Here is a 57,472-nt window from a genome sequence, read left to right on the forward strand (position 1 = left end):
ACAATAAACGATCCTGAGTTACTGAATGAAAACTTCCTGATAGCATGGCGGCTAGCTGATTACTGCTAGTTCTTGGAGGGACTAATCAGTTCATTCAATATTATTACATTTTAAGTAGCAATAATGCAGAGAGATATTTATTAATATTTTTAACAGTCTCTTTTTCTATTATGAGTTTTATTAGCATATTCTGGCATCACCGGCCCTTTAAGAACATTCTGGTCTAATGAAATATTATTTGCAAGTTTTTCCTAGAAAAAACCCCCAACAATACTTTAGTTTAATATTTAACTAGGTTATAGGTAAGGACACTTCCGCTGCCTTATGACATTTCCTGTTAATGACCAGCATCTGCTGCAGGGAGCCACAGCAGATACTGGTGTGTTTTGTCATAACAGACCAAAGAGTGAATCGTTTAATTCTTCAGTGATGGACCTCTTACCCGTTGGTCTGTCTCCTCAGCAGCTTCCTCCTCCAGCTCTGCCTCACGTCTCTCCATCACTCGGCTCGGGATGGCCTCAGGCTCCGACTCATCAGCCTCCTGACAGAAACGGATTGGTTATAATCAGCTAATGGGGTGCAGCACTTCCGAACGACACTAAATATGCTGTACATGCCGTCCACGGGATGATACTGACAGACTGCTGCTGGCTGTATTTAAAGCTACGGCAGTAATATAAGTTAGTAATATTGAGAAGGAAAAAAAAAGCAGTTTAAGCTTCTAAAGTGAAAATTACTCATTAAATTACGAAAAAACTTACCATAATGCTGTAGTGTACGGGTTATGTTGTATTAAGTTTTAGGCTGTAGCAGGGAAGAGGAAGGAGGGTTCCCCCCCTTTAAGGTACAGCTAAGGTTAGCTCCGTACAGTTTACTTAAGCCAACTGCTTTAAATAAACTAATACGAAAACGGCAAATAGTTCTGAGGTGAGAATTAAAGCAGTTGGCACGAGGGCTACAAACGTAACCCCTTTTAAAGAAAGAAAAGACAAAGTAGTTTGCTATAAACGTCGCTGCTGCTGCTGCCGTTGACGCTAACGAGCGAGCTACGTGGCCGTCCTCCTTTTTTGTAGTTCTCAGCAAGCAGGAGCGGCGGAGGAAGAGGAGGCGGAAAGACTGAGTAATAAAAGTACCCACCTCATAATGCCGATTCAGACGCGGGCGTGTCGACCTCCGCCTCGGCGTTGGCTCTAACTCGACCCGATTCGACCGTCTGGACCGTAGCACCATCGGCATCCTGCAGCGGTTTTAATAATGTAGCAAGCAGATTTGTGGAACGAAGTCGCGTTAACGGTTGGAGCGGAACGTCAACAGTAGCCAGTAATGAGAAGGAGCCAACGGCGGCAAAACAAATGCCAAAGCAGCGGTCTTCAGAGGTAACGTTATTAAGAGAACCTGCCGGGCTTTCTATAAATACAGCAGTCAGTAGTGGTCTGAAGATAACATGTGGGATTTGAATGGGTCGTCCTTCACGGAGATACATAAACAACAACTTGAAGTAACCGCGATTTCCTGTCAACGCTGATTGGCGGTTGGAACAGAAGAGTAGTTGACGCACGGACGTCAGTTGGGAACGCCCCGCCATATTGTGAGTGGTATTTTAAACCTGAAACCTTTATCATCTAAACAAAAAATATATGTATAATCTATATTTATATAAATAACCTATATTTAATTCTCAGTTCCAATCTTTGAAACACACTCCCAATTATATCTGTAATATTAAATCACTATCAACCTATAAATGCACCACTTCAGAATTGCTTTTTTTATTTATAAATCCCTTTATTTTCTAATTGTTAAATGTTATCCTATTTATTACATTGTTCAGAATCCTTGTTTGTTCTGTATATATTGCTTGTTTTTTGTACAATGTCCTTGATCGAATAGAAAAATGCCTTGAAATTAAATATTATTAATTTTGATTTGATATGTATTTTGTCATAACATTTTATTTTTTCTTTTATTCCTTTATGATATGTATTTTAATGTCTGTTTTTCTACAATATTCTGAAGTTTGAGGCATATTAAACTCTTTTTAAATAAAATTCTGAACGTTTCCATCTTTCCTTTGACTTTTCAAAGCACTTTGGATTCCCCATGCTGCCATATAAATAAGCCTGATTTCACTTACTTTTTTTGATCAAATAGAATAGCTCAGTTAAATGCAGTTGAATTATGGTTAATAAAATCTAGTGGAGCATATTTTAGTTAAGTTTTATTGGTGGTTACGTCTTACTTTGATTGACAGACATAGTGTTTGTTATAATCATCAGCATTGGTTCTAAAATGTAAAAAAAAAATTGTACTTAAAAGTTATCAAAAGCAGATAAACGTAATCATTAGCACTTATTTTTGGATAAAACAATGGAGTCACTTTGAATGGCAGGAACCTACTTTCCTTTTCCAAACAAACCCTCCTCGTTCCTCGACGCGAGTTCACCTCTCACAATATGGCGGACGCGCCGGTGCGCTGTTACAAAGGCTCCGCCTCTCAGACGTTACACACGGAAAGAAGGGATTACCGTCTTCAGTCGGCTGCTCATCCTTCAGCTCCATGTTCACCTGAGGCGAAAAGGTCTGTTATTGTCGTCAATTCATTATCTACAGGTGAAACTAGGATTGTTTTTACGAGACTTAGCCTGGCGTGACTGGCGGGCGGAAGCGCAGAGACGTAGGTGTTTGCGGTTAGCTTCAGTTGAGGTTCAGTACCTTGAACGGAGCAGTCGGGTTGTTTATGAAATAAAACACAAAGTAAAGGCAGTCGGATCGGGTCATATGGGTCGCAAAGGTTGCAGCAATTCACCGAGGGGTGTCTCACTTGTTAAATGTATAATAAATTAAACTTTAATATAGTCAAACACAGATTTATGAAGTGTTGTATAATCCAGTTTGTTGAAACTGAAACAACCCTTGTCTGCTGCATTGATGTTATTGTGCGATTAGTGAGAGAGAACAGTGAGTCACCTTACTGTATGTAGCCATACAGTAGATGTTTGTTTATTATAACTAAGATTATCATGAAAATGTCATTAAAAGACAAAACGCTTCAGAAATACACCTGCTGCCAAATGAGTGCATTTACAGCAGATATATATATATTTAATTTTCTACCCCGGTGGACCTCTTCTACTCTGATCTTTGCCATTGATGGAGGAAATAATCATGTGTTCTACATCGTTTATGTCGCATTTCATAGACCACAACTGTGAAACTCCAGTCCTGGAGGGCCCACTGCCCGGAAACATTTAGATGTGCCTCTGCTGCACCACACCTGAATAGAATAATTAGGTCATCAGCAAGGATGTGGAGAACTGATCTACACAAGAAGGAGGCAATCAAGCCATTTCATTCCAGTGTTTTGTACCTTTGGCACATCTAAAAACTGCAGGACAGCGGCATGTCAAGGGAATGTCAAACTCCATTCCCTTGAGGAATGGAGTTTGACACCCCTGTCATAGACAAACATTGGAATTTATATTGAGAGAAAAAAAAAACACAACAAAAAAAGTGTAAACAACATGATTTGAGATTGATTTTAAAGGTGCTGACTTGCTTCTACATGCTCTTCATTCCTTCTGTTTTAATGTTTTCACCTGGAGATTTTCCAGTAAACATACAGTAAACACTGTAGTGTTTTGTTGTTCTTGTTTTTTGTTTTGTACTCACCCAGGTCCATATTGAGGATTCTTCACAATCTGATTGTGCAAACAGCCATCACATTCAGCTGTTTACTACTTATCCTCAGTCGGGACGGGACAGTGTTTACATTGTGTTGTTTTTCCTTGACAAAAATGCCCAGTTCCTCCTCTGGGCCTGATACACTATCTGATCTCCCTGGCTGCATGTCATGGAGGTTTGCACAGGGCAATCTCACATTTCAGCAACGTCATTTGTTCCCTTATCATTTTCTTCAGCTCTTAGATTTTGTTTGTGTGTGAGTGCGAGAGAGGGAGAGAAAAAAAGAGACCCTGCTCTGGAAAGAATACTGCACAATTGCAGAAAACATGACTGTTCACCTGTAGTGATTAATCAGAGAAGCAGTCCATTGCTCCATGGCAACTCCGACATCCACAACTCAGGTGGGAGTGGTAATCAACACAGAAAAAAAAACTAAACAAAACCTATTAAAAAAAAAAGTATATATATAGTTCCACTCCACTAATCTGACCTTTACAGAAAGTTTGGCGAGACGTGATTGTTGAATGTGGGGCTTACATGATTAATTGTGATGCATCGATGACTGAAATAATCGTCAACTAATTTAGTAATCGATTGTTAACATTTACTGAAAGAATGACATGTTAAGCCAAAAACTGTACAAAAAAACAAAACAAAAAACACATTTTTACATGTAAAATAAAAAAAAAACAATAAAACTTTTTCTATAAATATGTTCAACCCAGAGCTCCTCAAGTATCAAAGTTTTAGCTTCACCTGGCTCAAATTTTGCAAAAAGAGAAACTCCTATTATGCACCTTTTGCCATCCAGGTATTAATCTGTTAATCTGAAAAATAATCACCAGATTTGTCCAACATTGTGTTGATGTTAAGTCAAGCAGAAAGGGCTATCTATTTTATTTATTTATTTATTTTGCTTCAGATGCAACCTTTGCTACAAATAATCAGACGTTCACTAAAGAAATGCTGTCATTGACTTCTAGGCAACAACATTTTTATTTCCTCATTCAAAAAGGAACTGAGTTTTTCTTTATGAGCATATTGAATGTATTTCCAATATTGTTTAAAAATGGCTTAAGTGGCTGAATGAAAAATCTGCAAAACATGCCAAATATTTTATGCAATTAGTCTATTAATGGTCAGAGTAGTTGGCAGAATAAGCGATTACCGATCTCTTATTGGATAGATGCCTCCCTGGTGGAATGAAAGAGAAGAAATGTGGTTTGCAGTTTGTTGCGAGTAAGGCGCATGAAATGTGTAGGAAGGTTTTCCGTCCAGGTGGGAGCAGCGATTAACTGCTTCACACCCGAACACACAACAGTCTCTGAATCTGGAGTGGATCCGGGTCCCGTTTGGTGACATTGGAGGAAAAAAATAAAATTGTGGCCACGACTTAATAACTTGTGAGAACGACTTAATTACAACTTTTTTCTTTCTTCTCCATGTCACCATACGGGCTCTGTAGCATCCCGACTCTTTTCTGGTCATCTGCTGACCCCTCCCCCACCCCCGTGGATGTGTCCCCCACTCCACCAGATCCTCAGTGTGAAGGCTCCAGAAGTCCCGCGTTGACGATGTCCGCTCAGTGATCCCTCCGCCGCTCCGATGGAGGCTCCGGTCACCACCGCTTCCCCTCCTCCAAATTCCACCTTCTCCTCGTCACCCCCAACGCCGCTGCGTCCGGCCGTGGCCCCGTCCGTCCAGCTGGGCTTCACCGCCCTGTACATCGCCCTGTACGGGTCCCTGTTCCTGGTGGTGTACGTGCAGCTGTGGCTGCTGTTCGTCTATAAGCACAAGCGCTGGAGCTACCAGAGCCTGTTCCTGTTCCTGTGCCTGCTCTGGGCCGGCCTGCGCACCACGCTCTTCTCCTTCTACTTCCACAACACGGCCCAGGCCAACCACCTGCCCACCGCCGCCTTCTGGCTGCTCTACTGCTCCCCTGTGTGTCTGCAGTTCTTCACCTTCAGCCTCATCAACCTCTACTTCACCCAGGTCAGTTTTGGGGGAGGATTGTGGGCAATGACATGACTTCGGTTTTGTTGAAAGGTTTTTGTTGTGTTGCTGCTCCGCAGGTTTTCCTGAAGATCAGCGCAGCCTCAGACACGAAGCTGTAAGAACAACCTTCCACTGGAATGGGTAGTGTTGTACTGTGTCGCTACAGCCTGGTCAGCAACCTGTGTGTGTGTAATTGTCAGATGGGTGGCCCGGTGCGCCTACGCAGCCATGAGTGTGATCTTCCTTTGCATCAACGTGACGTGCGCCGCTCTGGGGGAGCGAGGCAGCAGCGGAGAGAAAGGCAAGCGGACCTGGAAGCTGGTGTTGGTCAGAGTGATCGTTAACGACCTGCTGTTCATCATGGAGGCTGTGCTGCTGGCCGCCACGCTGCTGCTGCTCACCAGGCAGCCGCGCTCCTTCAGCCCATACCTCATGAGCAAGGTACAGACACCTGTCTGTCTGTCTGTCCATCCATTCATCAATCCATGTGTCCATTTAGCCTTTCATGCAGTCATCCAACCATCGGTCTTTCCTTCCTTTTTCCATCTTTCCTCTTATTCATCCATTTTTGCTTCATTACTTCCTTTCTTCCCTCCTATCCATCTTTTGACACATCCTTCCTTCTTTAATTCACCTAATCATTTCTTCTTTCCTTACTTTTATCTATCCTTCCTTTTTTTCCATCCCTCCCACCATCCGGTCTCTGTTTTTTTTCCAGTTATCCATATTTAAATCCAGACCTCAGTAGAAATGTCTATCTGCTCTAATTTCTCGTACTAACTTTGTATTTCTGCGTTGTAAACCGTCTCTAAACCTGCCTGAGGTCTGTGAAGTGATGAACAGAACTTTGATATGATCGTCTGAAGGAACCCTGGATGCCTTCAGTGTCTCTGATTAGCTCAGAGTTTGGTTAGAACCGGTGCGTGTCGGAGTATGGATTGGTGCTTACCTTCCAGCGATGGTACAAGTTGTGTTCCTGGGAGGTGGTAGTGTTTTTCTGTTTTTTTTTTGTTTTTTTTCTGCGTTAACGGGAGCGGTGAGTGATGCGTTTCCTGTCACCAGGGAACCACGGTGTGCCGCACGGCAGCTCTGGGAGCCGTGGTCATCTTCCTGTTCTTCAGCCGGGCCTGCTACAACCTGACCGTCCTCTTCCTCTCCCAGAACTACAAGGTGGAGTCCTTCGACTACGACTGGTACAATGTCTCTGACCAGGTGGGTTCCTGCTTCCCAATGGAGCATTATCCCCTCCGAGTCATCAAGCTGTTGGATAAGTTGTTTAAAAAACAAGCAAAAAAAAAACCACCCTGTATTTTCAGGCTGACCTGCAGAGTGAACTCGGCGACAGAGGCTACCTGGCGTTCGGTGCCATCCTCTTCATCTGGGAGCTGCTCCCTACCAGCCTCCTCATCCTCTTCTTCAGAGTCCGCTGGCCCGCTCAGGAGGTTGATCTCTGCTCTCCAGACCCACAGTCTTTTCCGTTTGTCTTGTTCCCAGTCCTCACACGTCCGTTTTCCACAGACCAGCAGCTTGGACATCAACAACAGGGTTCTGCCTCGTCCGTACTTCTTCGATGACCCTGAAGGCAGCGATGATGAAATACCGGCTCCGTGGGATCGCAGCCCCACTCAGAACCAGAGGTGATACCAATATAAACACACAGTAGAAGCTTTTTCTGTCTTTGTTTTTAATTAAATGTATTTGCTCACTTTAGAACCACGAACTCAGTTATCCGTAGCCGGATATCTGGGAAAACGAATAAATTTTTTTTTTTGGCGTTTTAGCCTTCCGTCCGCACAAAAACGCTGCTTGATATCAATAAAAATGATTATTTATAAAAACTCCCACCAAACTGGAGATTTAAGAAAACTCTGTGTGCATGTTTGCATGTTTACGTGGGAAAACAGATATGTGAGCTCTGGCGCCCCCGAGGGAGGGAGCCCTTCAAATCACAACGAAGGAGTGAACTGACAAAATCACTCACAAATTTAACACTAACAGCTTTATAATCTTTTTTTATTGTTATTAGAGCATAAATTCCTTTTTAGGACCATTTGATCAGTTTTTTTTATTTTAAACGATTAAAAGACAAATATTAGATGTTTGTGTAATAATTTCGGCCAAAAGGAAAACGGTCGAAGTTTGGATTCCTAACCTAAATGCTAGTTTACTTTGCTATAACTCATCACATTGTGTGAGCTTTAAGTAATCTTTTTTTGTGGGGTTTTTTCCGTACTTCCAGCTGGTACGGATCGGAGACTGCGCCACTCCTGTTTGCCAACAACCCTGCAGACCATAGTCACCAGCACCACTCGTTCTACTCCACCCCTCAGAACTGAAGCTAAACCCTCATTCGCTCTCGAATTTTTACCTCACCTAGACAACGACCTCAGGGGGACGAGAACCGCCCAGCAGTACCGCCCACTCTGTGGTTGAAATTGCACTGAAAAACCTCAGGAAAGCTACGAAGATGCACCTTGTATTATTATTATTATTATTATTTAGATATATTGACTCTTTCTCAGCTTAAAGGGAACATTTTTGGTGGAACCTCCCGGTAAACTCCATGAGGGTCAAACTAAGCATTGTTTATTTATTTGCTTACTCACTGTGAATATCTGAGCTAAACTGACACTTCATATTACATTCCTGGATGGACTCAAATCAGCTTAGTTGGTAACTACTAAACATGGAGAACTGCTTTGAAAAGTGGCATTTATTAAATACAATGTGATGCATCTGAAACTGATTAAAATACAAAGGATATTTACTACTGTGTGAAGAAGTTTTATTATTGCTGACAGTGGGATTTTATGTTTCTTATTTCCATCCTTAACATTGTAGCTTGTTTCTGGGGCAATAACTCATGTTTGTTTAGGTGTTTTTTGTTTTATGTTTTGTTTTTTACTCCTGTCTGAGTTCATGTTTGATTGGATGTTTTAATTTATTTATTATAAAAATTATTTTTTATTAATATCTCATCTGAAAAGAACTTTTGCAATAATGCTGTTTTGTCTGACATTGCAAATTTATAACCCAGTTTTTTCTGAGAGGCAAGTAGGCAGATTATCAACCATTTAGCATAATTAGCTTGCTTAGCTACAGACTACTGTTTTCCTCCTTTTCACTAGCATTTAATGAATTAAGGGAAAAAAACTCCAACATATTCATATTTAACTTGTACCTTTTACAACACTTAACAATAGATGAGTCATTCAGCAGCAGCTCTAATTCACGTCCATCCTGACTTGTTCTCTAAGTGAAATTAAAGCTGCAGTATGTAACTTTTATAATTCTTTTTTACATGCGTGTTAAAACTGTCATTATGTTGTGACAGTATGGTATCAAGAATCTCATATGGTGCTGCTCATCCTCCCTGCAGCTCTGTGCTATGCTCCCTGCGCAGCCTGATGTGAATCCTCAGTTCAGTTAGCATAGCTACCAATGACAGCAGATAAACAGATTTCTTGTAATAAGTTGTTGCACCGCCATTAGCACATTTAGCAGTGAGTGAATGAGGTTGACAGCACTAAGACCCTCCTACTAGTTCTGATTGGTTGTTTTTGGTCTGAACCTGCATTACTTTATCCAATTTTTTGTCAGGGGACCCAAGACTCCTGGCGGTGCCTCTGAATCCAGATATTATATATAATAAATAGGCTTAATACAGAGTTAAATTAGATTTAAAAAGTTTTAAATTACCCAGGAAAATATGTAGCTCTAGATGTTTTGGCTGAAGACCTGGGATTAATTATTTATTTCTATAGAATAATTAATCTATTTCTCCTAATGTGAAGTGGTTATCTGGTAGTTCTGGCTTGCAGCGGAAGTCGTGCCCATAATTCACGCAGAGCATCATGGGGCGTAGGAATAACGTGGACCGGTTGCTCGGCTGTCTGGCTCTGATCTGCTCTCTCGTTCCCATACACTCTCTTTCAGGCTGAATACAGATGTGATTCCATGGAAATAGCACAGGGACGCCTATCCGTCTCCCCCCAGTAGTTTTAGGCTGAAGAAGCTGATCTGGAGCGGAAACAGGAAAGCCGCATTTGCTCATGCGGATGTGACGTCAGTGCCGTAAGTGCAAAGAGGCAACTCACATCACAAATATTTGCTTGAAGGCCTTGTTACATTATGAGAGTATATTAACACTGCTGCCACCACCTGTTATGGAGGGGAACTGCTTGTTCCAAAGGCATGCTCTGCGGTAATTTGCTTACCCCCATGGTAACAACCGATCACAACTCAAAGTGGAACGCTTTTGCGCGCTCCCGAACAACCAATCAGGTAGAAGTATAGCCTTATAACCATTAAAACAAAACTTTTGAATTAATTTCAAAATTAAAAAATCAAGTGCAACAGACTTGAAGTGACTCAAGCTTAGATCGGATGGAGACCATCCCATGACAAATAAAAATGGCAAATATTTCCAATGCTTTTTGCCTTCATATTAATGTAAATCTGATCCCAAATATCAAGACACTTATTAATGGAGAGACTTGGCTTCATTCAATAAACAATAGCAACCCAGATGAAGACAGATTGACCCAAGTCCCTTTGTTGTTGCTAAGGTCAGACAAAAACAACTCAAAGTTAGGAAAAATGCAAATGTAGAAAAGTTTTACAAGAACCTTGAAAGATTCTTTAATTGGGACCTACAGATTTTCTACAACAATCTGTTTATTTAAATATTGCATATTTAGTTTGTTGTGAACAAGTAAAGAAAAATATTCTTGCAAATTTAACTAAGATTTGTTTCTGTTTGGTGTCGAAAGTTGACAGGAACTCTTTGATGTTTTCCCCAGAAACTACAAACCTAAATTTAAAATAAAGTTGTTTTAATCACAACAAAATAAAAATAATGCTCTTTCTGGGAAAAAAACCGGGGGGTTGTTTTTCGATCAGTCATAAGTTTTAATTTAAACAGCCAAACCAAATTAAAGACAACATCACATGGCAGCAGCAGAAAACCTGTAGAAAAAGGCCCTTAAAACCAGGAGCTTCGACACGTTCCTCTGTGGCATCAGCTGCTGCTTCAGTTGCTTTATTCCGCAGCATGTACAGACGATTCTATTAAAACTCTTTATACAGTATATACAGTTTCCAATAAATCAGTATGGTACAGTGTCAGCAGTGGGAACGGGGCTCAGAACCCTGGGAAACAAGGAGAGGGTCGGCGCGGTGGCCATGTATAAAAAGCAGAAGTTAGCGGTTTGGCTTTACTTGAAACTGAAAATGCTGAAATACGTTAATGATCCGCCTGTTGCGTAACGTGTTGCTATGGTGAGCAGGACCGCCTTCCTGCTGAAGATGCGGTAAAACTAGACCTAAACGCCGACTGACCGAGTTCATTTCCTGCAGCGTTGGCATGGCAGAAGTCCAGTCCGGAGTTGATCCAATCAAAAAAAAAAAAAAAAAGAGAAAAAACAAAAAAACAGAAGAGGAGCCGTCGCCATCAGACGCAGAAGTGGTTGCGTCTTAGCTCGAGTCCGACTCGTTGCTGTGGGAAACCTGAGCGTGTGGACGAGAGAGGCGACGAAGAGCCGAAGCAGCCATAAGTTATCTCAAAAGTTTCTGTTGGTTCAGAGCGGTAAGCCCCGCCCCCTCTTCTCGCCGGTCACGTATCAGTTATCGGGAGGTGGCGACGGCGATGTCGGCGACGAAGACGTCGTCTCGAGCTTACGGAGGCGGCGGCGCCTCAGCTCGGCTGCGCTGGGCTCTCCGTTCTCGTCGTCCGCCGCTCCTTCATCCCAGTTCTCCTTCCTCTCTGCGTCTGAGGCAGAGGAGGTGGAGTCAGCGGGCTGAGAGGAGACTGTGGCTCCACCTACTGGGTCAGCTGGAAACACAATACAGTCCTGGTTAGGAAGGAGCTCCCATTCCTCCACCAGGGGGCGCAGTTCCATGCTTCCTGTGCATGCAGACACATTATACACATCCCCAAACCCAGTCCTCGATGCATTTTCTGCTACAGGAATGAGAAATTATTATTCCCATATAATAATTTCCAGGTTGATAAAACAACCTGGACTCTATGGAGGAATGTTAGCACTGAATTGTTACATGTCGTCTCTTTGAACTCACAACTGGGTAAAGCCTGTTCTCTGCTAAGTCATATGGTAAAACAAGCATTATTTAATAGCTTACAGATCTTGCTAATACCCTTTAAAAATACATATTGTAAAGAATCATTTGGGATTCAGTGGCTGTTCCTACATGTCTGCCTAGCATTACACCAACCTGCTGCCTTCCCCCGCCTGTCCTGATTCTCTGTCTCCTCGTCCTCCTCTCGATCCTCACAGCTGAATGACATCAACTTTGTGCTAAGTATGTTTAAAAGTACAGCAGTCAAACCACATTAAAAAAAAATAAATAAATAAAAAATAAACTCTGAAATTTAATGTTAAATGATATACTTTAGCTGGACGCTGCATCTGCTCATCTGGTTACATAACAGCAGCGCTGTAGTGTTATATTGGGTGAAAACATTTCAACTCAAGTTCATCACTGCCAAATTTTAGAATCTATATGATTTTTGGTTGAACAATAAAAAACACAAAGTAGTTATTTTACGTTTCTTGCTATAATCTATTACATCACACATGCAGCACAGTTGCAGGACAGCAGTGATCTGTCATTTAGTAACTTAAGCTAACCTGAGTATTTACAATTTACATGGCTCCTCTATTAGCCTTTTAACAACATTTTTACCAGCATTTCACAGAGAAATGGATCATATAATGAGCATAGCAGATTCCAACAGGTGTGCTAATTGCTCCTGGCTAGTCTGAAGGAGCTAAGTGGGGCTGCTCTGTGAGGCAGAAGCCTGGAAGCTTAGAAACTAGAAAACTGCAGCTCAGAAGGTGGAGCTACGAGTGAAAGAATCAAGGCAACGTTCCAGGTATGTTTATGATGAGGGAATGACATTATAACATGATGTAGAGCTAATAGAAAAAAGTTGATTTTACATAATCCTGTCCCTTTAAGACACTTGTATGTTAATAAAACTCTGTGTCATATCAGTACGCCCCCTTGTGTTGCATACCCACGTTTCACCCCAGATTCAGAATTCATCACCATCCTTTCTAAATTATGAAACACTTACTGATTCTTCTTCTGTGAAAATACTTTTAGCTGGTTTTTCAAAACTGCATAAATAAAAAAAAGTGAAAACTTCTGTGATCAGAAACTTGTATTTGTTACATACAGGTGGACGAGTCCCTCTCCGTGGTGGGACTCTCTGCGCCAGCGGACGCTGCCTCCTGATTGGCTCCGCCAGCTTCTGCGGCGCCACCCTCAGGCCGCGGAGGGCTGAGGTGAGAACAGGAGAGAGGTGATGTTTCAGCGCATGGTGGCTCTTCAAAATTACAAAGGGAAATCAAGACTGCAGGCTTTTTCCTGACCGAACCCGTTTTAGATGGAGGGGCGTAACCTACGCGAGCGTGGCGACGGTGCTGAGGTAGTGGTGGATGTTGAGCATGGCGGCGTCCAGCAGGGTGTGGATGTTCTGGAGACACTGCAGCCTGGCCTCCAGGCCCCTCCTCCCTTCGGCCTCCAGCTCCCTCAGTTCCTCCTCCGTCAGCCGAGAGAGCGACGGAGGCGGAGGAGGCATGGACGACACTGGGAGAGGATAGAGAGAGGAATAAGCTCCACGTCAACACAACCAGACTATTTTTTTTTTCACTCAAACAAGTGTCTCTAGATGTGGAAGCTTACCGAAGGGAGGAGGCGGAGGCATCGGCAGCCACGGCGCAGCGGGGAAGGGAGGAGGCGGGAAGGAGAAAGGGAATCCTGGGATTGCTGATCCTGGAGCGGCGGCAGCGGCTGATGATGTAGCAGCATCTGCAGCAGCAGAAGGGGGCTGGCTGGTGCCTAAAGGGGACGGACGCATCACAAATTGATGTCATCAAGAAAAAGCTAAATCGCTTGAGTTAAAATGACCATAGTTAAAGGTAGAGTTCGGGGCATTTTACCAGCAGCCTGCGTCGTGTCCGTGCTGCCTGGTGGAGCATCAGCTGCAGCAGGAGCTGCAGGTGGAGCAGCAGCAGCAGGTGGAGGAACTGCAGGGAAAGGACCCCAGAAAGGGAAAACTCCTGGAGGGAAGCCTGGCAGCATGCCGGGAGCGACTGGAAGAGAGAGAGAGAGAAAGAAAGAGGAATTCAATAAACAAGGAATAACAAACGGTGAGTGTAGGAGAGGGACCGCTTTCTCCACTGTAATAAATAAAAAAGTAGAGTCATTTTGGACAATTTAAAAGATAAAATATTCTTTAAAGGGCAGTGCTATGCATTTTCCAGCCACATAGTGCCATTTTATAGCATAAGCAAGTAACTATGTTATAAAAATGCTAACTATATCAAATGTGACTTAAAAGAAACCTGATTTTGTAATTTAACGCCTTGAAATTGGGTCTCTGTCACTTTAAGAAGCTCCTGCTCTTTTTGAAGCTCCGCCTTCAGGAAGTCATCACAACATGGCTCCTCTGTTAACCCTTTAACAACATTGTACAGTGGAGTATCGGGGCCAAGCTAAGAGAATTTTTGTTTAATCACGAGAATATAGTCAGAATATTGGCAGAATGAAGTCACAACTTTACGAGAAGAACGTCTTAAAATTATTACAAAAAAGTTGTTTTAATGAGATAAAACCTTGGATAAGTAGTTATTTATTTTGTTTACAGTTCTCATACAATTAATAATTTATGCTCCTATTATTACAACTTTAATCTTTTATCATTATGACTTTATTGTCATGCGACTTTGTTCTCGTGTTAACATAGCCCCTAATATTTTGTCATTGAGTTGACCTGAATTCAGAACCCAAATAAATAGCATCTGTAATAAAAAAAAAACATTTTAAACAAGATGGCGGCCCTGACATCACTCTGAACTATGCAAACCAGATTTTCCCACAAATTAAATCTTCGAAAGCCATAAAAGGTACTTGTCGCCCAACCCTGGATGAGTTTCATGCTGAAAGTCACCGTTTGGGGCCGGGGCTGCCGGTGCGTTGGCGGGTGCCGCTGGGGCTGGGGCCGGAGCCGGGGGCGGGGCCTGGGCCTGGTTGTTGTTGGACGCCCTGAGGACGTCCATGCGGCAGGTGGGGCAGGTCTGCTGCCTCTGGAACCAGGAGCGCAGGCAGCTGTGGAGCATCAATGACCATAAAAACATCGATCTTATCAGGCAAACAAAAAGCGACTTTTCATAAGGATCTTTTGTTTTCAGCCATGTTTAAATTTCTAGCTCAAATCCTGCTCTGTTGAAGTGTAGCAGGAGTGTTAAGCTCAGACGTGTGTGCTTGTGTGTGTGTGGTCACATTGGACTCACCTGGAGTGGAAAATGTGATTACAGGGTAGCTTCTTGGCTCCAGTGACCATTTCCTCTCTACAGATGATGCAGACGTTGTCCGAGGCCTGCAGATCCTCCGGAGTCGCATCAGGATATCTGAACATCATATAATAACAGACACATTACTGGAATATCTCAAAAACTATATTACAATTAATAAGAATTAAATGAATAACTAAAAAGACAAAAAAAAAACTGATGGACTCACAGAGTGTTCATGTTGCGGATTGCTCTCCTTGACATTATAGCATCTGTTACGGCTTTTTTAAACTGCCTGAAAAGACAAACAAAATATTTGAAAGATGTGGGAAATAAACTTTGTTTTAGGTTGACATGAAGCAACAATCCAGAATCTTTATATTCTCAAAAACACAAAAAATTAAAACAACCTTCTAGATCAGGTGTCCAAGCCTCTTTTTACAACTTAAAATGAAAAATGATTTTGTTGGATTTTTTTTTTTAAATCTGCTCAGCAACAAATTGAATATATGATACTTTTTTAATGACGCAATGGCTAAAAATTTCCTAACTTTTCGGGTCTTTTTTTGCAGTCTAGAAAATATTTTTCCATCAACAAATACCTTCTCTAAACCAGTTTAAGGAGTGGATGTGATCTAGTTTTTGTTTTTTTCTGAGTAAAAAGTCACTGGATGTTTATAGCGCCACTTCATATGAACTTAAAAGCAAAAGAAAAATATTTTTAGATAACTTTATGCTCGAGAATTAAATTAGTAATGGAGATTATCACCCTAAAAGTAATAAAAAAATAAATAAACTTCTTCAAAGTGTCCACCAGAGGGCCTCATTTGTGCCAGTCTTGCATTCTTGACCTGCAGTCGGCCACATAAAATTGCTCCACGGGCCACGAAGGGCCCCTCAGCCGCAGTTTGGACACCCCTGTTCTAGACAGACATTTCATTTGAAGAGCTGCTCACCTCATGGCCAGGTACATGGGCCGGATGGCGAACAGGGGGAAGGTGTGGACCTTTATCATGATGGTCATGAAGGCGATGTAGAGGAGAACCTTGATGAAACCTGGCAACAACACGCCATGTGACACATACGTCAACATCATGGACACCATATTTAATCAGTCGTACACACAGACTAGTTGCAGCACCTGTGAAGAGCTCGGTGTAGAGCATGTAGACGGCCTTGTTGTCCCAGGGGTTCTCACTCTGAAGGTCGACGGTGTGCAGGACGTACTTGATGAAGGTCGTCAGGACCATGGTCAACAAGATGGCGTACTGAGGAGGACGAAGAAAATCAAATGGAAAATATGATCAAATCTATGTGTGTGTCAGAGAGGGAAGCAGCAGTCAGTTGTAAAGTATATGTGGTGACTTAGCATCAGAAAAAAAAACACAGGTGAGTTAGATATCAGACTGGAAAATGAGATTCATGAAACAAATCTCAACATCAATTTAAAGCAAAATAAATTCTCTAATGAGTGAAAACTCAAAGACAACAATATAAAATATGTAATGAAACATTGACTTTTACTCTTTTCTTCTTACTTTCATTTGCTATTCAATAATTATTGATTTCATTTAGCGAGGACGCTAACCTCACATCTTCTCACGAGTTCTGTGGTTGAAAATTTACCAGGTAACATACTGTGACTTCATTCACCTGATGTTGAATATACAAACACATAAATATGATAGTTTTTATATTAATCCTATCAGCCAATCAGAAAGATGAGACATTTTCCTGAATTTCCCCGTTGTGAGACAATATAGGTCATTTCTATCTTCTAAATATATCTTCAGTAAGTTATTTCAACTTATATTTTACAATAAAGTCTGAAAGAAGATTACATTTGTATATATTTTTTTTAAAAATGTATTATTTAAAAATCTATTAGATTCCATTCTTTTTAAAATTTTCTTCCTCATTTTCCCTCCAACTTTCTGAGGCCCTATATCGCCCCCTGGTGGACCCCACTTTTTAAAAGCATTGTTAAAGCGTCTTATTTAAAGTATTGGTAATGCGAGATATTTACCTCCTAGACATATAAATATTCATTAATAATTAAAGGATAGTAGAAAACATTTTGAGTTCTTATATGAAAGCAGCAGGAGCTGATTTTATTTTGTGTTTTTGTAATAAATGGTCTAATCGACACATTTAAACAGTTAGCTCTGTCACCACAGAGAGTGCTGCATTAAGATTTCGATTGTTTCCCTTTTTTCTTTACACACAGCTGGAGGATTTGCAAGATTACTTCAAAACTTGCATTAAATCTGAATTTAAAGCTTTTTTAAAGCTTTTAAATGATTTCCAGTCATTAAGAAGTTTGAATGCGATTTTTTTTAAGATGCTCACTTTGGTACAGTTTAGATCGCAGCTCCTAAGAAAAATAATCAATTGACAATGATTATTCTTTATTATAAGAGGAACCTGCATGAAAAAAAAGAATCAGCTTTTTTTTTTTAATTGTAAAACGAACCATGATGCATTTAACAAGCCTCGAGTTTTTAAGGTTATAAAAAGGAACTGGGACAAACCTCAAAACCAAAAACGAGCTGGACCGAAGCTCCTCTGGTAATGATGCTGTGGCAGGCATGGTTAACAAACAGGAAGTCCATGACAGCCAGAAGTCCTAGAAGAGCTGCAGAAAAAATTAAGTGTTCATTACAGAAGTGTGCATGCAGAGTGTAAACAAGAGGAAAAAAAAATAAATAAATGTGACTCTTTAAACCCCAGGCAGCTGCTGAGGTGAGGTGAGAACTTTAAGTTGTTTCTGTGACATGCAGACAGTTTTAGGCGGTAAAACTGAAGAGGAACTGGAACCATTTTGTGACAACAACTAAGACGCACCTGGCTTTGACAAATATTTGCATACAGTTTCCTGAAATGCTTCACGCCAAGTGAAATCAGTACAAAAAAAAACTGAAAGGTACTTGCATAAAACTCTCAAGTGAAAAACCCAGGATATGTTCGGACTCCTCTCCATCTGATGAGAAAAAGACAGGAAAAAAAAAAACTCAATAAGCTGATCTCCACGAACGTTTCGCTCATCTTTTCTCTTGGGTTACGGCTGTTTGTTTGGTAAAGATTTGTCCGCTTTCCTTTTCCCACTCAGAGTGAAACTCACAAAGTCCACCCGGTCCTCGGCCAGCCAGTGGAAACACTTGAGGAAGAGCAGGAGGGTGAAGAGGGCGACGAAGCGAGGGGAGAAATCGTCCCTGAACACGGTGAACGCCAGGCAGGTCTCTGTCACCGCGTACCAGGAGCGCTCAATGAGGTGCTGGCAGAGGGGGAGAGAGAGCAGAACGCGTTTAGTTTACATTTACAGCACGACATTTCACAGTGTTGTCTTTTTCTATTTCAGTCGGGGGTTTTTTTATTTTATTTTTTTTTTTACAAAAATTATGTTATGAAAACAAGGTCGTAAAATTAAGAGAATAAAGTCGAAATAATGAAAATAGTAATGACCTTATTCTTGCATTATTTCAACTTTATTCTCATAATGTTTATTTTTATTTTTTTTTACTTTCGTAGGGAGGGTCCAAAACTCTGTTTTTTAAACTTTCCATACACAAATAAAAAACTGCTAAAAAAAACAAAAAAAAAACTACAATGCTGAAAAAAAGAACTAAAAAAAAGTAAAAGACAGACATTATTCCAACTTGTAGAGGATATCCGTTTTTCGGAATTAAATAATATTTCAATTCGTGTCACTGGCAAAAAATAAATAAATAAAAAAAGTGCAAGTAAAAGCATAAACTTATTACACTTTTTTTATACATAGACGATCATCAAAACAGCAGAATTGTTCTTGTTTATTTTTCTAAAGCATTTTTCCAAAGACTTCCTTTTATGAGTCGTAGAAAACTCAAAAGAAAATTAACAAATCATCAAATCTTGTACTTGCTTAGCAAATGATTTTGATACTTTTTGTCTCAAAGAGTGAAAAACACAGTTCTAACTACCAAAAATTATTTCACACCCGAGTTTCTCTGGTTGAAGTACAAATGTTTTTAATATTTATCCTGACCTTTATTTTTTTAAACAAACTTCTCTCTCCTAACTCAAAGTTTGTTTCTTTAATTTTGAACCACTTGTGCAATCTTGGAAGGAGTTTATAATAGGTTTTGTACATGTCAACGCTGTTCTGAGCTCTACACAAATCATAAAATTTTAAAGTATCCAATATAAGAAATATTTCCATCAACTGGATAAAAATAATCCAATGCAGTTATAACTTGAATAGCTTTCTTTTGGAGCCTGTAGTCAGGTTTTGTGTTGATTTTATACGAGTTTCACCCCGATATCCGCACACTAACACATGTATGAAAGCGTGAAGAAAAGACAGATCTTTGATGATCCCCCACCTCCATTTCAGCAGCCCTCAGCTGGCCAAAGAACACCTTTCTCATGAATTTCCCCAGCAGGAACACCAGCACAAACGCCTGGATGTACAAAATCTGACGGGGAAGGAAACAGAAAGGAAAACTTTAAAAGTGGCTCACGTGAAGACAAGCAAAAGCTAAAAACAGTCCGACCAGACGGCTGACCTACCGCCATGCTGGGGCTGCTTTTGGTGAGGTACACGACGGTCGGGTAGAACTGATGTTTGAGCAGGTAGGCGTGGGCCACCACGGCACCGGTCAGCGCCATGCTGGTGGCGGTCACCAGGATTGCTCGCACCATTGTGGACTGCAGGTGCTGCTGAGGCGCAAACAGACACAACAACACAAGAATTTAAACCTTCAGGAATGTCAAGATTTTAACTTCTTTTCTTCCCTCCATTTTAAAATATTATTTATTGCATTTTCACTTTCATCAAGGCCATGTGTAAACAAATCACAATCAGGCGTTTCCTGACCAATACAAATTTTGCACATCATCCTCAAATTCTGACTTGACGCAACATCTCATATTTCTTATGAATCAAACTTAGAAATCCCACACATTAACCAAAATCATGTACCTTAATGCATAAAAAAAGTCACATAAATGTTTGATACATATGCTTTGACACTTAATTTTTTTACACAATTTTTACAATTATTTCACAACACATTTATTTCCTTTTTTATTGTCTATCATTAAGGAAATACAAAAACAGAGAATTAAGTCAAAGTCATCAGCCCTTAAATGATTTAGGGGGAGAAAAGTAAAATCAAAGTAATTCAAAAGTGTCTAAACCCGTGCTTTCACAAACTAAACTATGGAAACCACCTGAAGGAAACACAAAGTGACGCATTTCAAAAGAGAAAGCGTCCGTGGCATGTAGCCACTTTGTTTTATAAAACACCTAACGTATGAAGAGACAACTGTTTACAGCTCCATGGTAGCTAAACCAACACTGAAATCTTGCATATGATATATTTATGTTGATAATATATACTGAAGTTTCTTGGAGCAGCATAAACCTTCAGCATAAATAAAACCATACTGAATCCATTGATTTATTTATTTTTTTAAAGTATTTTCGCACTATACAACTGTTTTATGGCGCATAGAAACATTCCCTTTAGAGCTAATGGGTTAAGCTTAACTCCTAAGTCTTGTGACAGCTTCATAAGACATATGGAAACATTATTCATGAACCGAAACCTTCAAATAGACTTCTGTTTGGGTTATAACTGTAACTAATTCTGCAGGTATGTTGACAAACAGAAATAAAGGTTAGTTAGCCTATGCTAGCTTATGTTAGCTTCCAACCGCTCCAGCTGTCAGGGACTCACCGACTCGGTACCCGCAGGACGGCTCGCTCCTCGGCTGATTCAACGGCGCCTCCTTGTCTGATAAAACTTCTACGCTGTCTCCAGCTACTCCATTTCAAACATGTCACCGTACCCTCCCAATTATTAGCTATTAATTCCCCCCTCACCCGTATTTGCCTGTCTACGTGTTTATCTTTGGCTTGCTCCCTACAAGCCACCTCACATCCGGTTGTTATGGTAATTTAACGCAACAGCATTTTGTTTTTGCGCCACAGAAATGCGCGGTGTTTCGTGTTTAGCAGCCACGCTACAAATGAGGCAGGAAGAGAACAATGTTAAAACATCATGATATCAGTTACCAGTGGCCTTCTTATTCGTATTTCCTCCAGGTGTGCGAGATATTGTGTTCCGCATTTTCTGAGTTTTACGGTAAATATAAACGTGGACCAATAGGAAGTTATCGGGCTCTCACAGCCAAAAGAGGCGCATTCAAGCGCGCGGTGTCTCACAATCCAATCAATCATGTTAAAGAATTGGAGATTGGAATACAGAATAAGTAACTACAAATTATATAAGGAAACATCCACGGTCAATTTCAGACATCAAAAGAGAAATACATTAAAACGTTTGTTTTTATGATTGTTGATGAAAATATTCTGCGGTGTATGTTCAGTTTTCTAAACACACTATAATGTGATGCTAACTATTTTAATTACAATTCAAACAATTTTAGACTTTGAAAAGCCATTTTTGAAACCTTAGTTAGAATCTGACTTTTGGAAATATTTGCGCATTAGACAATGTGTTGTTGGAAAGTTTCAGTAAAGCAGAGTCGGCAACCCAAGTGTTAACTATTTGCAAAACCATGATAAGCAAAAAGCATCCAATTCTGCACTGATACCACTAGGCACCAAACAAACATTTTAAAAATTAATAGCCAATAAATAAGATTAATTTAAATAGCTATGCATATGATACACAGCTGTACATTATGTCACCAGGTGAACACAAATCTATTCAAGCGTTTAAAAGACGTCTAGAACAAATCAATGCATGAAAGTGCTGAACAGAAACAAAACTTATATTTTAGCCCCTAAAGTGGAACAATCAGTCTGCACAGTTTCAATTATTACAGCCAGAAACTACTGATCAGACCTGAACCTTCAGAGCCACATAAAGACAGTTACAAAGTCAGCCTTCCATCACCTGAAGAACATTTCTACAATGAAAGGACTGTTGCAGCAAAATCTGGAGAAACTCAAACATGAGAAGGATTACTGCAGCAGTCTCTTCAATCTAGCCCCTGTCTCTCAGAGAATAGAGTTTAAAATATGTTTATAAATCACTGAACGGCTTAGAACCAAAATAGATTAAAGATATGTTGCATCAACCTTCCAGACTTTTACAGTAAATTCTATTACAGTTTAATAGAATTTACTGATATTTTAAGTTCGAAAAAAAAGATGTATATAAATAATGACCGTAATGGGCAGAAGTTCAGGTGAAATATAACCAGTGCAGGATTTCCCTTTAATTGAAATATTACAATATTCTCCTACCGACATATTAGTCATTTGTTGCCAATGTTCAATGTTGAATCATGCTTCTACTATAAGGACTTTACCTTTGAATCATGTTTACTCTTAGCTTTATTTACTTAAGATTGAGAGTAATGTAACATTTTAAATGAGTTTTTTTTATTCTGGTTAGTTTAGGGTTCCACATTATTGGTAACTTTCAAAATGTAACACTTATTTCAATTTCCATACTTGCCCCCTTTCCTGAGTTTTAAACAAACGTCCTTAAATTTTCCCTTGCTGCTTCTAGTAACTTTATTAGCCATAAAAATGTTTGGTCATCCAAACAGCATATGCTCTAGAATACACTGCAAATACACTCCTTTATTGACCAATAGGGACACTATATTTGTAGGTTAGATCACAGCAAACAAAAGCCTTCAGCATTATGTACTCAGTGTTTTGACGTCACATGGGTTACCTTTTAATTTTTATGGCTCTGTCATGACAACGTCTGATGTAGGCTTTAGAAAAAAATATGGAGGTGGTATAAAAAAAACCCCACCCATATAGTGTTAATAATATACACTTTAGGAACTTAAACCTGACTCGAGTACAGAAACGGAACCATTAACAAATACCTTTTTTTATTTCATGGAGCTAATAAAGTGAATTAACATAATGCCTTGGTACCCAAGCCAAAATTTAATATGCCTCCACAAAAAAAAATAAAAATAATAATCTATGAGTGCACAATATTGTTAATACAGTGAGTCTGGAAAATACAGCCACTCTTACTTAAACTTGAGAGTACAAACAAGCCTCAATAATGGTGGTGCTCATGTTGTGGTTTCACAATACCTACCTCTATGGCAACAGATGTAACATTAAAAATGTTAGCTTATGGCATGTTAAACTTGTTCAGTGATCTCCCATATCAAAAGAAATAATAAAAAAAAAACTATCACATTGGCATACAGAACTTTGTTAAAAGCAGTAGCTCAGTGTTCATTTCTAGCAGTAGAGACTATAAAAAAAAAAAGCATTTGTTATATCAGACTAATGGTAAACATAACTGTCCATCTCTTAACTGAAAAAACTGAGACAACAATGTAAGAAAAGTGTTTCATAGATTTTCAAATTCTCCGGCAGACGAAGCAGAGCAGTGAAACCGTTCTCTGCTTAATTACAAACTACAAATAAAGTAAATAAAAAAAATAAAAAATAAAAAAAAGCAATGTAACAAACGTCTAATCATTGTTTGACAGATTCAGCCCTAGATTGTTCCATGCTGCGGCATTGTCGAGCAGTAGTGTGTCCGTGTTAGTGTAAATTCAATCTGCTCCTTCTCCTGGTGTTTTCTTGCAATATTAGGTTTTTATATATGTAAATGAAATGGATTCTGGCTGAAACCGTTGATGAATTTCCTGCGAGAGCTTTATATCCCTTCCCAAGGTAAGTGTAAACAGTTCAGCCATTAAGACAGCTTTAAATTACAAATCAATGTAAAAAGGGGGATAAAAAACAAAACAAAAAGAAAGGAGAAAAAATTATAAAAGAAACCAGAAAGGTAAAAAGGTCTTCTAAATCTCCCAGAAGTCTGTTATTAGGACACAGAGGAGATGGGGTTGAGAGGCGAACCCATCTGTGTCAGCACTTTATCCAGCCACTGCAGAGGCCCGTGCAGGTGCACCTCGATCCAGCAGGGGGTGCTGGTGACATCCTGTCGGTGGTACTCGGCTCCCCAGCCCTGAGAAATTTAAAAACACCAGCAGAAAGGTAAACTATGACTTCTGTTGCTGCTGCGAACCGTTTCAAAGTAAAAGCGTGCGACTTGTCACCTTGACAAAGCTCATCCTGATGGTGCACATCTTGGTGAGCTCGTAGACGGCCTCGAAGCCGTGGTTCACCGATTGGGCCAGCAGCTGAGCGAACTCCTGGTTGTTGAAAATCTTCAGGCTGCACCCGCTCGGGATCTTGCACACGGTGGTGGGATGGAAGCCGTGGTGGAAGTTACAGTTGCGACTCTGGACGAAAATGCTGGTGTCGCTGAGGCACTCTGCGTACACCTCCCCTCCCACGTAGTACAGGTGCACCCCTGCACAAATGCATGAACAAAGTGTCAGCGACCGCAAAACGGCAGGAACACTTGCTACATCCTTCCCTTCGCCGCCGTACCCTTGCCGATGTGCCTGCGGGTGTTCTCGATGGTGGAATTGCGGTTGACGTTGGACAGCAGTCCGAGGCAGAAGCGGTTCTTGTTGTTTGACGGGTCGGTGAAGCCGTCCACCAGCACGCTGGTTGACGAGGCGTGGTAGGCCTCACCGACGCGGTTGTTGAGCTCGTAGTAGACGATGGAGCACCAGTGGCTCGGCTCCTCGTACTCCACCGGCTGCACGTCTGGAAGCGGAGCGGGTCGAGATACGTTTTAGCTTTTAGTGAGATGAAACGCTAAAATCTCTGAAGATTCTCACAAAATCAAAGCAATTTTGACTTTGAAAAAGTCACAGAGATCAATCTGGCAGATCTAATAAATGATTCAGTTTTTTATTTTCTGAAACACTACCGTTTCTCAAATGTAGTAATAAGAACTAAATTTAAAAAAAAAAAAAAAAAAGGTGGATACAAGCTCATTCTCTCAAACACAGAGTAGGAAGTAATACAAGCCATTTAGCATGATGGGTAAAAACTGCCAGACCTGCATAAGTTTCAAATGCTTATTTCACTAAATTCAGTGTTTCTGTAAAGCATAAAGCTACACTAGATCAATGAAAACACTTATTAATTAAAGGAACGTTGAGAGGAAGGAAAACAAGTGGAGGAGGGAAAAAAATAGAGCAGAACAAACACGGACAAAAATTGATTGTGAAGCAGAGTCAATTCAAGAGCTGGGGTGAGATTCACAAGGTGTGGTCTGGTCTTAGGGACGTTGTCGATCCTTAAGTGTATTGGCAACATCACCAATCTTTAGCTGGATTGGGGGATGTTTGTTCACACGATAAAGTCATTAAAAGTAATGGATGCGACGGATGTAAACAGTTAAATCAGATATTCATAATTCAGCCGTGGTGCTAGTGCTCATCATCTACCAGCCATCAGAGGAGACGTTGGCGTCTCATTCAGGCGTTGGAGCGACAAGATCCCCTGCTTCTGGGGAAATCGTAGTCTGTGGTTCTACAGAAGAGCCTACGGATTCAACACCTTCAAACGAAATGCAACTTTTTATGAACTCTGTGATGCTGTGAGAGCTCTTGTGGATCCAGCTGCACATTGTCCAAAAATCATCCTCCTCTTGCTACTTTCCTGTCGTCTTCTTCAGCGGTTTTGCCAGTAGCAACATCTGGCAGTTGATTGCGAGATTCTTTTGACATGAAAAATGTTTTAGATTGAAAAACCACATCATTCTAACATAAAAACTTTCCGAAAAAACATGATTTTTTCCCCCCAAATTGTTTCTATAAAGCAATTTTATTTTTGTAATTTCAATTTGTGCAATTTTATGGCTAGTGGAAACGGAGTTACAGACATTTTAAGGACACAGGCTACCACCGTTTCATTTCTTCCAGCTAAGCTAGTCCTGAGCTAGAAGAAAACAAAAAACAACAACTGGATTGCAGCTCAATGGTCCCATTTTTAGTTGAAGGTGAAGGTTTTCACTTATTTGTAATTGACGGTTTAATGATCCTGCCATCACTACCCTTGAATATCCAGCAAACAGAATGACTACAAGAAAGTCATTCTGGTAATATGACTTTCTGGTCATAAATCAACCTGGATGCAATAAATGTATTTTCAAATTATTTACTAACAACATAACTTTTCTATAATATTTCAGGTTTACCGAGATGAGATGCATCTGCATCTTTTTATTTTATTTTTTAACTCTCGTGTGCAGTTCGTGTGCAGTTCCCACCTCTAGGTATGCTGCTGCTCGTTTCCATGGACTGGCTGTCCTGGCCCAGCTGCTCCTCCGGGGGCATGTAGGCCGGGGGCGGGGTGTCAGCTGAGACATGAAAAGCAGTTAGCAATGGATGAGACCAGTTGTTGCTGCTGCTGGCAAATGGTCTCTCTCTCACTCACACACACACACACACACACACACATCTCCCCAGACAATCATCACAGGATCTGTACCCCGGAAACGGTGTCAGATTACACGTACGCCTCACTTCTGAACCACATGCTAACCCATTCCCGACAAAGAGCCAAAGAGGCGTTTGAGTCCTTACAGGAGAAGAGAAGAAATGGAGAGAAATCTGAACTACAACATGCGTCTGCAACACCAAACAAGTTTCTATCCTGAAATTAAAATCTGTTCCTACTTGACTCCCTGCAGCATATCTGGACTTTTCACTGCAACATCCACCGATAAAGAAAAAAAAAAAAATGCAAACAATTCAGTGTTTTTTTTCCTCCAGCTAAATATGCAGCAACATTTCAGCAGATAAATGGAGGATAAAGGCTTCCTGATGGCCATACTTGGTGCCTTTGCTGCAGGCAGATGCCCTGGGTCTGGCAGACAGAGCTTTGCTGGCATTTCCTTTGTTCCCATTAAGACGTGGTTTGATTTGGATCTCACTGGTAAACTCATCTGGTTAGTTTTGCAAAAAGCTGCAAAATACCACGGTAAGAATTATACGGTTTAAAACTAATATCAGTTTGGGTTTTTTTTTCATATCAGATCTGATCTTAATCATTTTCTTTCCTTTATTTTCTTTATTACAAATGACAAAATATTTTCAAAAAGTGTCTTATTTCAGTCATCCCTTCTGTGTGTGGAACGACAAACTATTAGGGACAGGTTACTAGAATGTTTGCTTAATTACGAGAATAAAGTCATAATATTGGCAAAATAAAAACCAAATTTTACCAGAAGAGCATGTTAAATTACGAGAAAAAAAAAGTTGTTTTAATGAGAAACGATCTTTGATGGAGCAAACTGACGTAAGCAGATCAGTGGGTGTAGTTCTTTTTTTTTTTTAAATAGACTGTCATTTGTGCGATAATTTTCAAATCCAACTACTGACAATTTGTTGATGCGTTAAAATATTCAGGATTTCTTCATTTATAAAACGGATAAACACATAACTTCACAATATGCTCAACATTCCTCCTTTTACTTTTTTGCTATATTTTGTGGAGGCGTTTTAATATTCCAACTGGATTTTTGTTTTTTGGCACCATTACAATTTTCTTTGTAATATGACTTATCTTTTGTATTGCTGCAACTTTTTTATGGTAATACTACGACTGTTTCCTGTATGACAACTTTTCTGGGAATATGACTATATTGTATTATTTCAACTGACTCATTTTACAAATTTTTTTCTGGTAATACAATGAATGTTTTTCATGCTATTATGACTCATCTGGTAATATCACTATTTATTACCTTTTATTCTGGTGATATGACGTTTTTATATTTTACAAAATCTTTCTGGTAATGTGGCAACTGTTTTATGCATCATTACAAACTTTATCATTGCTGTGGTAATATGACGACTTTATTCTCGTTATAAAAATTATAAATCTTGGCCTGTGCCTAGTTCTTCATCGTAGAGTTGACCTGAATTCAAAGTCCAAATAAATAGAGGCTGTAAAAAACACTTAAACAAAAATGGCCGCCCTGGGCTTGCTGACATCATTCTGAACTGTGGAAGTCCCCTGCCCCCCCAAAAAACTTCATTTTTTTAAATATTAAATCTTCAAAAACCAAACATTTGATTAATTGCTGCAATAGATTTATAGCCCAGCCGTAACAATGGTTTTAGCTTGAAAATAACCTCAAAGCAAGGCGCTAAATTAACTGGAGCTCAGAATGACAAAGAAGTAGTAAGAAAATGTGTCACAATATTTTTACAATTGAAGCTGATTCCAAGTAAAACACCTGATACTCAAAACAATGGACAACAGCAACCAGCAGGGGGAGCCTGGTGCAGGTTCTGGTCGGCCATGACAGTTCAGTAGTGTCTGTAGCGCTGCAATGTGAACCTCTGAGCTAATTTGGGAAAATGAAAACGGCTTTGTTTGTGTCAATTCTGACCCAAATTAATATTTGTAAAGAATTTTCTTAACAACCCTAGATACCACTGGTACACACAAACTTTTATTACAGATTCTGTCTCCTTTAACTCCACTAAACAGATTTTTTTATATGTACATGAAATCATCTGAGCTCCTCTGAGACACACGTTTGTGAATCCTCGCTTTTTGCTGCTTGCGTAACACAACAGAAGCAGTTCAGGAAGAACAGCCTGGCATATTTCCCGGGGTCGGGCACGTGGGTGAGCTTGGCGTACCTGGGAGTTGGAATGGACTGGAGGGCCCTGAGCTGGCAGGAGAGTTGGGGTAGGTACCGCTGCTGGCTGGAGAGGAAGGGTAGGGGGAATTGGGAGAAATGGGGAAAGAGCCGCCGCCTCCTCCTCCTCCACCACCGCCGCCGCCTCCGTTGCTGTTGCCGCCGCCGCCACTGTGCGGCTGCGGGAAGGAGTCTGGGAAGGTGGCGTTCAGGGGCATGTGCGGCTCGTTGTGGGTGAGGTTGCGAAACTGTACGAGCAAGCTGTGCTGCGGGTTGAACTCGCTGTGCCTCGGTACCAGGACCGGCGGGAGAACTGGATGGCGGAGAGCAAAGACGTCCAGACGGGAAACATTAGTTTAACACAGGAAACGCACATCTGTAAAATATCACATGGCTAGGCTAAATATTTATGCATCTGACTAGAAAACATGAAAATATTTAAGATTCCTAAAGACTCGTCACTCTAAATGACTCAATTATTAAAACATTAGCCAATTACTAAGAAAATATCATAGAAAATATAAAGCTCATAAGCACTGAAGCTAAAATTACGCCAGGAGAAATAAAGGAAACGTATCCATCAAGACTGAAACTATTATTTTTAGTAATATATTGATTATTCTGATCAACTGGATAAAACAGATGGCACATTCCACAGATTTTTAATTTAACTTAACACTAGCAAACAAGGGTATATTAAAATCTATTAAATGGGTATATTAGCAGCTACTGTTGCTAACTAGCAGCTGGCATTCTTGTCTTGAGTTGCGGAAGACAGTGAACCATCTGTTCACAACTCAAAGTTTAGAATGAAAAGTAAAGTCCCACAAGAAAAAAAAGCCACACAGAATAAGATTAAATAGCCCAGTCTCGACAAAATGCAAGACCTGTGATTAACGCATTTCAGGCCAACCTTTTCTTTTTGCAATGAATTTCAGGCATTTTATGACCTTAATTTTACATACATTACTTCAAGACTTAAGGATGCGCAGACACCCCAGCTTTCTTAATGAAGCTTACATAGTGATAAATCAAAGAGCTGGAAGATCCTCTCTCCCTCCCTCATCGTTTGAAGCCTTTCTGAAAGCCTTCAGAAAGCCTTTGTTGATATGCTGCAAATGTGCAGCATCTCCTGACAGACATGTGATCCACATCCTCGAACCAGTCAATAAAGAGCTGGCGATCTCAAACAAGCCCAGTGTCAGAACGGCCGTCCTGTCGGGGTCATCCTTCACTGTGTTTATGGGGTGTGTGAATGACATTAGGAGGCGAGCGGGGAGGTTTGTGCAGGGAAAGTGCTGGGAGTTTAGCCTGAGTGGTTTGTGCGCTTAGAAAGCCGCTCTCTGATGCCACACCCAATCTGGAGTGCCTGAGGCATATAATCTAATAAGACTCCTAGAGCTAGTGATATTGATTTTCTGTGAAATGGAAGAGGCGGGTTGAACAGGCCTGCATGATGACAGCCTGCTGACCTTTGTGGATTTGTTTACCAGCTCCTCAGTGTTCCGAGCTCTAAGGGATCTGGCATGACTCGGAGAACCGTTCATCATCCATTTATTAAAAATGAATAAGAAAAAAAAAAAACCTAAATCATTATGTCTGTTGTAAAAATTAAATTATGACATTATGGTAGTGTAATAATTCAGAAGATTACTGTGTGCGCTTATCGATCGCCTTGATTACAAACACTGCTGTTAATGTGTGGATGCAAGTGCAGGAAATCTTTTTAATTGTATTTACGGTCAGTCATATTGATGTTAGCAATAGCTGCAAAAGCGACATATTTCATCCGCTTCCTGTTTAACTGGGTTAGGGTTGTAGTCAGATGGTGGACTGCGGCATCTAAACACGACGCTACAGTATGAGAATGCAAAGACTAGCAACTTCTAGGAAAACATTTAAAAAAAAAAAAAAATCAAAAATCTGTTCAGCCAAGACAGAAAAAGGTTTGTCCTGCAGCTCTAAAATAAAGGTTTTCTTTTTTCATTAACTTGCAGCAGCTCAGACTGTCGCAAAGCAATAATTATCCGTTTAATTTAAACGGGACAAAATATGACATAATGGCTACAGTCATTTCTGCTAACAGTTTCATTTCAGATTGTTTTACAGACTGTGGCAAACTGGTTTTGGAAAGAAGAATGTCAGAAAGTACACAAGTGGATGTGCATATTTAGACACACACAAGGTGTGAAGCAGCAAATAGACTGGAATAACTTGAGTAAAATACGATGTGCATGTGTGTAAAACTGTTGGTTGATATGGCTGGAAATAAAACAATAAACACTTAGATACTGACTAGAGGTATCTCAATATGGAAATAAATTCTAGATCAGGTGTCATGACAGTGACCAATCCGTAAGGGCAGATCTATTCAGTCTAATTCTATGCTTTGTGATCCGAGTGACATCATGCTTTATGCTTATTTTACATTTTATTTATAATTCCTGATTGAACTTTCTGAATCATTTGAAAGAAGGTTTGTTTTTTTACATGTTTGACCATAATAGTCAAACTTTTATTTTTTGAGACTTCATTAGTACATTTATTATTATTTCAGCTGCTTTGTTAATTTATTTTGGATATTTAAAATATCTTCCAGTTCCAGTGTTAAATGTTCTTTGGAAAATAAAGTTTCGAGACTGGGGTACTTGCATTATACCGTTATCATATTAGTTGAAAATGGTCTCAAAGACATTATTGCTTAATGCAATACATTCTGGGATAATTTATCATCCAGTAAAATTTGTTGTTGTGACAGACTGAGCTATAAAAATCATTTAAAGGGCTAGATTTGTTTTCACTTTTAAAGCCTAAATCTTTAAAAATATTCAGAATGATTTTAATGTTTTTTTTTTATTTCTAATATACAAAATTTGTATGCAATTTTGTCAAAATACAACAAAGGGGCTCAATTTAGACCCCCACATCAGCTCTAACTATATAAATTCAGGAAATAGAAATCAGGCCAGGCATAAGATTAAAATGGCAGTCCCAGGTGCCATGTTTTGTGCTGATCACAAGGAGTAAAAAACATGTTTAGTTCAGACGAGATTGAAAAGATTTTAAAGGGGCAGCGTTATGCGTTTTCCAGGCACATAGTGCCATTTTATAGCGCAATCGAGAAGCTATGGAACCATCTGTTCTAAAAAATGCTGTATATATAAAATATGACTTGACGCATTGAAATTGGGCCTCTGTCTTTTTAAAAACTCCTGTTCATTCTGAAACTCTGCCTTCAGGAAGTCATCACAACATGGCTCCTCTCTTAACCCTACAACATTTTTACCAGAAGTAGCTTGGATAATGAGCTCAGCAGATGTTCCACCAGGTGTTTGCCAATAGCTGCTGGCTAGTCTGAAGGAGCTGAGTGGGGGAGTCGATGGTTAGAGCTGCCTTGTGAGGTGGAAGCTTGGAAACTGCAGCTCTGAGGAAGAGTTTTGTCCTCAAAGGCGGAGCTAGGTCCACCCAAATGTAATGGTTGCCATGGAGATTAAAGGATTTCTCAAACCAACACTCATGGTATGTTTTTGATTAGGTAATTACATTAAAACATGATGTAGAGCTCAAAAGAGTCAATTTTACATCACACTGCCCCTTTTTAAAGTTAACCGTTTTCAGTAATAGAGCAGCTTTGTGAAATGAAATCAGAGGAAGTGCAGAAATCTAAGAAGTTATCTGAAAGGAAGTTTGTTTTTTTTACATGTTCAGGCATGTCTGGTTCATTCAGACTGAAACAGGGAAAAGCAGAGTGAACTCAGCTGATGAAAGTGTGGAAAAAAAAAAATACAGTTGGTGTCGTTTAACACATCAGGCCTTTCAGCGTCTGTCACTCAAAATATGCTGGATCAGCATAAGTTTGAAGACGAGCTGCACAAAGGATCCAGTTCCAATCCAAATAGTAATATCAATGTGTGCAATCAGGACATGTAGGATATATTAATGGCCATGCATATTTATAAAGCATTTGGCCAGCTGGAGAGCATGTTAAACAGACAGAAAAATCTGAATCAATCAGAAGGGATACCCTAATTTCATTACAGCAATTTTAAGAATCAGTATTGCAATCACATATTCTCCTGATGTTGTGGTTGGCAGCATGTTGGGAGTAGCTCTGTTACTTTCATTCTGATTTTTTTCTTAAAAAAAAAATAAAATAAAAAAAGTTTCTGGATGATTATTCCCTCTAGGTTTGGATGCTGTGCAGCTGGAACTAAATTTCCCTTTGGGATCAATAAAATTAAGTCATGACTGTGATGATTTTGCCATTGTTTTAGAATAATAGTAAAACCCTCTCCATTGTGTGCTTTCACACTAAATGTGACGTCGCTTTTGGTTCAAAATGTAAATAATTGAAGGTCAATTAATAGCAGGACGGCTATGAAAAAAAAAAAATAGATGAATTGTTGTTCTTATAGAATAGCTTTTAAACCCAAATCGGATGAAACTCAAAAGTGGGCCATAAAAATTCTGATCAGTGAATTTTTCTCTTCCTTTACTGAGAACGGGGTTTCCCATGGTGAAATTCAAGGATTTTTTTTTTTCTTTTTAGCATCTTCAAGGTAAATTTTCAAACTTTTCCAGCACCACTTAGGATATTTAAAAAATACAAATGAACCAAAGAAGACGGTTTCAATTCACTGTTTTATGACATCAAATTTTACTATTATTCATTAAATCTTCTAAAGGAGGAAGAGAAGGAGAATGCAAAATGTCTCCTAAACGCCCTAAAGACAATAAGTAATGTTCTCGTTAAGGTTTCTAGCATTTAGCAAATAGAAATAATTTTTGTGATTCTGGCAAAACAAGAAAAGCTTAGTCTGATTTAACTTCAGACAGCAATAAAAATAAGTCTTTTTATTATCTTTAAATATCTGGTTTCAACTATAAGTGACATCTTACAAATTTAGACTTTTAATCACATGTTAGATTGCACTTTATTACCAAACTGTGCAGTTTGAATATCAAACACTTTCAAGGACTTTATACAGAAATCAAGCACTTTCCAAAACACCCAAATGAAATCCGCTTGTTTTTAATCAGCTGTGTGAACCGTGTGAATTTTATAGAAGAAAACCAAAACCAGTCGGACCAGTAGCACCTACCGGGGCTCTCTACTCGCTTGTAGTGATACGGATTGATGCAGACCTCCTTCTGCTTGGAGCCGAACGGATACTCGCACACCTCCAGCGGCTTGAGCTCGTGGTGCGACTGCAGGTCCGGCCAGCGCCACACCCTGCAGTAGATGACGTGGGGGAGGCCCTTCCTGTGCGAAACCTGGAGACGACCGTCCAGCGATCTCGGGATGGTGACGCATTTGCTGGGCTGTCCGGGACAGCTCAGCGCCTTCTCCAGGTCCTCCATGGCACCCTTCTTCTTCTTCAGCTTCTTCACCAGCGCGTCCACCGCCTTCTCGGCCCACTTCTCCTCCTCGTCGCCCTGCTTCCAGCCGAGCAGCCGCTTGACCGCCGGGCTGGTGAAGGAAAACAGGCTGGACATGGAGGTCATGCTGCCGGCTGTGAGACTGTTGGGATTGTCGGTCAGTCCGGGTTTTAGGGGGGAGGAAAAAAAAAATAAAAAGTCCAAAATGAACTCTAAAAGAGCGCCTGAGTGTGTGAATGTAAGCACAGATGATGGGTGGGGTGAACGGAGAGGAGGTTTCAGCCTTGTCTGACCAAGGACAGGAAGCAAGGGAGGAACGGGAGTCAGCAAGCAGGACGCAGCTGCTCCTGGTCAGGAAGGGCCCTCCAAGCAAGCTGTTCGGAGAAGGGTCACCGCCGACGATGGGAAGACAGGGCTGTAGGAGGGGGAGGGGGGGCGTATGTGTGCTGGGATCGGGACGTGGCTGCAGGTCTCACCGGCGAACGTCTGACACGCGCTCTAAAAGAAAGCAGACATCGCTCGGATCGCTGCCGGCTCCTCTGGAGGCCACCGCCTTCCCGCACGGCGCAGCGCTGGGGTTTTGATCTGCTGCGCTCCTGCAAACACGAGAAAGAGGAAAAAAAAAAAAAAACATACAAAAACTATTTTAAAGAAAACAATGACCTGCATGAAATCACTGAGATAAATAAGAATGTCTTATTGATCTGTAAAAATCGAGAAGGAATTCTGTTCTTGAAAATTTGGTGAAATACACCAGAACAGCGTCACCTAACAGATCAAAAATAATCCGTCGATCCGATGTGCTTGCTTACTTGCAGTAGTGTATTCTACTTGTATCATTGTCTGTTATTGGAGCCGCTACAAGTCAAAACAAACAAAACGCATGTAGCCAAAAATCTCGGCAACTTTGGTCTTCCTAAGCTACGGTCAGATACATCGCCCTTCCCTCTGCATCATTCGGATCGACCGGACCGGGGTCAAACACGTCGCCTCCGGCTGCACAAGCAGCTGTTTGGTGGGGGGGGGTTTGGGTGGTTGTGAAACTAGGTCGGTGGAAAAAGGATGTGACCACAAGAGCCGTTTCCTCCTCCATCTCATCTCTGCCCGGTCTCTCCCTCCCGGACCACAGCTGTCCGACAGCGGTGCGCCCACTCCCACCGCTCATTGTTCTACGCGCACATGAAAGCGAAGGGGGGAGCCATAGGAAGGAGGACACAAAAGGGAAGCGCAGACGTTATCGGACCCAAAATGTTCTGGATTTTGTTTGGCGTTTCCTAGGCAGGCAGATGTTTCAACGGAGGCTGTCGAGATCAGACCCGGCGGCTTTAGACTTAAAAGTTGCTAATCGTCAGTTAGCAATGATGACAAAGTCATGCTGTACATGAAGTCAAAAAAAGGTGAAAAAAAAGTATAACAAGTAATCAATGAAGACTTTATGCATATCAGGGTTTCCACAAATATTTTTTTTAAACTGGTGGGGGTGACACCAGCTTAAAAAACATTTTTAATGAGTCTTCAAAATGTATCTAAAACATTATGCATTATGGCCAAACTATATTAGTTAGCTACCTTACTGTTGTTCAAAATCAATCAATAAGTTTATTCATTCAACAAAACACATTTTATCACCATTGTACAAGAACATTGTCTTGTAACAATTCATCTACATGAGCGAAAGGGAGCAGGAAGCCTTATAAAAACCTGCCTCTCTCAATAATTACAAATTAATCTTGTTTTCATGGCTGCATATATAAAAAAAAAATCAAGAACATAACTTAACACATCATTCTCCTCATTGTTAACTCAAAAAAGTATAAGACTTTATTTTTTTTTCTTTTAAAGTATTTTAATTTGGTTTAAAGCAGGACATTTTTTCAAATCTCATTTAAACTATTCCATAATTTGACTCCATGCACCAAAATATTTTGTTTTAAAGTAATGCAACATACGTCAACATTAGGGTCAACTTTACAAGTTTGAACTAAAAATGGATTCAACTTAACCTTCCTCAGGTAGCTTTCTTTCGCTTTTTCTCTCCCTCTACTTCAGACTGTCGGCTCTATTTAACTTCACTGCTGAAAGCGGAGCAGCGCACAGTTGCCAGCTTCACAACCAGACAGGAAGCTTTTCAATATAAAGTGAATTTTAACAATTCATATTTAAATTTCTTTCAAACTCTGATTATGGTTGGTTAGCATAAGTGTGCAAATATAGGCTATACATGCAGTTTTAACATTTGTATTTTTTTTTTTTTTAAATCATTACATTTTGCCCGGTCGGTGCGCTACAATCAATAACATGTAGAGGAAACCCTAAATATGTTTAGACATGAACACCAAAAATATAAATTTTCAACCATCAGGAAAAAGTTGCTGATTAGAAATACACCAATGGCTCAGAGGAAAAACAAAAAAAAAACAACAAAACATTTCCTTTATCGGCTGCGATTGCAAATTAGTAGATTGAAATATGAAAAACTGTTTTTGCTTTGTTTTATTTGTTAAGTTCCAACATTTCCAGTCTATGAACTCGTCAACCAATGGCAGGTACTTTGGCGTTTCAGTCACATGAAGGTTAGACGCACACTTTGATAAATTAGTAGGCGTTTGTATCGTTTTCAATTTAAAACTAAAGCTTTCTTAGAAAGTGATCATTTTGTTAACATTTACCAAATGTAAATTGGTAAATGTTGGTAAATTGGTAAATGGCTTTGCATTTCAAAACTTAATTTGCTCAATTTTTACTTTACCTTTTCAACACCATGAAGGCTAATTTAGCTTTCTAAACTGGTCAAAAATCAGAATCATAACAAAGACAAACAGAAATCCGATTGGTTCAACATCAGTAATTAGTTTTAGGGCATATATTAAAACAGCAGAATGGCGATCCACGGTACAAGAAAAAATTGGCCAGTTCTGTTTAGTCATGGGATCGGTGTACTGCTAGTGATTTTGATGCTACATGTTGGGAGTCACAGTATCTGGGGAATTTAACTCATTCATTCGTTGTTGGATTTTAAATCTATTATCCCCATCAGACTTATAAAAAAAAATCAGAAGAAAGAAATCAGTGTCGGCAAGGAGGAGAAGCCTGATCAGCACATCTCTATTGCTAATCTTTTTCAAGTTTACAGTTAGCCGTGATAGCTTATCACATTTCAACTATCAAAGGCGGAGATCAAATCAGACTTAAACACACATTTTCATGGACACTTTCTGAAACACATGGCTGGGAGGAGAATACAATGCCACTCATCTCCTGATTCATTGAAACCACCACACTAGATGATTCATGGCCTTGCAGAGATCATCAGGAATTTCTGAGCAAGAAGAAGGTACAAGCTAGATATATATATATATTTACAGTCACATGATTAGCAGTTCTAAAAGCAGGATGTACAGAAACCTCGACAACACAAAAGCTCAAGCCAAGAAGTCGGTGAAGTGGCCAAGCAGAGGCAGTAGAAAGCAAATTATCTCAGATTTATAAAAGATAAGGCCGCAGTACAAGCTTCTTACAGAACTGCTGCAAAAACTCTACAAGCTTCAACAAACACTGGAGGGGGAAAGAAACACTTACAGGCTCATTAATGCTCCGTTTTGCTTTTGAATGTCTGAAATGTTCAAATGTAAAGTAGAGGAGAATGACAACACGGAACAACGGGTCGGTTTAGGAGAGAGCACCCTCCGCTTTTCCACCCAGAGACAGACAGAAATCAGGCTCATCTAATGTTACACAAACCCTAAAATTGTAGTAAGATAAGCCTAATGTGCTGCTTGAACTTTACACAACTACAACACAGTATATATATATATATATATATATAAACTTCAAAGCTGTATTGAGAGTTACTATGAGAACTCCCCTTGGGGATAAGCTAACTAGCCTAGCTCTCGTTAACAGAACTTGTTTAGCATAAAGTTAATGTCAAACGCTACACAAACAGTAAGCTTATCTACTTAGAATAAAGTTTAAGTCATATTTTCTCTTTAAAACGACAATTAATTTAAAAAACTGTTGTTTTACTCCTGACGTGTAGCATAAGCTGCTTTTGTCTTTCACCGTCAGCTTCTTTCCAGAAACTTTTTAAACTTCTAATAAGTGACGCAAGGCTAATGTGTGCTAGCCGTTAGCCTAGCCCTCCTCAGTGGGACAGAGCAGCGAGCCTACGGACACCGCACTGATGACGCTCTCTACGTTTTACTTTTATTCGTTTGCAGCAATGCCAAAACTGGGGTTTAGCTACATACCTTCGTACGGAGTTAAGGTTCCATACATATGGTCGTTCTTGACAATATTTCAATCCAAAATCCCAACTTTTCTACGTGTAAATTACGCCTCGCTTCAGCCTACCCTTCTCTCCGACTCCTCACGCCGTGTCCTCCAGATCCAGGAGACAACTAGACTGGAAACAAACGCATATCCCTCCGCCGCCACCAAAAGAAAAAAAAAATAGTTCTCACTCGAGCGAGAACTAGAGTGAACTGGTCTGGAGACTTGCTAAATCTCCAGCCCCGTCATATTAACTGCATCAAACATATTTTATTGTGCTAAAAATAAGACGTCCAGAGACATGCTTAAAATAAGATTTACTCAATCCATCTTGCGCATGATCCAGGGCGCTCTAAGTTAAAACGTTTTCCCTCCAACTACATTTATGCGAAAATAAGGGCGAAAATAGTTCCAAACGCAATATCTGCGTAACGTGCAGGAAAGAAAGCGACAATAATATAAGCGTAGTGTTTGTTTTTGTGTGTTTCCGTGTTGTATGTGAAGTCTTACGGTGGTCGTGCTGAGGCTGGGGAACGTCTCTCTCTCGCTCACAAGTTGCTGGCTCCACTCAGTCTGGAGCGCTGTGGTTTGTTGTATTGTTACCCTTTGTTGTCAGTTGCTCGAGACTTCAACAATTCCCGCGTTGCTAATCCGTTTAATTTTAATTAATCCAACTAGCTCCTCCAGATTCGCTCCCGTTTTCGCAGACGAAACTCTTCTCACGGACTGTACTGTTAGGAATGCGGACTCTCCATTCAGTCTCCGAATATAGTGCGGTGTTTGTGGATCCGCCACTAGTGGGCAACCGTCGACCTGTTACTGAAGTGAACAATTTATGTGAATCTGATGGATTTTCTTTTCTGAGTTTCAATTATTGAACGCTTTGGGAATATTTCTAAACAGAGGCAACCAAAATTGTGTGTGGCCATGGGCAGAATTTGATTTGGGTGCCCAATTCAAAATTAGAAAGCTAACCCTGATTGTCTAAATGTGATATTCCATCCATCCATTGTCTATCCTGACTTTTCCTTGTAAAATTTGTTACTTAACAAGCTTACTAAATAAATATCAGCAAATACATTGTGGATGTAGGTTTATTTCACTGATTTACTCATTTATTTGTTATTTAGAATGATGACCATGGAAAGATGCATTTCAGTTAGAGGTCTGTTTATGGAACAGACCATGGGTGTCAAACTCCAGTCCTCAAGGGCCACTGTCCTGCAGTTTTTAGATGTGCCACACGTACAAAAAAACGCTGGAATGAAATGGCTTAATTACCTCCTCCTTGTGTAGATCAGTTCTCCAGAGCCTTGCTAATGACCTAATTATTCTATTCAGGTGTGGTGCAGCAGAGGCACATCTAAAAGTTTCCGGGCAGTGGGCCCTCCAGGACTGGAGTTTGACACCTGTGATCTCGACAGTGAAACAGTAAAATGATCTAAATGTCTTCCTGCTTCTAAAAGATATGGCACTGAATCAGCAGATGTTTTGTTGTGAATGTTTGGTGTGTATGATGTATGTTTGTAACAGTTTTCTGAGCTGAATAGCTAATTTTCGTTTTATGTGAATAGGGGCCAGATATTATGTTCATACCTCATGCTGCTCCTTTTGTTAAGTGATTTCTTTTAGTCATTATCTGAACTATTCAGATTTATTTTTGAGTGAATGAAGCAAAAATATTAAATGAAAAGTTAAAATGAAAACGGGGACAACCTGACCACTTGCCAACTCTCCTATAAGAGGAACAAGTTTGGGAAACGGCACCGTTAAACATGTCGGATTATGTCTCTGCAAAACTCCAGAACATATTAAGATCATTTATATGATCAGATATAATATTTATCCTAAATGAGCTATATCATATAGCTATGGCATGATCATTTTCTTTTTATATTTTAAGCCAAAAATTCACATATAATTTTGCAATCAAGACACATTTTCTTTAAAAATTACATCATGGTTCTCTGTAGGAGTTTCGTGCAGATTTAAGAGAGTTTTAATCCATTTTGCTTGGAAAGGCAGATGAAGTGCCTTTAATAGTGAAGGTAGACATTTAAACCGCTGGGAGGAATCGTCTTGGCTGTCTGCAAAGCCTCGTTTGCCCTTTGCTCTTGTCTTTCATTTGTTAAAGCATTTGAATAATGGCTGATTAGCGAACAGTTTGCTCAAAGAAAGGATGAGCAGCTGCTTTTGCTATTTTTGATTAATCACATGGCCAACGAGAGCAGACGAGGCCTTCCAGGCTGAGATGGCAGCTCAGGCGAAGCGTTTCCACTCTACACGCTGCTGCAGACCAGGAAAGAGCCAAGTGGTGTGTGTGACTCGGTAACCGGTCACCGAGAGACACGATTCAAAGCATAAAACGATGTTCAAATATGTGCATAAATTACACAAGTTCACACAATCTCACACTCCTCGTTACAACCACAATTTGTAGTTTACTGTCTTTGAATTTTATGTGATAGCTAGACAAAAGAGTGCATTTATTGTAAAGAATGAGAAAAGTAGTCTGATTTTCAAAAATCTGGACAAAAGAAAATCTGAAAATTGCAGCTGAGTCTGATATTCACTACTAGATACTAAAAGTTTTTTTCCCCCTCAGATTCTCAATTTAATTTAGTTCTAGACTTTGAACCATTCAAACACATTAGAATGCTTTGACATAAACTACTCAGTTCAGTTAAATAAGTTTTGCTTGAAGTCGAGAATGTTACATAACCTTCACTTAAAATTTTTTGATAAACATCTACTTCGGAAAAATGTGTCATTTAAAAAAAACAAAAAAACTCGTTATTTCTGTTCTTAGGTTTCAAAAATAAAGAAAAACAAAAAACTTTAACAGAAAATAAGATGGATTCATTTCCTTCTGTGGGATGTTGAAATTTACGAAAAAAACAAACATGATTTCCAACTTAAAGATGCAAAAAAATGGATCTGAAACAATATTTTTAATGTCATTCTGTTGTGTAAAATCAATTCGTCACACGAATAAAACCCATTTAAACCAGGATTTGTTTTTCAATTTATATTGAAAATGTTACTTGAATTTTTTATTATTATTATTATTATTTTTAGGCCACAGTTACTAAGAACCATTGTGGAAGGTCCACAGGTGCAGACAAGAAGATGAATCTGCTAAAAAGTAAACATAAATAAATAAATAATCACTTTATGGTTGCAATGTGCAAAAGTTCAAAGGGTGCAGATACTTTTTCCAAGATATTGTGCTTTTTTTATATTGCTTGCCACTTCTGTTCCATATGGGAACCTCATACAGCTGCATTATTGATAGATGCTCTAAGCATATACTTTATAAATTAAATTACAGTCTTCTGCACAAACGTTTACACACACACACGCACACACACACACACCACACACACACAGTCATTCCTCTGTCCAGTAGATTCCTGTATCAAATGTACTCTACAATACACTTAAATTCATAGTGATGCTTTTTCCACTATTAACGACACACAGCATGTTAAGGTCAGGTTGCTGCTTTTACGTGGAATTGCTTTTCCGTAGCACAAATCAGAGAACAAACGGTTAGCGGCTTACCCAGTCGTCAAAGGAGCTGCGTCAACCCGCCTATTCACGAACGACAAAGCAATTCCTGGTAGAAAATTTCCAACTAGAGAAAGCACTGAGTAGAGCAACACTTTGCAACTGGACCACTTCTGGAGGAATTTAGTGAGAAACGCTCTTCTATAGAAAGAGTGAGACAATACAGAAAAGGTAGGAGTGTTGTTACCAGTGAGCTGTTCTTCCAAGCAGGAAAACGAGCAGCAATCACCTTAGAAAGAGCAACTCTAACTATGTTTGAATCAAGGAAGGATTTTAAAGATACTATTCAGGGCTGCAGGTAAAGATTACTTTAGTAGCTGATTATTCTGTTGATTAATCGATTAATTGGATTAAAGGAAATTCTGCAGATTTCTCATTTAAACACTTGAGCTTATTTTATACAATATAAGAAGTATATTAAAAGACACAAATAAACAATACAATTCCTTATTTTGAATAAGAAAATAAACAATAAACAGCCGAAAATGTAATGACGCCACACTCCTGTAGCGAACGCCGGATGATTAGTAGCACAGGATCCATCTGCAGCTAAAAAAATACTTCCAGCATCAACATATGAAAACCTCAGCCTGATCTGATTAGTTTTGGATTAAATTATTAATAATTGGATACAAAAAGTACTTTATAGATTTTTTAGAACAGAATTTTAATCAGGTGAAGCTAAAGCTATGTCACTTGAGGATTTTTTTTCCGCCAGAACATAGAGATTTTTTTTATCTCAAATGTTTATGTTTTTGTTCAGCTTTGTCTTAATTAGTGCCCTGAAAATGGCCTTTTTCATTTTCAGAGCCTGTATTCTCCAGTTAACGATTAATCAATGACTAAATTAGCTGACCATTACTTCCTTCAATAATCGATTAATCACGATTAATCGTTTCAGCTCTGCTAGTATTCAACCGTTTCAAAGAGAGAATTATCATTCAAAAGTGGAAAACGTTCAGGAAAGCAGCTCGAGTACTTACACTGAAAAGACAAATTAGATGAAAACTGATTAAGCGTCATTATATATAATCAAATTAAGATATGAGCACAATAGGACAGAACATGAATGCTGACTTTGGAATAAAAAAAAATCTGCTAAGAAATTTACTACATCATTGGTTTGCAACAATATACCAAACAGTGAAACTATAGACACAAACATTTAAAACTATGAATTTATTTTCTTCAACTCATCATGACAAGGAATGTTTAATTATACTTTTTTTTTTACACAATTTACAAGAATTAAACCAAGTTCAAACAACAATCACAACAAAACATAAAATTAAATTATTAAATGGTGCAGTAAATTACACTGATTGTTTTTTTTAAAAGTCTGAAAATAAACCTATGTGTCTTCTACACATTCCCCAGGTCATCGTCTCCCTCCACCAGTCGACATGAGAGTTAAAGGTTTTAAGATCCTCTACAACAAGCAAAGAAAGTGATCAAAGTGAAAACTAAACAAAACCTCTTGTGATAATGTAACAAACATGATTGCTTTGTTGGCCAACTTGTTTACAACAGATTTGGACACACCAACAGCATTACTGTTAACTAGGGGTGCACTGATCAACCGGGCTCAGACTTCCTTAGTTTTGGGTGACCGGCCGGTTGGGTCAGCCCGATATTTATGTGCGAGATTGACTTTCTAAACAAAAAAAATTTTTCACTTGTTTTTTAATTTAAAAAAAAATTGACATCAGCTAAAATCTGCATTTTAAAGATCGACAATTGGCCAGAAAAAAGACCGGCATCGGTGCGCCTCTGCTGCCCGCACATCACAGGAATCTGATTAGTGGACGTTTTAAGTCCAGTTTTGATGTTCACCGCTCTAAAAATGATTTGCCTTCCCACATAGATTTTCTAATTCACTTTGGCATTAGATATTAATAAATTGCTCTTTGGATTTTTGACGTCATCTTAAAAGAGGCTAGCTTGAGAATCCTGCTTCGCGTCAGATTTTTCAGAATATTCTGCCGAAAAGCAACAGCAACAACAAAAACATTTAAGATGAACAGAATTTCATACTTGATGGTTCCAACATTCGGAGCTTCTGATTAGAGGTCGCAGTCAACAGCAGAGCTTCTTCTTCGTGAAGAACGCATGCACCGTCAGTACACCGTGTCTGATTGGAGCTGGCTAACATGCGGCACGCATGGATGCTGAATGCGTCACAAAGATTGCATACAGAGCGAGAAAAAAAAAAACAACTAAAAATGTCTTTGTGGAAATTGCTGACTTTTTGATTTGATTTTTAGAGCTTTGAGACATGTGTAAGGTTCTACCTCCATGTTCTGTTGTGCTGAGTGTAACCTGGGCGCCGTCCTGTGATTTCTAGAGACTTATGCATGCAACTGCCAGGATTTCATACGGCACTGAAATCAGATTGTTTTGCGCACAGGTTGCCCTGAAGTACGGACATTTGTAGGTTAAATCATCTAAGAATCCTGGAGACATACTCACTTTGAAAGTAGGTGTGGGCGTTTATTGTATCGTTTATCGTGATACATTTCTTATAAGAATTACAATAAATTCTAATTTATAAAGTTCAAAACCATCCGTATTGTTATTTTTTTCTTACTCCTTTCAATCAATGAATGCCAATAAATTTGAAAGTGTGACTAAATGCAGTTACCTACATTGTAGCAGGAGCAGTCCAGTCGTTTTTTAAAATGTACTTGGTCAGATGTAAAACACAAACTTCCTTGTGGTGCAGCGAATTTTACATCTGTTGATTCGACCGATTTTCTTCCCTGATAGATAATAGGTTGAAATAGTTATACGCATCTACAGATACCTTGAAACATGTTTTCGTACTAAATATGCACATCGACTCCATGGCGAAAGCAACGGAGGTTCTAAAGATGCTGACTGGAGCCGGTTATCGAGCGACACGGTCCGCAGCCAAGTGAGTCGCGTACCGACACAGGCTGAAGAGCCACGCAGAGAGGAAGAGCCCACGACTCCCAAAAGCAACGATTACAGATTACAGCTTGCAAAAAGCACTTGGGAACAAATTACAGCAACAAACAGATCCAGTTTTCAATGTCCTGGGGATGAAACGAAAATCGGTACAAGTATTTTTGGCCTCAATGATCACCGATAAAATTTTGAGGGGAAAGTGGGAAGTTTATAACCATGTGTGGGTGGGGTTTTATTTGCTGCAGGAGGGACTGGTGCGCTTTACAAAACAGATGGTAAGGTGTGAGGAAAAAAGCATCCATGTGAAAATGCTGAAGCAACGTCTCAGGTCGTCATCAGAGAAGGGAAAGTTAAGGCGCAAGTGAGTTATTATCCTAAGAACACTGCCAGATTAGTTACAAAACGGCTTAAGGACAACACAGTCAACGTGTTGGCATGGCAACCAGTTCTGTCAGGAGGAATGGAGCCAGAATTCCAGTAAAACTATTGTGGGAATTTTGTGGAAACGGCACAAAAGGTTTGACCCAAGTCATACAGTTTAATAAAAGCCAAAGTAAAATTATCTCCTAACTTTTTGACATTTTGGGGGACTTTTTTGTAAATAATTCTGGTATTCTGCACTTACCTAAATCAGTGTGAATCTGATTTAAACTGTATTGCTTGAATAGAGGCTGCAGTATTTTGTTTTACTGTATTGGATAAAATTGAGAGGGTAAAATTTTGACTTCTAGATATTCCATTTGCATACATAGTAATAAAAAAACCTGCGTGATGCTCACCTGGACTCAGAGCTGCATTTGGTCCCCAGACACCGAGATGTAAAAGTGACACTTTGTCTTTCTGTTAGCTAAACCATCACCTTGTTCTCCTAAAGCATCCGTTTGGTTTTACAGTTAGCGGTCATGTTGAAGTTTCCTGTCAACAATCTGGGTTCAGTTCGGTCACTCAAGCACTGATCATCATCATCATCAAAAACAAAAAAGAAAGCAGCACATTCTGAACAATGTTTAAAACGGTAAAAGGAAGGACAGTTACAATGCTCAATGGTCAGATATTGTAGCAGATGAAGGCACTGAAAACACGTTTGAGGAAAAAAAATAATTGTCTTTAGACTCTGCCATGTTGGATCCATTACCAAATTTCTCCAGCATCAGAGATTCTTTACGGATTACGAAGAAGTGACATTTCGGATTCATGAGGCAAAAAGCTGGTGAGGTCTCCTTTGGTGCCGGACACTATCTGTCCTGGTTCTCCGCCCTGAGACCAGAGTCCGAGGCGTCCTCTGAGGGGGTGTCCAGGACGGGGTTGACGAACCCTTCGAATTCGGCGTCGCCACCGTCCTCCGGGTGAGTGCTCACAAAATCGTTCTCCCACTCCAGAGCGTTGGAGTCCTCGGAGGCCGAGGTGGGGCCGCTGGTCATCTGTTTGCTGCCGGGCCGCAGGGCCGCCCGCAAGATGTCCTCCTCGGTCCGAGACCGCTCCCAGGCTGGAAGAGCTCGGTTGATTCCTGTGGAGGGAAGACGACGTTTTTAACTCCAACATCTACAAGTCTTTATTATTACTTTGAAGGGTTTGTGCAAGTTTCACCAACTCAAATTTAAGAGTTTTTAAGACCTTTATGATTGGAATTTAAGACTTACATCTCCACAGAAATGCACTGACGCCGTCTAGACAAGTGGCAACAAATGTGCAGTTATCCAGGACAGACGCAAAAAAACAACAACAAAAAAAACAAAACAAAAGAAGCTCTCTAGCTAGCTAGCAAGGACATGTTAGCAGCTAGTTAGCGGTAGCCTCAACTGTCTCCAGGATGCGTGGGACTCAAACTTTTGCCTGACAGAAAAGTCCCACGAGAAAAAAAAATACACAATCCCTCACCTGGGATTGATCAACCTCTCACTAACTGCACTGGCTGCCATTCTATGGGAGCATGTTCGTCCTGTCTGTACGCCGGCAATAAAATGGCTAAAAAACATTTAATATATGGACTGATTTTTCATAATTTCTCTTATGTATATAATGTACAGTGTTTTTTTGTCACTAACTGTGTGTGTATCGTGTTTTGTGTGCGGAGGAGAGATCACATCAGAAACGGCAGAGAACAGACTCGAGGTGAGGCAGGAAGTTCTCCTGCCTCATGGCAGGGGGCGCTCATGATTCCAGATATTGTGACTGCACAACTGCAGAGTAAGACACAGTGAGCTAGCCATGGATCTAGCCATACAGTAAATAAGTAAAGTACAGCGATATATTTGTTTTCTCCTCTCTTCCGACGTCAACATGAAAGACTACATTTCTACACTTAAACAGTTTTCTAAAGTGGATTTTAAATTGAAGCAGGAAATAATAACTAAAGGAAGACCGACACCGGAGCTGAAGGTTTTGCTTCGAGACAGTTTGATGATTCTCAAACGGAGTAGAAAAGACATGCCGAGGATAGACTTGGCTTTGGATGAACAGATATTTTTGTGCAGAATTAGCGGTGCATGGATTTCATTGATACGTAAAGGTAAAACATCAATGAGATGCTTTTGTTTAGTTTTTTTAATGAAATGTGCGTTTTGTGGGCTACATTTTATGTTTAAATAATTCAGTAAAGTAGAAGTAGTAGCTAATCTACCACAGCAATTATTTATTAATTAAACATTAAGCCTAAAATGTACTACAACAACAGACTAAATGTTCTGTTCTGTGTGCAAATTTCTTGAATGTTTTTTGGTGTTAAATCCTAAAACATGGAGTGGCATTGTTGTCAGTTGCTATGGCAACGAGTCTGCGTAGCTTGGTGAATACAGATAACTTTGCTGTGGATCATAGCACGAAATTATACCTACATTTCTAAGTCTCACTGAGTTAACGCGGCTATGGATGACATGTAAAAGATTAGTCTTTTTGCCCTCCAGCATTGTATGCATGTGCGAAATTTCCGTACGTCCAATAACATGGTGTCTAAGTCATAAGTCAGTGCCTCATTAGTAATGAACCTCACCGCACGTCACTGTTGCAGACATATTATATGGACCACTTCAGGGGTTTTCAATGCATAGTCAGCTGTTAAATACAGAAAATGCTGACAAAAAAATTATTATTCCGCTGTATTTTGGCACCCCTCCAGACACTGGTGCCAATTTTTGCACCAGTGTCTTTTACAAATTATTGGTAAGCTCCTACCACAAATGTTAATGTAGTTAATTAGATGATACCTAAAATCAGACACATTTATCTTGTTAATTAGCAAACTTTCACAGCAAAAAGATACCCCCATTTTAAGGTACCAGTGATTAAAACAGCAGATTAAGTGAAACTAAATACTAAAAGTCGACCCGTTACCTTCCTCATCCTCCCACTCTAAGTCGAGCGAGGTCCCGTCGTCGTTGGTGGAGCGGGTCTTAGTGGTGAAATCCCAGCTGTAGTCTGTGTTGGGCGTCACTGCGTTTGCTTCAGAGGGAAGTCCTGCAAACACACAGGCAGTGGCTACGCTGCGCAACGGCACATTTCTCTTCCAAAAATCAAAGCTATGAACTGGTTTTAGCACAGCATAGGTTTGAATCCAGCAAAAATCCATCACTCACTGTTGCTCCTGAAAGCATCCGACTGGGCTTTCACGTTCTGCAGGTAGACGTCAAAATCCTCCCCAGAGGCTTGTCTGTAAAAAAGCCGGGCAGACAATCACTACAACAGGACTTTAAAGAGGGCAAAGAAGGAAAAAAAACACACACACACACACACGCACGCACACGCCCACACACACAAATGTTCCTAAATAAAAATCTGCTGAACCTGGTTCTTGCAGAGCTGAAACTAGATGTGGACAGCTGAGTTAGTCAGCTTTTCAGTCCAAACAGTTCTAGTTACAATCTACTTATTAGTCAAGTTTCAGCAATTTGTTGTTTTTTTGTTTTTGTCTCACTTGTTCCCATTTTCTTCTTTTTTGCTTTTTGAAGCTTTACTTAGAACACTCTTAAGACCCAACAGAGCAAAATGTTAATTTTTGCCAATTTCCAACCAGCATTAAAATTTGATCAGGAGTGTACTTGGAAAAAGTTGTGAAATTATTCACAACAATTATTCACAACACCCCCTCACCCCAAAACAGTTTCTTAAGAGACAAGTCTGGACTTTTCCATCCAGTAAGTGAAACAGATAATTGCCCCTTCTATGTCAGTTTCACAATGGGAACCTTTTCAGAACCTTACGATCTCATTTGTGCCGCCAACAGAACTTCAAGGAACTCACTTTCTCTGCTGCGTCTCGGCGCCCGAGCCGTCTGCTTTCCCCCGCGTCCTCTGAGTGTACAGCTGGAGATGGAAAACAAGACAAATAGCTCGCCGTTAGCAAAATGGAGAGGCAGGATTTACATGAAAACGTTTCAGAATGTCGGCCTCATGGAGACGGATGGAGAATAAAAAGCAAACAAACTTACATGTTCTTTAAGCAAGCTGAAAACCTTTAGACCGTAAAAGTAAGGGAGATAAATAAGGACAGGAAATTTTCTGCTTCAGCACCACTACGCTCGTCTTCATGAAGGTTTGTTCAAATCTGGCAAGCGCAGTTCCTAACAAAGTCAAAGATTTCCTGCTTACACTAATCAATAAAGCCTGTTTCCGCAGTATTAAAGACGGTTTCAGGAAGTGGTTTGTACATATTTGTGGAAGTAATTATTCATATATCATTTTGGAGAACCCTCAAGGTCCTGGAGCCTCTAATGTTTGGGTTTTATTTGCTCCCCATTGGGGGATATTCAGTCAACTTTTAAAGACATCCATAATCACTGCTATGGATGCAGATTCGAGGTTCAGTTGTACCTCGAATTGCCACCATCTGTTAAGCTGCACAGACTCTGTTAAACTGACAGGTTTCTTCAACTAAATAAAAGACAAAACTGAAGTAATTATCTTTGTACCAGAAAAACGGACCTCTGAGAGAAAGGAGACGCTCAGACCTTTTGGTTCTCTGGCAAAATCTCTCCGTTAGGAACCTTGGCATAACCTTTGCTTCTGGTTTCACTTTGGATCCCAATATGAAGTCTTTGGTTCGTTCTTGTTTTCAGTCATCTACCAACTCGTGCTTTTGCTTCATCACAACTAAATTATTGCAAAGTACTTTCAACATCAAACGGTTGCAAGTTGTTCAAAAATGACAAAATCCTACAAGTTTTCACCCGTGACTCAAGCGTTGGCGTGACTACAACGGCTTCTGATCTGTTTTAGAGTGCAGTTTAATATTCCTCTACTGACTCGGAGAGCTTCTCATGGAGAGTCACAAGGTTAGAGGGCTTTTTGCCTGGCAGGCCCCTGAGGTCCTGTGATCAGGAACCTGCTGACGGTTCTCCATACAAGACGAAGACAAAAGAAAACAGCATTGTGTTCAGTGGCACCGACACTCTGGAACCCTCTTCCCTTTGGTTTGAGATCAGTGGACCCTCTGGACTTTTAAAAATACATTTTTAAAATCAGCATTTTCTTCATTTCTCTTATGCTTCAAAGTATTGCCAAGCATTTTGTGATTTGACACCTTGAAATGTATATATAGTTTTACTTACTTAAGGTACAGCAAGTTTATTTGTGCGGCACATTTACAGCAACAGGAGCAGCTGAAGCTGTTGGGAGATTTTAGGCAAACTGTGCCTTGAGTTTCTCTAGCTGTTGCATCAGTCATTTAATCCTTGCAGCACGTTTCAGCTGATAGAAGTCTGACTTTGTAACTGTCTTCATGTGACTCTGAAGGCTCAGGTTAGAGTCCATCACCGCACCAAACCAGATTTAGAGTCTGTTCAGTGATTTCTAACTGTGCGTCAACTTCTTGTCCACTCCTCTTTAGGTGCAAAAGAATTAATTACTCCAGTTTTGTTTCTGTTCAGCTGAAGAAAGTTATGGCACATTCACGCTTTGATTTGTTCCTTGAATGGGTTCGTGTTCACCTGGTGACACCGTAATGTAGAGCTATGTATCATCTGTGTAGTATAACTAATCTTATCCACTGTTATAACCTGTAGATATTAGAAGGGAGAGGCACGAGGGACTGAACCCTGGGGAACCCCACATGTGACTCCTGTCTGTTCTGATGAAAAGTTACCTACTGACACAAAGAAGGCCCTGTTGTTTAGATAAGACCAGTCTATCTAAACCAGTCAAATTCTCCAGTCACTTCAATAATGTGTCATGATCAACAGATACATTACGACCAACAGCGTCGAATGATGCACTCTGTACAAATAAAACAATCTGAACTCTAAAAGACAACGCTCTGCTTATCAAAGGGTATCTGGATCATTACTTACAACAAATTTACTGTACAATAATACCATAAACCCCAGTAGATCACACGCGTAGCCCTGAATTCAATGTTTTTGTCCATCAACTGCAAGATACACTGCAAAAACACAAAATTGTACCAAGTATTTATTTTCTAGTTTCCAGTTCAAATATCTTAGTACACTTGAAATAAGAAAAGAAAATGTTTAAGTAACTTTCCAGAATGATAAAGGTGTTTAAGTCAATAATTCCTTAATATTAATAAAAAATAAGAAGTACCAGTTCCACTGGCAGATTATTTCAGCAATAAGATATTTTCCCCCATGTCATAAGTGAAATAATCTGGCACTTTTTCATCAATATTAAGAAATTATTGACTTATGTGTTGATAATAAATTACTTTAAGTTAAAGTTAAGTTTACTTTAAGTTAATTTATAACCAATTATTTGAGGAGAACTGAACTGTAACCATGCAGATGAAATATTCATTGCCCCAACATAATAAACAGGCTGATCAGAACAAAAGAAAAAACACACACGGCTAAAACGAAAAAGAAAGAACAACACACAAACGAGAAGGAAAAGGAGGAGTTTAAAAGCCAGGACGGCCCACCTAGAGGGACACCGGGTCAGAGGAGACGCCGTAAGGTAAACTAGCAGAAGGGAGCGCTCAGTGCCGCCTCACCTCCTTCATTTTTCGTTCACGAGCCAGCCTGGCGGCCTCGCGCTGGGCGGCATTTCTAGCCTCCTCTTCTAGCCTTAACTTCTCCTCCTGTGCCTCTAACTGAGCAGAAATAAACAAAATTAAACAAACACAAAACACAAAGTTAACAAAACAGAAAACAAAGCGATGCTGCAAATAATAATAATAAAAATAATAAGCCAAAAACAAAAGACTAAAAGCACAAAAAAAAAAAAAAAAAAAAAAAAAAAACGGGAGCTGGAACTCTCAAGAATTAAAGCATCATGTCTCACCTCAACTTGCAGCTTTTGGTCAATGAGGACTTGTTTGTCAGAGATAGCAGCGTAGCGGTGTTCTCTGAGGTGACTGAGCTCATCTTCATTGATGGGCCTGCAAATAAAAAAAAACAACATCACAGTTTTAATATTGGTGAGTTCGTTTTCTTTTTTTTTTTTTGGATTCGGACCCGACTGCTTACCTTGGACAGGGCTTTGGGCTCTCAGCCTGAAACGTAAACAGTCACAGTATTTTTAGTCACTTTTAAAACTCTGGTGTAAAAAACTGGATCAGTGTTATTTTCTTTAATTCATCATGAAAGGAGAATAACAATCAGGATAACGATGACAATGTGAAAGTAAAAGTCCCCTCAGACTGCCTGTATGGAAAATGCTAAGTTATATATATTTATCAATATATTATTATTTGTATTTTTTTTCTTCTTTCTTTCTTCCCTCTTCCAGTAATATCTATGTGTGATTGTAGTCACACTTTTACTTTTAAGGTATTTTTTTCTCTGGTAGCCAAGCAATGACATGTCTTTGCCAAATTTATAATAATTTATTCAACTTAAACACTCTTTTGCAATGAAATTACTTCCCAAGTAGCAAAACTGTGAGTAAAACAACAACAAATTAACATATTTTATTGGGATTTTATGTCAAACACAAATATAAATTTTCCTTTTATAAAAATACAAAAACTGTGGCATGTATTTGTTTTCAGGCACCCAAATTAATTCCAACCAACTTCCTAATTAATTCCAAGCCTTCCTCCACATTCTGCCGTTCAGAAGTTGGAAATCAGAAGAAAAACCACAACTGTAAGAAAGTCATGAGAGTTTCCACAAGGACTTTACATAAAAATCACAAAAATTACGGCCAACTCTGAGCATCCTCCTTTCCGAGACTGTCATAAAAACTCAGAGTGTATTCAGTCGGAGGCTTCTTCCAATTCGCTGCAACACAAACAGCTACAGGAGATCGCAGCCATCACCATCTACAGTAACTCTCGGAAGAGTCTTGAACAATTTGAGTCACAACAACATATAATTTCCCTTTGGAATCGATAAAGTATTTTTGATTTTGAACTGACTTGAATTTGTGTTTGTTTATCATAAATTCCACAATTAAAAGTTTGTGGTTGGGAGGTGAAAAATGTGAAGGGACATTGAATACTTTTTGTGAGACTGAGAATTAAAAAATAAATTAAAAAATCTGACTTACCTCGTCACTTTCTACCAGATTTTCAAACTGGAAAAATTAAAGAAAGAAAGAAAAAAAAAGACAATAAAAGTAAACTTGGGTTGAATATTCACAGTTCAAAAGGACAAAATTAACCAAGTCCATAAGTCATACCTCTATTGTGTAATGCTCTCCTGTAGTAGAACTTCGAAAGTACTTTGACCTGAAACATATTTAGAGGAATATATCATGTTTTGATAAAGCTAAGGCAAACAGATTTGCAACACAAATCAGTTATTTTTGGTCATTTAAAGCTTTCATTAAATGACTGTCTAATCATACCTGCAAGTAGAGGCTTGCAACAGAAACAAGAATATGACATAAAACTATCATTATATAAGCTCTATAATGAGACAGAGGGGTAAATGAGTAGGAGGGAAGCTGTGTAGAAGGCGGCATGGGGCTAAAACATCAATTATTTACACTCAGTTTGGTGACAGAGCAGCCTGAACGCAACACAAGGAACAACCAAGTGATAGTTTGTGCGTTGAAGACGAAATTAAAGCGCAAAAAAAAAAAACATGTAAAAGTTCAGAATTGCGTTGGGAAAGGAAACGTGTTCGAATACATTCAAGCTAGACTAGCGTGAATGTATTTGTGACTAAGCTGTCAACAATAATGTGGGGTGGGGTCTTCATTCCCCCTGAGACCGACCGGCCGGCTGCAGGTTAAACCCCAAACAAACAGCACAAACTGACCGGCCTTTATGTTAAACCGAGTCCTACTTCCGGTGGCGACACAGACGGAGCAGCACTGAAGCCTTCCTCCACATTCTGCCGTGTCACTTATAGACTAAAAACCTTAGCTGCGTTATCAGTAACCGGATACACTGGGTCAGGGATGCTGTCAGGCTAGTTAGCTCGGCTAGCTAACTACTAGCCTCACTTTACGTACCCGCCTCCTCTCTGGATCCTGTTGGCTTCCCTCCTGAAGAACCCCACGCAGTAAGCCCAGCAGTTACCCATCTCATTGTCAGGAATGACCGGAGTCTGGGGGTCCAGCTAGCACTCTCCTGGAAGCTGCTGGTGCATCACAACAGGCGGCGACATCATCATCATCATCAGGTCCAGTCCTCTGATCCAACCACTTCCTCATCCTCCTTCCTCTCTGGCTGCTAACTCACCATGCCTGGAGGAAACACCACCACCTGCTGTTCCACCTAGAAAAAAAACAACAACAACAACAATAAAAAACCTAAAAAAAAAACAAGTTAAGGCACCCAGATTCTTTACATTTTCTACCCAGTTACCAGAGGCGCAACTACATACTTTCTGGGTGTATGTGAACACATCATCTCCACAACCGCAATTATTCTCTGTATTTCTCCCTTTGAAATTGGGGGGGTGGTTATTTACAGCAATGGGAATTTCCGGTAAGCTTCATAGCCTCCACAAGGTTTGCCCGTACATCACAGGCAAATATTAGATGTTGGGTAAAGTTTAAAGCTTCAACAGAGTCCACACCTCCAGAGAAACGATACTGAGAAGCATTTCTGAACATCATTTGTGAAACTATATTGAGAGTTATCATTTCTCAATAGCCAAGAGTTTACCTAGTAATTGGTGTTACTTTATAAAAAAAGAACCAACACAAAAATAGCAGCCCAAATCATCACTGATTGTGTGAACTCTGCACATACTTCAAGCAACATGGATTCTGCACCTCTCTTCTCTTGCTCCAGTCTCTGGGACTTTGACTTTTAAATGAAATGCAAACTTTAATTTAAAGGAAGATTTGGGACCACTGAGTAACGGCCTAGACTGCAGGTAAGAGATATCCCTGATGTTGGAGTTGGGGATATGAACTTGCAGCAATGCTTTATAGCATAAAACACTGCATTTCTGATATTCTTTGCCCTTTTTTTAGCAATTCATTCAATTTGTTTACTAAAAATATAATTTTACCGCTTTTTGTATAACAAAAGGAACAGTTTAAATTTCCTTCTTCTCATGCTCCTGCTCTACATTCATGACGCGCCTCCTTTTCAACTTATCTGAGAATTCAAAGTTTAAAGGTATTTGAAATTATGATTTCCGGTGACCAGTGAATCATTTCCTGTGGTTGACCGGTCCTCACTAATGCAGAAGAAACACTCATCTAAGCATAAGCCTGTGAAAAAGACTCCAGGATGGGAAGATGATTACTTTGAAAACTATGTCATTACATATGGGAACTGGACGAACGACTTGGGGCCAGTACTTAGAAAAATTGAGCCAGAATTCATACCGTGGGTCCTCAAGAAAGAACCAACCTGTGAGACACTGGATGCAACACAAACTGAGACAGTCAGCACCCCTCCCGACCCCATTAGTGGCAAAAGTGTAAGAAAATGGATGGATAGTTATATTTTAGACTATTATAAAAAGCCAGTATGCACTGTTTAATGTAATAGGTTTAATTAGAATAGTTGTGTGTGTATTGTTCTTGACCTGTTGGGGTGCTATAGCACAGTAAAATGTTTGGTAAAATTAAAAGAAACATTTCTTACAAATTTACAGAGAGGTGTTGCATCAAATAAACACAGTGCTAATGATATGCAGCATGATTTCTAAACCTTTTGCTTTCTAGCATAGCTTTGAAGTTCGGCAACAAAAGTAAAATCCTAACATTAAAGGATAGATTTGTAAGATATATAACATCAAAAGAATCCAACAGTCAGTATCACTTTCTTAAAAAAAAAAAAAAAAAAGACATTCTTTCTCTGGTACTGTAAAAATAATTCCTCCGCATCACTTCCTGTTGCTTTTTTCACTCCGTGTCGTCCAAGCCAAAGAGGTAATCGTTGATGTCGTCCTCGGCGGGCTTGTTGTCCACATCGGCGACCTCGACTTTCTTCACAGCAGGCATGCATCTAGGCATGAGCTTCTTCCCACTCTGGGAAAAAAGAACAAAAAAAAAAAAAAAACGTGACTCCATCTGTCTCTGTCTCTAAAAGGATTTCGATGTCGCTGCAGTAATACTCTGACTAATCAGAGGAATCAGACGTACAATTTTCTTGGAGTCAGCCAAGGATCTCTCCAGATACCTCTTCATCCGTTCCTTTTGTTTCTCTCTCTGCTCCATCAGCTTTTCCTCACGCATCCTGAGTCACAGTATGAGGACAGGGAGGCTGAATAAACCCTTGTCTTGCCCGTTTCATTACACCTCATATTCTCAGTGATACCTGCTCCTCTTCTCGCTGTCCTTGACCTTTTTAACCGCTGCCAGTCTCTCTACTGGCATGCCTTCGAGGCTCTGCAGCAGCGAGAAGACGCGACTTTCGATTTTTGCCACCTTCTGCAAGGTGCTGAGGTCGGTGATCCTGTTTTCCACACAGGCGCTGTAAACCTCTGTCACCTTTTCATCAAGGGCGTCCAACATCTCGTCCTGGAAATAAAAAAAAAACACCAAGAGTTTAAATATTTAAATGTTCCGCCGACGACAAACAATTGGTATTTTAGTAGCTCAGTGTTTTCAGAGTCTGATGAAACTGCAGACGATTGTTCATGTTTTTCATTCAGTCAATTGCACAAAAGTTCCTCAACAAAATGACCAAAGAGTTCAAGTATTTTTAGATTTATTTTACTTCTTATTAGAAAATATGTGCTTTTTCCACTACAAAAACACAAAATCTTATAAAGTATTTTTTGGTCTAATTTCTGATGCAAATATTTTAATGCACTTGGAATAAGACAAATTACAAAGTATTTAGTAGTAGATATTTATAAAAAACAAAGATTTTTGTCAATTAACTAAACATGGCTCTTCATAAAGGTTTCTCACCAAGATGAATACTCTTGTGTACATTTGTAAAAAAAAAAAGTTACAAGCAGATGTTTGAAGACGATTTAATCCCACATCTGATATTAAAACCCGTCAGCTGTGTCCAAGGAGAACAAGAAAAGACAAATTGCTATATGCAAAATTTTGAGTTTTCCTGGATTTCGCTGAATTTTACAACTGCTCCGGATCAAACCTACAGAAAGAAGAAATTATTATTTTCCCCCTACAGTGAACACCCGAATACAGAACAGAAAATTCCCCTGTTCCATTTTCTTTTTGGTACTTTCTCATTCTTCACAGCTCTTCACTCTGAAATATGCATGCAAATATGAGTGCAGACTCTCCAGAAAAGGGGTCAGATATGCATATTTAGTGTCCTTACTTGGTCCTGTGAGCTCAGTGAAACATGAAGCTGGACCATCTGTTCGAGCTTCGTGCCTCTCGCCTTCTCTTTGTCAAGTTTCTGGTTCAGCTCTTTAATCTGTAGGGCTATCTTCTCCTCCTCGTTTTCACTTCACACACACACACACACACACACACACACACACACACACACACACACACACACACAGAGCAATCTAAACTTAGTAAATGG

At 39.8% G+C, this 57,472-nt stretch overlaps 6 protein-coding genes across 20 annotated transcripts in view; 1 reads left to right on the plus strand and 5 right to left on the minus strand.

Moving 5' to 3' along the window:
* Window positions 1-2,613, minus strand: part of pld7 (phospholipase D family, member 7) — a 12,152-nt gene extending 9,539 nt beyond the window's left edge. For 4 of the 7 annotated variants that reach the window (XM_007568383.2, XM_016679810.1, XM_016679811.1 and 1 more), the window contains exons 1-2: window positions 1,138-1,570; window positions 443-541 (exon numbers count right to left, since the gene is read on the minus strand). In XM_007568383.2, coding sequence (XP_007568445.1) covers window positions 443-541; window positions 1,138-1,236 — 198 coding nt within the window. In that variant the 5' untranslated portion in view covers window positions 1,237-1,570. Of the gene's footprint in view, window positions 1-442; window positions 542-761; window positions 1,079-1,137; window positions 1,571-2,525 lie in introns of those variants that run through there. The other 3 variants (XM_007568381.2, XM_007568384.2, XM_016679812.1) reach the window with 3 other exon arrangements.
* Window positions 2,489-8,443, plus strand: gpr137 (G protein-coupled receptor 137). Of its 2 annotated transcripts, none has more exons than XM_016679815.1 (8): window positions 2,489-2,578; window positions 5,147-5,673; window positions 5,754-5,791; window positions 5,877-6,117; window positions 6,739-6,888; window positions 6,993-7,118; window positions 7,195-7,313; window positions 7,916-8,443. In XM_016679815.1, the coding sequence occupies exons 2-8, from the start codon at window positions 5,287-5,289 to the stop codon at window positions 8,010-8,012; spliced, it is 1,158 nt and encodes a 385-aa protein (XP_016535301.1). In that variant the 5' UTR covers window positions 2,489-2,578; window positions 5,147-5,286; the 3' UTR covers window positions 8,013-8,443. The 2 variants fall into 2 exon arrangements, with proteins under 2 accessions (XP_016535301.1, XP_007568448.1); XM_007568386.2 differs by having other exon boundaries at window positions 5,218-5,673.
* A 2,129-nt stretch (window positions 8,444-10,572) lies between these two features.
* syvn1 (synovial apoptosis inhibitor 1, synoviolin) lies at window positions 10,573-20,929 on the minus strand. Of its 4 annotated transcripts, none has more exons than XM_016679814.1 (17): window positions 20,717-20,929; window positions 19,545-19,694; window positions 19,358-19,450; window positions 18,118-18,270; window positions 17,928-17,976; window positions 17,528-17,631; window positions 16,138-16,264; window positions 15,953-16,052; window positions 15,226-15,291; window positions 14,997-15,113; window positions 14,654-14,811; window positions 13,644-13,796; window positions 13,387-13,542; window positions 13,107-13,290; window positions 12,878-12,981; window positions 11,911-11,972; window positions 11,407-11,509 (listed from the first exon to the last, which is right to left on the minus strand). In XM_016679814.1, the coding sequence occupies exons 2-17, from the start codon at window positions 19,674-19,676 to the stop codon at window positions 11,498-11,500; spliced, it is 1,770 nt and encodes a 589-aa protein (XP_016535300.1). In that variant the 5' UTR covers window positions 19,677-19,694; window positions 20,717-20,929; the 3' UTR covers window positions 11,407-11,497. The 4 variants fall into 4 exon arrangements, 3 of the variants coding, with proteins under 3 accessions (XP_007568450.1, XP_007568449.1, XP_016535300.1); XR_001664274.1 differs by having other exon boundaries at window positions 11,484-11,509; window positions 11,911-11,993; window positions 20,717-20,928; XM_007568388.2 differs by lacking the exon at window positions 11,911-11,972 and having other exon boundaries at window positions 10,573-11,509; window positions 19,545-19,691; window positions 20,717-20,928.
* A 1,913-nt stretch (window positions 20,930-22,842) lies between these two features.
* smad5 (SMAD family member 5) lies at window positions 22,843-38,989 on the minus strand. 2 transcript variants are annotated; one of them, XM_007568389.2, is made up of 7 exons: window positions 38,672-38,989; window positions 33,613-34,485; window positions 28,512-28,823; window positions 26,126-26,215; window positions 24,391-24,612; window positions 24,054-24,310; window positions 22,843-23,962 (listed from the first exon to the last, which is right to left on the minus strand). In XM_007568389.2, exons 2-7 carry the CDS (start codon window positions 34,013-34,015, stop codon window positions 23,819-23,821), a joined length of 1,428 nt encoding a protein of 475 aa, XP_007568451.1. In that variant the 5' UTR covers window positions 34,016-34,485; window positions 38,672-38,989; the 3' UTR covers window positions 22,843-23,818. The 2 variants fall into 2 exon arrangements, with proteins under 2 accessions (XP_007568451.1, XP_007568452.1); XM_007568390.2 differs by lacking the exon at window positions 38,672-38,989 and adding an exon at window positions 38,140-38,296.
* A 3,906-nt stretch (window positions 38,990-42,895) lies between these two features.
* LOC103149304 (AP-1 complex-associated regulatory protein-like) lies at window positions 42,896-54,269 on the minus strand. 2 transcript variants are annotated; one of them, XM_007568393.2, is made up of 10 exons: window positions 54,010-54,267; window positions 53,230-53,278; window positions 53,098-53,124; window positions 52,074-52,099; window positions 51,889-51,985; window positions 51,599-51,697; window positions 48,896-48,957; window positions 48,232-48,305; window positions 47,990-48,112; window positions 42,896-46,166 (listed from the first exon to the last, which is right to left on the minus strand). In XM_007568393.2, the coding sequence occupies exons 1-10, from the start codon at window positions 54,078-54,080 to the stop codon at window positions 45,895-45,897; spliced, it is 900 nt and encodes a 299-aa protein (XP_007568455.1). In that variant the 5' UTR covers window positions 54,081-54,267; the 3' UTR covers window positions 42,896-45,894. The 2 variants fall into 2 exon arrangements, with proteins under 2 accessions (XP_007568455.1, XP_016535306.1); XM_016679820.1 differs by lacking the exon at window positions 51,599-51,697 and having other exon boundaries at window positions 54,010-54,269.
* A 1,225-nt stretch (window positions 54,270-55,494) lies between these two features.
* The window catches only part of LOC103149305 (cilia- and flagella-associated protein 100), a 24,746-nt gene continuing 22,768 nt past the window's right edge, over window positions 55,495-57,472 (minus strand). For all 3 annotated transcript variants that reach the window (XM_016679818.1, XM_016679816.1, XM_016679819.1), the window contains exons 14-17: window positions 57,260-57,389; window positions 56,279-56,481; window positions 56,104-56,197; window positions 55,495-55,989 (exon numbers count right to left, since the gene is read on the minus strand). In XM_016679818.1, the coding sequence (XP_016535304.1) occupies window positions 55,864-55,989; window positions 56,104-56,197; window positions 56,279-56,481; window positions 57,260-57,389 (553 nt within the window). In that variant the 3' untranslated portion in view covers window positions 55,495-55,863. The remainder of the gene's footprint in view (window positions 55,990-56,103; window positions 56,198-56,278; window positions 56,482-57,259; window positions 57,390-57,472) is intronic.

The sequence above is a fragment of the Poecilia formosa genome, unplaced genomic scaffold (assembly GCF_000485575.1).
Source record: "Poecilia formosa unplaced genomic scaffold, Poecilia_formosa-5.1.2 Scaffold221, whole genome shotgun sequence".
Lineage (NCBI taxonomy): Eukaryota > Metazoa > Chordata > Actinopteri > Cyprinodontiformes > Poeciliidae > Poecilia > Poecilia formosa.

What these genes read in the sequence shown, in the direction of transcription:
- LOC103149304 (XM_007568393.2), bottom strand. Translation starts at nt 54,080, where the DNA reads ATGGGTAACTGCTGGGCTTACTGCGTGGGGTTCTTCAGGAGGGAAGCC. An exon ending in AGCCCAAAGCCCTGTCCAAG is followed by an intron (nt 51,986 to 52,073) that starts GTAAGCAGTCGG and finishes TTTTATTTGCAG; the next exon opens with GCCCATCAATGAAGATGAGC. An exon ending in GGATGCTTTCAGGAGCAACA is followed by an intron (nt 48,113 to 48,231) that starts GTGAGTGATGGA and finishes GTGTGTTTGCAG; the next exon opens with GACTTCCCTCTGAAGCAAAC.
- smad5 (XM_007568389.2), bottom strand. Translation starts at nt 34,015, where the DNA reads ATGACCTCCATGTCCAGCCTGTTTTCCTTCACCAGCCCGGCGGTCAAG. An exon ending in CAAGCGAGTAGAGAGCCCCG is followed by an intron (nt 28,824 to 33,612) that starts GTAGGTGCTACT and finishes TCCGCCATCCAG; the next exon opens with TTCTCCCGCCGGTCCTGGTA. An exon ending in GAGCAGCAGCATACCTAGAG is followed by an intron (nt 24,613 to 26,125) that starts GTGGGAACTGCA and finishes CTCCGCTTCCAG; the next exon opens with ACGTGCAGCCGGTGGAGTAC.
- syvn1 (XM_007568388.2), bottom strand. Translation starts at nt 19,676, where the DNA reads ATGGTGCGAGCAATCCTGGTGACCGCCACCAGCATGGCGCTGACCGGT. An exon ending in GGCAGCCCCGGCCCCAAACG is followed by an intron (nt 13,797 to 14,653) that starts GTGACTTTCAGC and finishes TCTCTCTTCCAG; the next exon opens with TCGCTCCCGGCATGCTGCCA. An exon ending in AGCACCGTCGCCACGCTCGC is followed by an intron (nt 12,982 to 13,106) that starts GTAGGTTACGCC and finishes TTCTCACCTCAG; the next exon opens with CCCTCCGCGGCCTGAGGGTG.
- gpr137 (XM_016679815.1), top strand. Translation starts at nt 5,287, where the DNA reads ATGGAGGCTCCGGTCACCACCGCTTCCCCTCCTCCAAATTCCACCTTC. An exon ending in TCAACCTCTACTTCACCCAG is followed by an intron (nt 5,674 to 5,753) that starts GTCAGTTTTGGG and finishes GCTGCTCCGCAG; the next exon opens with GTTTTCCTGAAGATCAGCGC. An exon ending in TCCGCTGGCCCGCTCAGGAG is followed by an intron (nt 7,119 to 7,194) that starts GTTGATCTCTGC and finishes CGTTTTCCACAG; the next exon opens with ACCAGCAGCTTGGACATCAA.